This window comes from Carex rostrata, chromosome 6, assembly GCF_964058835.1.
Source record: "Carex rostrata chromosome 6, lpCarRost1.2, whole genome shotgun sequence".
NCBI classification, from domain to species: domain Eukaryota; kingdom Viridiplantae; phylum Streptophyta; class Magnoliopsida; order Poales; family Cyperaceae; genus Carex; species Carex rostrata.
In genome coordinates, this window is record NC_135923.1 from 7,928,861 (window position 1) to 8,000,949 (window position 72,089).

Below are 72,089 nucleotides of genomic sequence, written 5' to 3' on the forward strand. Positions count from 1 at the left end.
TATATATGAGTAAGGCTACCATACATTGCAATGCATAAATATTTTTGTGCATTGGACTACAAATCACCGGATTCAAAGTCCAAATGATTGATCCAAATCGTTCATCTTGTTCTCCATATTAATATGTGTTTGGAGACCAAATTTTACATTTTTTGGAATTTTTTTACTATTTATTAAGCCACTTTGAAAATCGCTGATCCAACGGTAACAGTAAAATCAAAAGGCACCGTTGGATCAGCGATTTTCAAAGTGGCTTAATAAATAGTAAAAAAATTCCAAAAAATGTAAAATTTGGTCTCCAAACACATATTAATATGGAGAACAAGATGAACGGTTTGAATCAGTCATTTGGACTTTGAATCCGGTGATTTGTAATCCAATGCACAAAAATATTTATGCATTGTAATGTATGGCAGCCTTACTCATATATATATTTAGGAAAGTAATTACAATATTTTGAATGCATTGGATAGCAGCAACGCCAGGTCATCCAAAGAACAAAAAATATGAAGGAAAAAAAATACTAATATTAATCTTAATAGTGAGATGTGTGTGTGTGTGTAATTCAAAGATTAGGCATGCATACAGAGTTTTAAGAAGGTTAAGGTAAAGAAAGTCTTAGATAGGAACTCTGCTTAAATGTTTAAATTTTATTTGAATTTGATCATTTACAAGGTGCTAGTGTTGTGCATGGTACTTTTAAGAAAATGTTATTATATATTCTTATTATCTAAAAGAGAGAGAGACTAATCAGCCCAATTAACAACAATCAGGCCATACAAAATCTCCAATCGAGGTAATGGGCCTTGTTATTTTTCCTACAATAGTTGGTTGTGATTGCATTTAAATTTGATACCAGCCCACCAGACAACTAATATGGTTTTGGACTTGGGTACGGTATTTATATCTGCTACTAATTAATGCTATTATTCATGTCTATGATAGTTCAAGCTGCTACCTAAATTCAGGTAAAGATTTTAACAGAGCAGTTTTAGCTTCATGCAGCGCACAAATCATATGTAATGTGTTGTTTTGATTTCATAGTTCATGTGTTGTATGAAGTTAAAATTGCGTTGATAAAATCCTTACCCCTAAATCCGGACTGTGCAACCTAATACAGACATGCCGAATCAAGGCTGCTATTATTTAAATAAATAGTGTACTTTAGTTGGGTCACGCTGGAATATGTTGTTATAGTTTTAATGATAACGAAAATATAGTTAGAAACCGAATTGTTCAATTTATTTAAACAAACAGTGTACTTTAGTTTGGTCAGGCTTGAATATGTTGTTATAGTTTTAATGATAGCGAAAATATAGTTAGAAACCGGAATTGTTCAATTTGAATTAAATGCATCGAAGTTACGCTTTGATTTTGATAGAATTAAGTAGGGGTGGCCAAAAAGCTCGTAGCTCGTGGATCGATCGTGACTCGCATCTGATTCAATCGTTAACAACTCGTTCGTTAGTGGACCGACCTATTAACGAGCCAGCTCATCACTAGCTTGATCCAAAATTAACAACTTTGAGCTAAGGCCTAGCTCACTCACGAGCTGGCGAGCCAGCTCGGTCCAAGTATAAATTTGTGAATTAATATGAATTTGTGTGAATTTATATTGCATAAATTTATTTTGTAAACTATGTTTGTATTGTGAATTAGTATGAATTTGTGTGAATTTAGTATGCATAAATTTAGTTTGTGAACTATGTTTGTATGAATTTAGAGATTTAGTATTTTAGTATGTATGAATTTAGTTACAAACTTAATTTATGATAGTTGACTTTATAATATATTATCTAATACATTTGAATTTTTGGTTGACGAGCTGGCTCAGCTCACTCGTTATCAAAACAAGCGAGCCACAAGCTACTTTTACAGCTCAGATCCGAATGTTGGCTTCCTCATAACTCACTCCTTGCTAAAACGAGCGAACCATGAGCTTGATCTAACTCGAACCGAGCTCGCTCGTTGCCAGCCCTAGAATTATGGTTTGAGATAACGGATAACGAATAACATATATAATGTGTTAATTTCTGAATCGTTAGACATAAGTATAAACAGAATAAGCAAAAAAAGGCAAAGTATCTTTATTTGTATTGTTTTTATTTATTTAAAGTCTCAATAGAGATTCGGACTCTTAATTTTTAAGTAATCAGTCTATAAACTTTTTTAACCAACTACGCTATCACCATATCTCTCCAAAATAAAAACACAAAGTGTCAATAGTTTTGTTTTTAGCTTTTCGGCATTAGAAACTTCTTGCCGACTTTGATCTTTAAACTTTTACGATATATTACGTTTTTTAAAAAAAAATAAAAATAAAACAGACAGCAAGGATGACTTGATATTTATTTTCACAATTTTTAAAAATAGATTTAAAATTTAAAATCTAACAAATATAGGCAAAATTTACCGATTTTTTTATTTATATCCAAAAAAATATATAAATTTAAAAAACTAACCCAACTGCTTGTTAATTTCCAAATCTACCCAAACCGGAAAAAAAACTTTCCGGTATCAATACCAATTTCCGGAAAAAAAATTTCCGGAAATTGGATCCTAAATCCGGAATAATTTTTTCCGGATTTAGGATTTTTTTTTTCTTTTTTTTTCCTAAATCCGGAATTAGGATTTTTTTTGTTTTTAGGAAATTTTTTTTTCATTTTTCAGTTTTTATTTATAATTTATAATTTATTGTATTGAAGTATTACAAATATTTAATATATTTTTTAAAAAATTGATGGAATACTATATAATTTGATTTATTCGAACGACTGCTACAAATAATCCGGATCAATATTTTTCATGCCGGATTTTTTACGGCCGTAAGAAAATATAATATAATATAATATAATATAATATATGTATATGTATATGTATATGTATATGTATATGTATATGTATATATAATAGAGTTAGGCTAATATGACATTGGTGTTATTTGAAACTAAATAACACCAAATCTTAAACCCTTAGATCTGCTTTAAGATTCGTACAAAATAAAGTGCTTGAACAGTAAAAGCGGATATTACGAATCTTAAAGCAGATCTAAGGGTTTAAGATTTGGTGTTATTTAGTTTCAAATAACACCAATGTCATATTAGCCTAACTCTATATAATATAATATATGTATATATATGTATATATAATATAAGAGGAGGGTTCCAATGCCTTATTTTTTTCATACCTCATCATACCTCATATTTTATATTTTCGTTTTCAAAGTCCAAATTGTCGATCCGAACCGTTCAATAAAATATTTATACTAAAATATGCATGGAGATGAAATTTTATATTTTTTGGATTTATACTAAAATACTAAATTATAAATAAAAAATGAAAAAAAAAATTTCCTAAAAAAAAAAAAAATCCTAATTCCGGAAAAAATTATTCCGGATTTAGGAAAAAAAAAATCCTAAATCCGGAAAAAATTATTCCGGATTTAGGATCCAATTTCCGGAAAAAATTTTTCCGAAAATTGGTATTGAAACCAGAAAATTTTTTTCTGGTCTGGGTAGATTTGGAAATTAACAGGCAGTTGGGTTAGTTTTTTAAATTTATATATTTTTTTAGATATAAATAAAAAAATCGGCAAAATTTATCTACACTAGTAGAAAAACTGAAATTAGGATCGGCCTATATGAATCGGCTATATTAAACCACCGATACTAATACCTACCTGGATCGATTTTTTCAAAAAAGCCTACCCTAAAAACTATTTAGATCGACATTTTTAGTGAACCGATTCTAATAAATGCACCATTAGGATCGGTTGTTTATAATAACTGATCCTAATGCATTATAATCTTAATTCACAAAATATTGGTTCTGCAAAAAAAAAAATAATAATAATAATTAAGATTGTTTTTTTTTAAAAACATATCCTAATAGTACTATTAGGATCAATTATTTGAAACAACCGATCCTATTTTTTTTTTAATGTTGGTTCTGCAAAAAAAAAGAAAAAGAAAAAAAGAATTATGATCGATTGTTTCAAAAAACCGATCCTAATAGTAAATTAATTCTTAATCCTTCTTTCAAACAAACAGTTGCTCTTTAGAAACGATTAAAGTTTTAATCTTTTCTCTTAAGGAGGTAACGCCGAACAGCCCCTAGGAGGTTTAATTTGTTTCCCTGTTGCTGTCTCACATGTAGTTTGTATTTTTGACATACAGGGTTGTTTATGCTTTGGTTGGTGTAAAAAGTGAAGTTTAGTGGTACCAATGATTTCATTAATCGGTTCAAGAAGCAACTCCAGAATCTTCAATTTTGAATTACAAGGAGATGCTTAATCATGGTTGATGTTAGAACCAATGTATAGGCCGAATGAATGATTTATAGTTTGTATATATTACATGCTTATACTTGAATTCATGTATTAAATTTACAGTGTTTAAATAAACAGTTTACAGTATTATATAATAAGGTTTAAATAATTCAAAATAATTGAAAGTAGCATCTAAATGTAAAGTAAAAAAATTGTAAAAGAAAATTTGAAATTTTTTACCAGTTTACAGTATTCAATGAAATTGTCTACAGAGTTATGTGATCAGATTTATAGAATTTAAAACAATTGAAAATATCATTTAGATGCAAATTTTAAAAAAATAAAATTTTTAATTTTTTTAACTGGTTTGCAGGATTAAACGAAACTATCTATAGGGTTATGTGATAAGGTTTACAGAATTCAAAATAATTAAAAGTAACATCTAGAAGGAGATTTGAAAAAAAAAGTTGAAAAAAAAGTTGAAAAAAAATTGGGAAAAAAGATTTCAAAAAAAAAATCAATTTTTTTTTTTTTTTTTACATATATCTATATGTTTACATAATTTTAAACCGGTTTTGGTTAATTATTAGTTTTAAAAAACTGTTAGAGATCTTCTAGATGTGGTCCTGGTCAAAGGTCTAAAAGTGGTATCGGTCAAAGCAGTTAAATTGGTAATTAAAGTGAAGGTTAAAGTGGTAGTTAAAGTGGAGGATATTGTGGACCACATAGAAATGAAAAATTTTATGTTGGCAGGATTCGTTGAATTAGTTTACAGGATTTAGTATTGAAGTTTATAGACTTCGCTCCATTAGTTTACAGAATTTGTGCAAATATCTAGAAATTTTTGAGGAACTGAAGTTGGGAGATTATTAGCTGCTTCCAATTTCATATGATATAAGTATCTCGTTATAATATTACATGGTCTTGATGGGTGGCATTTGGCAACATAGAATTGGGCAGCTGACCCATTAAGGGCATTAATTTTTATGAATAAATACATCGACAACATTAATTTGACTTCATACGTACAATGCATAAATAATAGAGTTGAAATATAAAAAAAAATATAACCGTACAATGTATGAAGTCAAAACAGTATTGACAATATCTATACCGTTTTTGTAGGCGGTAATTGGCAAAACAGGATCTTGGACAAGTGAGACGCATTAAGCACTGTAATCATGAAATTTATTTAATGGCAAGTGAAAACCAAAATTTGAGTATGATTTAAATTGATTACCGCTGCTCGGGAAATGAAGAAAGTCATGTACCGCAATAGACATGAAATGTCGAAATATAAATCCCATGATATTTGCATATCCAATTCTTGCTATCTTGACCGAACACGGTGACGAAATGAATTATAAAATCGATGACAAGGAAACCAAACCACCCCTTAGTTTACCCATTTGCTCGCTAATTTTTCTTTCTGGGACTGTCGGTTGTATTTATTGTTCAGCACTGTGCTGTGGTGGTTGGCTCGTTGTGCCCCTTCATTTCTAGTGGCGGTTATTTCTCTCTTTGTTTTTAAAAAAAAAAAAAAAAAGAGTGGTGGGATTAAGTTATTTAACGTATTAATATTTAGAAGAGATTTTTCGGTCGAATTTTGAATTTGCGATCTCTTACGAGAGACGGAGAGAGTATTATTTTTTGTTACTAAATTAAAAACTAATTTATTTTTAGTGACTGTTATTAACTTTGTTTTTTCTATATGGAAGATTTGAGAGAGTTGTGACTGATTTTTAATTTAAGACACAATAGAATTCTTAAACAATATTTTTTTTTTGTATTTCTTTCCAAGAAGTTGTTGTCTATTATACATATTTTAATAACTTAGAAAAATATATTTTTTGTATCCGAATTCATTGAATGCAAACTTTTACATAAAAAATATTTAAGAAAGTTAGTTGTTTTTCTATAAACATTTTTCTTTCCGGAACGGAGTCCGAAAAACAATATTTGCAGATTAAACCAGAGACCTGAGTCAATAATTTGAATTGAAATTTTTGAAATAACCATATTTGCAGATTAAAATTATTCTGATAAAAGTACTTTGTGTATATCCTACCAGTGCTTTTACTGATTTTTTTCTGAACCGCTACAGTATGTGATAATAGCTGACAACAAAGAAAGCTTGAAATTTGTAGTCGGGTCTACCGAAAATTTTATAAATATCCAAAATAATTAACAAATTACGGAATCTATCCCATTTTTGGTGAAAATTCGAAAACTATCCAATCCGGTTAACCAATAACCGGATTGGGCTCTCTTTCCGGTGGCCCAATTTCCGGAATAGTGAAAATGGATCCGGTTATTGGTTAACCGGAAATGTGCTTTTTTTTTAAATATGAAACAATACCGGTTAATGGTGCACCGGTTTTGGCCTCTCTCTCTTTTCTTTTTTTTTAAATTTCTTTTGTTTGAAAACAGAAATTTTTTATTTTTTGTATTAAAATATTAGAAATGTTGAATATATTTTTTTGAAAATAGATGGAATACAATATAATTTGATTTATTAGAAAGACTACAACAAATAACTCGGATCAATATTTTTCAGGCTGGATTTTTCACGGCTGTAAGAAAAATTAATATATTTCTTTATGTGTTATTGGAAAAAAAAAATATGCTTAGATTCTGAGTTATTCATCCCGGTTCAAAAGTTACTTCGAGGTAATCCATAAAATATTGTGATCTTTCTAGTACATTTAATTTATTAAAAGTTGTATCTATTTTGAGAATTCTTTTTGAATAACAACCATTAAATAAATTAAAGTTTTTGTTTTTTTTCAAAAATAGATACAACTTTTAATAAATTAAATGTACTAGAAAGATCACAATATTTTATGGATTACCTAGAAGTGACTTTTGAACCGGGATCAATAACTCAGAATTTGAGCATTTTTATTTTTTTCCAATAACACATAAAGAAATATATTAATTTTTCTTACAGCCACGAAAAATCCGGCCTGAAAAATATTGATCCGGGTTATTTGTTGCAGTCTTTCTAATAAATCAAATTATATTATATTCCATCTATTTTCAAAGAAATATATTCAATATTTCTAATATTTTAATACAACAAAATAAAAAAAATTCTGTTTTAAAAAAAAAACAGAGAGGCCAAAACCGGTGCACCATTAACCGGTATTGTTTCAATTAAAAAAAAAGCACATTTCCGGTTAACCAATAACCGGATCTATTTTCATTATTCCGGTAGTTTGGCCACCGGAAAGAAGGGCCCGATCCGGTTATTGGTTAACCGGATTGGCTAGTTTTCGAATTTTCACCAAAAAGGAGATAGATTCCGTAATTTGTTAATTATTTTGGGTATTTATAAAAATTTCGGCGGGTCTAGTAGGAGGAATTGGCAGTCATTGTTATTATTTAAATCTATTGCATTTGATATATGCGTTTATCGAATATCATTGAATATTTCTATATGAATTATGGGGATCAATTTTGTATTCCTCTGCGAAATACGAATAAAAATATAAAATTTATAATGAACAACAATGCTTTTGTTGCAAATAATGTGGATCATTGACCTCCGTACTTTCCATGTATAGCAGAGCTAAGACACACAATTTTTTTTTATTAAAATGCAATTTTTGTTGTTTTCAAATATGTAAAACTATAATATTTTTGTTGTTTTCTATTATGTAAAAGAATATTGTTTTGTTTTTATTATGTTTTTATCTAATACTTAATTATTTAATAGATTTGAATCCGATTCGATAATTTATTGTTCTATTCTAGCGAAAATTATGCATCCGCTCTTCATTGGTGTCACCTACTCTTTTGTTGTTTTGAAAATGTAGGTCTTATTATTTCAAATCAAATTGCATGTTTGATTCGCATAAAAAGATGCTTAAATTTTAAATCAATCTATTTGATTTGTGCATTTTAAATCAACAGTTCGAATTAAAATAATAAAATATTAATTTTCTTTTGAAAAAGTAGCGACTACAAACTCTACATTGCATACAAATGTGGAGTCGGACTATTTAAATTATAGAATTTAGACATAAATGAGATCAATCGTATAAATTATCTTGCTGTGAATAAAAATCAATTTTATACTGAATATAACATTTTACTCTAAACTATCTATAAAATAAGTCAAAAACATAAATTTTGAAATAAAAAAAAAAGTTTGTTAATTAACCCTCAGTGCCGCTACTGGCTGCATATGATCGTTATTACTTTTAATATGTTGAACCTTAATTTCAACTATATAGTCGCAATTGTTTATCTTTATTATGTAAACTATTATCAATTAAAAAGCATAATATTATACACAAGAAAGAGATGGGCTACGGTGAGTTGTGAAATAAAACGCATTTCTACTTCACGCAATATCTTCATTTTCAAAGTTCAAAATGTCGATCCGAACCGTTAGATGTGATCTCCATATTGAAATGTGCTTGGAGACCAAATTTTACATTTTTTGGAAATTTTTTTACTATTTATTAAACCACTTTAAAAATATGAAAATCCGGGTAAACAGTAAAAAACAGTAAAAATTTCTGGATCACCAGATCTGCGATTTTCAAAGTGACTTAATAAATAGTAAAACAATTCCAAAAAATGTAAAATTTGGTCTCCAAGCACATTTCAATACAGAGATCGCGTTGAACGGTTCGGATCGACATTTTGAACTTTAAAATTATAAAATATGAATATAAATTAAAATAGTTATTTACTTCGCAACTCAACGTAGCTCATCTCCACGAGAAATATACTTAAAAGTATGTTGTGCTGTGTGCTAGTAATAAAAGATCTTTTAATATAATGGTCAAATCAAATATAATTTTAAAAGATGCATACAAGGGCAAATTGAAATCTGCCATCTGCCTGTACCACAACAAAAAGTCAAAGATATAAAAAGTACACACATATTATTTTGTTCTTAAAAACATTGCATGCGCACTAATATTCATTGGGGGTTAATTTCATCATATATTACGAAATTTTGTTCTTTGTAATAAATTGATCACGCAAATTTAATTTGCATTTTAGTAGCAATTGAATTTTCAATTTGTTTCAACCTAATCTCTCTCTAATTATTTTGGTATAATATAATAAAAAAGTATGATGTGGCAATCTATTCATCACATTTAATAAATTATATAACTTATTTTAGAATATAAAGTATTTTTCATCCACTTTTCCTCTTTACTAATATACAAATCAAATTTAAAACTTTAATAACTATTAAGATATAAATTAAACTTGAGCGACTAATTAATTGCAAAGAACAAAATTTAGTTATCTTTGATAAAATTTACCCATTTCATTGACACTAATTTTATCCGATCTACCATCGGGAGCGTATCCTCTGAGATATCTCAACTTTTGTGTGACCGACGTGTCCGGTGCCTATTCGGGGTGATGTAGGGGGTTAGAATTATGTTTGCTTTGAGATTCGTGCAGAACGTATTTAAACGGTTGGGATTTACCATAAAGTCACTCAAAGTTTGAGATATCTCAGAGGACGAATTCATCTACCATCTACCAAATTTCTCCGTACATTGGAGTCTGGTGAAACCGATCATCTGACTGACCAAAACGGTAGGGTTACCGCATAATCAATTCTCATAATAAATGCCAGGCTGCCAGCTAAAGAATGAACACAAGAATTTAAGGTTCAAACGGTCAGAAAATGACAAGCGTGATTGCGTGAACCAAAACCCTCTCACAATTTGAATCTATTAAAATAGCAAACGTGCATCTATGAAAATATTTTTTACTTTAAGAAGTAATATTCAAACGTTTATTTCTAAAATAAAGGAACAAAATAAACATATATGCTAAAACTTGCAAAGATGTTTATATCTCTTGGCTGTTAATTAGGGAAAAAAATGTTGCGACCCACGCATGCATAAAGGCGCTAATATATGATGGCTAATAGATGATACATGATAGCATACGGAGCATTGGCTTTTTTGTGAGCATGCTAATGTAGCATTCTACATCTTCTATATTGCTAGTTTTTTTTTTGTGTTTTATCCACGTTTTTTTCTGTTTTATTTGCTAATAAGATGTATTATATATTCTATTGCATTTTATTCAGTGTTCAGTTTAGAAATATAAAAAAAAACACAAATAATTCGTTAATTTCTCACAAACCATGATAGTATGGTGCTCAGTGCTCACTTGCACATGAGCTAACAAATGTTTGCATGACAGAAGTACAAATTTACAAATTATTTTCATACAATGTATAACCTTCAAATAATTAAACATCACGTGGATAAATAAACATCTATTTAATCTTTCATTACTCCCAGTGTTAAGCTTTTTTCATTACTCACAAAAACAAAAACAAAATCTTCTGAGATGGTATGAACTCACGGAGTGAAGCATAGATATATGCCGCAAAAGATCCAAATTTCTTCTACCTTAAAAGCATGAAATGAATGTGATAATTGAGAGTTGAGACGGTTAAAAGGATATAAATCTGTTTCTGTATCACTAAAAGACGGACTCGTATTATCTCCAGTCTCCAGTTCTTCCTCTCTTTGTCTCTCTCTTTCTCTCTATACATCTCTCTCACTGAGTCACTCTCTCTCACACCCACACTCGACACTCTCTCTCGATCTTTCTCGATTGATTGATTGATAGTCGATCGATTTTATTCGAACTATCTAAGATATTATACGGACTGGAGCACTGTGGATTCCGGTGTAGCTCGAGATAATTGCTTTGTACTGGAGCCTCGAATTTGGAAGGTAAATTTCTCATTTTCTTGCTTCATTTTATAGTTGAGATGTTCGTTGCGGTCGTATTCTTCTTCCTTTTTAATAGAGTCACTGAGCTACTCGGGACAGATTGTATTGTATCCTAGTACCTATTTTGTGTGTGCGTGAGAGAGAGAGAGAGAGAGAGAGAGAGAGAGAGAGAGGGAGGGAGAGAGTCAAGATTGTTAGCTTTGATCACGACTAACATTGGAAAAGAATATTTTCCAAATCCTTTTTGTGACGTTGATTTATGTCAAATTGAGACCTTTATCCGTTCTTTTCTCTTACAAATATGAATCCGAACTTGATTTTTAGAAATCTCCTTCGGAACAAGAAAATTTGTGGCGTATTTCAGACACTCGTACTAGCTAACACATGAGAAAATAGACATATTTGTTTTGTAGTTGTAGAAAATCCAAAGTCCTGACACTGTCAGTGATTCCGCTTATTTTTTTGGGGTTTCTTAGTCGAACTGTGCATCATTCAAAACTAATTAAAGTATTTTGGTGAATAAATTACTTTTCGTCTTTCCCCCCGCAATTCATAGTTTCATCTCCATTGTTCCATAGCTGGATATGTCCATTGCAATCTGCTCAGCAGTGCCTGGGCCATGGAGAACTTTCCTGCTTACATGATATGAGACCTGGAGAAGGCGTCTTTAATATAAATCCTTAGCGATGTGGATTTGGAGCCTGGCCCATTTTTTGCGGTCCTTTAGTTTAATTAATTAGCACTTAAGTCCTACTCGAGTGTTGTTCAAGGCATCCCCACTTTTCTATATCTTGACATTAGTAAACAATTAATGAATCAACCGGCTTAGCTATATGTGCAAATGCTTCTTATTTTAGTCCAAATATAACCCCTTTTATGGTCACACACCCCCCCCCCCGCTCCCCTCTTCCTGTTTTTTAAGTACCTTTATGTAGGTCTATACAAAAAGCAAATTCAATTGTGGATTGATAATGGTACTGTATTTTTGGGGTGGTTTTTGCTTTAAGTGGTAAGGTATGTGGATACAAAATCTGGGTTTTTTTTTTTTTTTTTTTATCTTTGACATCCTAATCTAATGATTTTCCTGTGAATTTCTTTTCACTGTTCTTTCCTTTGCCTCTTCTTTCAATAAGCCTCACTGTGTTTTAACATATTTGACATAATGAAGGTTGGCAAAACCAGAACCACTTTATCAGATTTTGAAGAAATTATTGGCCTTGAAGCTATCGTTGCCATACATTATTATATTCAAAGTTAAAAAGTAGCTTATTTCAAAATCAAACCACTAAAGAGGTTTCCTACTTTCTTTTTACCAAAGTGGAGCTCAGAATATGAGATGCTCTTCTTTGGGAAGAAATGGTGGCCCTTTAGCTTTTCTATTTTGCTTTTACTTGTGTCAAGTCAAAAGATGTTGCAACTTAACGGTAATTCTGTAATTTGTTAAATCAGTTAATGTTGTCAGATTGTATATATGATATATCCCTGTAAGAAACATTAATGTTAGTATGCATTTATGATGATGCTTTTCTCTGAATAAAACCAAAACACTAACTCTGTATATGATAGTTTCAGAAAACGTCCTTTAGTGTAAAGTCTTCTTTTTTTCTCTTTAATTGGGCACCAGCCATTGAAAGGGCCCTACTTAATATGGGGCACCATTTCTGTGATATAACTTAATATGGGGTCTATCTTGCTTTCTAAAGTATACTATTTTGTCAGAGCCAGTGTTTTTTCTTAGAGACTGTCACAAAAAAGTGCTTAACCAGGGTGGGGTCAATGAGAGAGGCTTTACTTTTTTATTTTTTTATGTAATACAATTCAGTGAGGTTTTTCGTTGATATATAATTAAAATTGCTGACTAATGATAGACTAGCCTTTTACTTACTGTTGAGGAAATTTCACTATCCTAAAACGACATCTTTAGTTCCTTGCTGATCCAAATTGGTGTAGAGTGAACATTTTAAAAAAGAATGATTTGATTCTGTGCTTGCTTATTGCACATGTAAATATTCCTTTGACTATAGTTATAGAACTCACTGCATAATCATGTGTCATGTTAAGTTAATTTGTTTGAGGAAAGAAAATATTAGATCATGCGGGCCATCTGCTACTTTTTTAATCTCTTTCTCTCCCCTCCCTACTTCTGTTTCATACACTTTAGCTTAGGCACCTTGCATGTGTTATTTTATCTTTTACAATAATTCAACAAGCTATTCACACTTGTGCTCTCTTTCTTTTTCTTCATTTAACAGGTTTGGCAACAAACGTTTCTTTTCACAAATAAACCACCATGGCTGAGCATCCAAACCCCAAAATTTCACCATTTATCTTTCTCCTCCTACCATTATTTGCATCTCTGACCACAGCCAACCTTGACTCTGACAAAGAAGCCCTCCTCACCTTCTTTAATTCCACTTCGCACATCCGCAAGATAAACTGGGACTCTAATGCTTCAATCTGTTCTTCATGGCATGGAGTACGATGCAACCCAAACCGGACCCGAGTTCTCTCTGTCAGACTGCCAGGTTTTGGGCTTTTCGGTCCAATTCCTCCTAACACAATTGGCAAGCTTGATGCTCTTCAACTATTGAGCCTCAGGTCTAACAAGCTAACGGGTAACCTACCACCAGATGTTCTCTCTCTTCCTTCTTTGCACTACCTTTACCTCCAAGATAACAATTTTTCAGGTGAAATACCAAGTTCTTTCACGTCTGCTTTATTTGCTCTCGATCTCTCAAACAATGCTCTGTCTGGCCCAATTCCTGACCTTGACCAAGCGAATTTAAAGCTCCTAAACCTCAGCTTTAATAATTTCAATGGGTCAATTCCTCTCTCTCTCCAACGTTTTCCCAGTAACTCCTTTTATGGTAATTCACATTTGTGCGGGCCCCCTCTACCTCAGTGCTCTGTTGTTCTTCCCTCTCCAGTTTCCCCACCGTTGCCCTCCTCTCCAGTCATTTTTCATCCTCCTTCAAAACCCTCGCATAAGCGTGTAAATACAGGTTCTGTAATTGCAATTGCTGTAGGCGGAATGGCAGTGGTCCTATTACTTGCAGCTGTTTTAATAGTATGTTTCTCAAAGAAAAAGGATAGAGAAACAGACAAAGAGGTCAAACTAACAGACCCTGCTAACAATGGTAGAAGGGGAGACAAGCCAAAGGAGGAGTTAAGCAGCGGACTCCATGTGGCAGAAAGAAACAAATTGGTTTTCTTTGAGGGGTGTAATTATAATTTTGACCTAGAAGATTTGTTGAGGGCTTCGGCTGAAGTTATGGGAAAGGGGAGTTACGGTACTGCTTATAGAGCAGTACTGGAGGATGGTACCACTGTGGTTGTAAAGAGGTTGAAGGAGGTGGTTGCTGGTAAGAAGGAATTTGAGCAACAAATGGAGTTGATTGGGAAGGTTGGCCAGTCCGAAAATGTTGTACCAGTTCGGGCCTATTACTTCTCAAAAGATGAGAAGCTCTTGGTTTATGAGTATATTGCTGGTGCCAACCTCTCAGCATTTTTGCATGGTATGGTTCCTCAAATTTTCTATATATAAAGGCATTTGATGTCTTAATTGTTTTGTGATCGTCTTATACTGTCAGTATGTCTTTATAACTAGGGTGAACACAAACCGGACAGTATAGTAGCAGTATTACTAGGATTTTTATTTTCTACTTTTGACTAGAATATGATGTTTTAGGCTCATAACATTTGTAACGAACCTCACTGGTATGGATGCAGTGTCCAGTGAGGAAATATAAATAAGAAGAAAAATAAATAATTAAAGACATCAATAACATCTTGGAATTCAATACTTGAACAGGGACCCGGAGTACAGAAAAGATCCCATTAGACTGGAACGCAAGGTTCTGTATCATACTCACAACAGCAAAAGTCATCATGAATATCCACTCAGAAGGCGGTTCAAAGCTTGTTCACGGCAACATCAAGTCCCCAAACATTCTCCTTAACCAAGACCTTACCCCATTTGTCTCAGATTATGGGCTTAGCACTTTGATTAACCCTCCAATTAATCCCTCGCGAGTTGTTCTTGGTTATCGAGCACCCGAAATAATTGAAACCCGAAAATTCACCCAGAAATCAGATATTTACAGCTTTGGTGTGCTGCTGATGGAGATGCTGACAGGTATTGTTTCTATTTGTAGTTTAGTTATCTCATGGTGACTTCTATAGTCAAGTATTTGCATAACTCCTTGTGCTGGTGCATCAGTCCCTACATATTTCTCCATATGGTATTGTTGCATATAAGTTAGTGGTGAGACACGTGCTGTATTTTAGCTTCTTTGATGTACTTCTCTTACTTTTTTGGATCTTCTCTTGGTTTATATTCTAACCGGTTCTTTTTGCCTGCTTGCTAATACATACTACATAGGGTAGAAAAATTCGATTTCTTATAACCGTAAGCATGTATATTTCCTCCCCGAATTCTTAACAGGGAAGGCACCACTTCAGTCACAGGGGCGAGACGACGTGGCCGACCTGCCAAGGTGGGTCCATTCAGTGGTGAGAGAGGAGTGGACAGCCGAGGTATTTGATTCAGAGCTGATGCGAGGTGGGCCCAACATTGAAGAAGAGCTGGTGAACATGCTTCAAATAGCAATGGCATGTACTGCAAGGAATCCTGATCAGAGGCCGAAAATCGAGGATGTGATTAGAATGATGGAAGAAATTCGACTGTCAGGTTCAGAGAGCCGTGCATCGTCAGAAGAGAAATTCCAGGAGTCTACTGGTCAAATAAACTCCTAATAATCCTAATAATTGATGTTGGACATAATAGGTAAAGATTTGATTGGTGGGGTCAATTAGGTTGGGGCATTATTGTGGTCATTTGTTGAAAAGAAGGTAGGTATACAGATTTGAAGAACTTGCTGGTTTTATATACTGGGATTATTGTTTCAGCTTACGATGTAGGTAACAGACTAGTACCATTTGTGCATGGAGATTGCAAAGTCAAATGGACCAAATATTGCTACTTATTGCAATCTTCCTTTTGGTCAATACCCACTACTGCTCTTTTAGTCTGGATCACTAGTTTAGTGCTATATGAAACTTGACTCTTGACGCATTTTCATAATGTAGTAATTGCATTGGTGCTATATATTAAGATGTGGAGCGTTTTAATGGCCATCGTTAAGTCAAATATGACGTTATATGTCCTATGATCATAAATGTTAAAAAAAAGGGAATTAATGGATTTGATAACCATCTTTCGTGGATTCATTTTCTAAACATCATTTTTGAACTTTTGACGCACTTTGAAAATGTAAACTGTTCTTTGATCGATGTATATGTGTCTATTGTGTTGAAACACGCTTGCATATCATATCGGACATTTATTTATTTCAGTTAAAACATAATTGTTGACAGTTGTTATGTAGTTTTGATCAAATTGAAACGTGTTCTGACAACTATACGGACCTTCCAACTTCAAATTTTTGAATGCATATTTAATTATTATTTAATGCACACTTGATTATTGTGTTAATGTATTATATTTTTCTTTTTGAGAAAACTTGACCAGAAAAACAATTTATTTTTCTTTTTGAGAAAACTTGACCAGAAAAACAATTTATTTTTCTTTTTGAGAAAACTTGACCAGTTGATATTTTTAAGAATGAGAAATTGGGGCTGCATATAATATTTTAAAGGTCGACAGGAATCTTAGCATTTATCACTCGTGCAGACGATATGGTTTGTTGAAATATATAAAATACAGTGTGTTTATATTAAACCTCTAATGACCGTTGTGGACACTCTTCAAGCCTGTGGGGGATCTACCAATTTTTATTGAAATAGAAAACGGATCGGGCATGGTACCAAAACCAACATTTAAAAGAACCAATTCCTATATAGCCAAACTACATCGGTTCCTCAGAACCAAAGACAACAGTCGATCAAAATAAAAGCTAACCAAAGTTAAAGCATTAAACAGTATGGTTTAGAACAAAACATAAGCATCATATTACAGAGTACAGACAGCTTTCCATCAAATCAAATATGCCCCTTAGCTTCAGTCTGCCTCATGCAGTTGCCAAAACAAGTCCAAATCCAATAATCCATGCATGTGCTTCTCTTCCTCCGATACCGGATCTAGAGTTGATACAGGCAAATCCTTCGTATCACGAGGAAGTACAAGGAAGAGTGAGTTTGAAAAAAGAATAATCTCCGTTAACTTGCACAAAAAAAGAAGGAAAGGAAAAAACTTTTGCAGCAATAGAGACGACATTTTTTGCAAAACACCCCTGAAAACAAATACTATTACGTTCCTGCCATATTATCCAAAGAATATCACCTCTAAGCAAATCAAGAAGTAACATATATTTCTTTTTGAAAGCTAGCCGCTTTAAATACCTACTAACAATTCGATTGATAAAAAACGTATTTACAATGAATCAAGCGACTCTAATTCCTAAATCTACTTCTTTATTCTCACGAAATTTTCTAAATTACTCTAATCACCCTTAATCACCCTCTAAATCCTTAGATCTACTTTTTAACTAGATCTATTATTCTAATTCTACTTATATACACTCATAATCACTCTAATACCTTAATCTTCATCTCGCTTTACGACCGGATTTGCTCTTCCGACCGCCATCACACTCCGACGACCGGATCTACTCACCGACATACTTCGATCAAGATGAGGACTTTACGCTTCGAACTCTGACAATACCGTACTCTCGGCTCCGACGGCTCCCCTCGGTTCCCTCCTCTCCGCTCAAAGAAATGGAGCCGAGTGAAAGAGAGGGGGAAGGAGGGAGGGAGGACGGCTGGCTTTAGGGTTGGGGAGAGCCCGACGTTCGAAGTAACATATATTTCGAAGTAACATATATTTCAAAGGTAAAAGAGCATCTATAAATCATAGGTCCTCCACTGTTTAAGATAATCCGTTACAAGACCACATAAATTTGCAAAAGAACAGGTCCCTTCAAGATGATCCACCGATTCATTCAAATCACAAGGGGAGAAAGGGTCTCCTTTGCCATCTCCTTTCAGACTTCGAACTCGTGACCTCTCACACAGAGAGTATTATTTTTGCCACTAGATCAAAAGTTGCTTCTCTTCTCTTGACAAAATTATTCTTGGTCAATATCATGTTCCTTTTTATCAATCAAAGAAATATTTTAATTTTCAAAGAAATTTAGAGAGCCAAATAGAATCGTAAGATTAAGCTCACTTCCAAATTTCAAAGGATGTCAAATAATATATTTCTCAAAATCAACGTTTTAATTGCTGATTGGAAGTCAGAAAGGCTGCACAACACTAGAAAAAACTGTCTGACTTACTTTGCAACGGTACTTGTATGAGTTCCAATCAAATTTCGCATAGCAGGTTTAGTAGAATGGATGAAGAACTACCTTGCATGAACTGTGCAATGGTCTTAAGTATTTACTATCAACATGATAGAGACCAATTCAACATGTAAAAGTAAAACGAAAGCAAAATCTTTTGAGGAAGTAAAGGTGAAAGGCGAAGGGAAGGCACGCGGAAAGATGAAAGAATTGCGCTCTGATTTGGAGAGGTAAGGTTGAATTGAGACTAGTGAATTACCAAACCTGAATTTCTCTCTCTTTTGTATTTAACTTCTGTTATTTTTTTTTTCCCGTGTTAGTTACGAACCTGGGATATAGAAGCGGGAGAAGGTGATATCATGATAATATAAAAAAATGCAATAATTTGAATGGAGAAATTCTTGTGAATATTAAATAGTTGAATAATTATAATTATTCTCATATTCTTGTTCTCCTTCTATCTCCCCAACAATATAAAGGAAAATTATACTATGGTTCCCACTAATTATATAGTCTTTTTTTTCAGTTGACACACTCATCTTGTATTAACTTTTATAAGTATAAATACTAAAATATAATAAATTAATCATTGCAAAATAAAATATTAATACTTGCATGCATAACGATATGACCACCCTTTTTCAGGCCTCAATGGTCCCGCGTCAATCCTCATCAAATGAAATAGTGGAGACTCCACATCAACCTTCCCCGTCCTTGCATTACAATTTCTCTAATAAAAATAGTTGACAGCATAACATAGGTATAAATACTTGTAATACTTGATATTAATACTTTCATATGTTAGCCAATGTCATATGTAAAAAATACTTACAAGTATAAGTATAAATACTTTGTGACGATGAGTCCGAAAGTATGTTATTATGGATCTCATTTGAAAGAGAAACATGCATAAAAGACGTTCGTGGTTTTAGATGTGCAAAATTCCTTATAAATTGTCAAAAATGTGGACAAGATTGAATGAATAAAAAAAAACCTACATCTAAAAATGTGTATGGCTCCCCCATGTATTTTGAGATTTGGTTGGAGAAACAATTATTTATGAAAAACTTATTCACCTTAAAGGTATAAATATTTCTGTGCATGGAGATTAATATATTTTTTTTTAAATTAGTACTGGAGTTTTTGTGGTTCCCAAGACAATTATGAAAATTAAGTGCGGAGATAAATGAGAGAATAGAAGTGGGGAAACAATTATCAGGATCCTAAATAGTTTGGTGGTTTGATCTCTAACTTCTACTATAAAAAAAAAAGTGTAATCTAGCCTGTCAAATGTCAAACGTGCCTCCTTAAATTTGCTAAACCTTGTCAATCACTATAATTTTAGATGCTAGAAAATAAGAGTTCCACGAATGAATTTCGACAAAAATGACTGGAAACCGCTGATATATTTCGAGAGATGAAGCAAGTATCAGGAGTTTTGGAAGGCAGTGAAATGTTATCACTACCGTTTGTCTTGTGTTGCAATTCCGAGCATTACTTTTTTTTTTCTTAATCATAGTGCTACATTGTATCATGAAACTATGAAATACGAGCACCTCATTAATTTGCTACGAGCACCTCATTAATTTGTAATTTGTAAAAGATTGACAGATCTGAGTGGGTTTCCATTTGTTAACATCACGCCTTAAGCTTTAGATATAAATAACGGGGCCAAAAAGAAATAACTGGGGGTACATGCAGAAAAACGCTTAGCAAGTCTGAAATGCTTATGTCGTATTCCTGGAAAAAAAAAATATACATACACGTTTTCTTTCTAAATTTCTAATATGAGAAGCTCAGTTGTTAGCTTGAGCTTCATTTACTGCGCAATTTGAATTAAAAAAAAATTGCTTCAACTTAGTAATAAGCCAAAAAAAAAACGTACAAATAAATTGCATCAGAAATTTAACTGTCTTCAATGGAAATTCCAAAAGAAAAAAAAATATTCGTCATTTTCACCTGCTAGTATACATATCCTTTGTATAAAAGTATGGCACGGACAAAACAAAAACAATGCCCTAAACCAGAACCATATATTTTAAATAAATTTCAGAATAAAACAATCAATTGCCAGATCTCGAGCTCGTCTGATTCACCAAGTCAGAGCCTGCAACGAACTTGGCCACAAATGAAAACAACCTAAACGGGGCCCCTATGAGTGGCGCATCTGATATCGGGACCACTTCAGTTTTCTCATCACTGGATGCCACTTCTTCCTCGTTAATCTCTACAGCTTGTAGTGGATGCACTGTTTCTTCACTTAGACTTGGCAGATGAAGTTCTAATTTCTGAACTTGGTCTATATCAACTGTAATGGTAGTGTCGTTACTTGACTCAGCATTTACAGGGTCAGCACCTAAATGCTGCATTGCCTGAACAGCACTGAGCAAATTTTCACTATTTTCTTGCATAGTTTGGACCGATGGGGGAGATATGTTGAGACGTCTCTCCTGACTAAGGTCAATTTCGGAAAGGTCCTTTATAGTTTCATTTTGTTTTATGTCAAGCTCATTCACCTGTTATCCCACCAAATAAAAAAACAATTACACCCATATTTCTATAGAAAATGTACAATTGGCAAGAATTCATAGGAAGCTGAGTAAATTAGAGTTATCATTTACCATCTTAGGATCCACAAAGTGACTGCTATGCTGATTGGTCTGTCTATTGGCCTGTTGTGTAATTATCATCGGACTCTCTTCTTCCATTATCTGCATAAAATATATTGCAAACTGGTTACATAAAGAAAACATATATCTTGTTCCCTGTTAAGTTGAAGGACATCTATATTAACTCAGCAATAACTAAAAGTTATATAAGCAGTTCCCATTCTTTTTAGAGATTCCTTCTCTTCCGTTATCTGGTTAAAACTATTCTAAACTTGTAAGACAAAGAAAACAAATATCTCATTCCCTGAAGTTGAAGGACATCTATATAACTTAGCAAAAACTAAAATCATAGTAGCAGGTCCCATTCTTTTAGAGATCCCCACGATACCCATCATTCTGATTCATGGAAGTGAAATAAATGGAAGATTCAGGCATCTAATATAGCAGCACGGAGGATGTTATTGAGGTTTTGCAAGGCTGCACTGGAGTGTTAACTGTTTAAGTAAAAACAAATACATCTATCCAAAGTAAATTCAAGGGAAGTCTAGTGATGTCAACCTTTGCCACATCAGCTGTCAAACTGCCTTGGGCAGATTTTGCCTCGAGGGCTTCAATCCTCGATTCAACCAAGGATAAGCTTTCAATTAGCTTCCGATTCTCCTGATCAGTATTATTCGTAGATTGTTCGAGTGCCTTTACCTGCCATTATATGGTACGTAAGTCACCTTACCAGCAAGAAAAGGATTGAAAGAAAAAAATCCAGAATCTTCCCCCTTACACTAAGCCTGGGTTTGGTAGGAGGATAAGGGGTTTAAATTTTATTTCTTGTAAGAGTGCTGAAAAGGAGTCATCCCCTTATCCTTACTTCTTATCCTCGTACCAAACATAGCATGAGAGTACAAAGCAAATAGGAAAGCAGGCAGTTAACATAGATATTGTATTCAACTCTATAAAGATGATGTTTGAGTTTGTCAAATAAAAGAGAACTGTCTCAAAATAAATGCCATACCCGCATTTGTAGTACTCTATTGACCTCCTCCAACCAAGTAATTGTTGCATTTAGTGATCCCTAAGAAAGAAACTTAATTGTCAGCCATCTTACTTGTATAATGCGAAGTACATGTGCATGTGTTAAGCTCTCCCTATAGATACCAGAGCGAATGGCAAGCAGCAAAATAAAATATGAAAAGAAGAGATATAATTTGATAATAACAGATATTAGAATTTCGACTAAAATTTTGTTCAGGAATAAAAACTCCTAGTGATGCATGTACCTCCTTTAGTGACCACGAGTACTTCATATCCTCTATTCTTTCAAACTTATCCTCCAAGCTGACCTATAAGAAACTTGACTTAGGATAAGATGAAGTGCAATAAATTAGATAATTATAAACTTAAGTAATGCACAGTGAAATATGTTTAAGAACATTAAAATACCTGCTTTTTTGCCAACATATCACTCTCATCCTGCAATATATGGAGGTTTCTTCCCAAGTGGACCTGCAAAAATAGGATCAGCATTGACAAGTGTAGTGCAATTTATCCACATAACAAGCAACCTATAATATTTTCAAGAATATTAAGAAGTTAAGAAATAAGATTACCTCATTTTGAGAGTACATGTCAACTTTATTTTGCACCTTTGAAATCTTGTCCTCCAAACTCAACTGAAATTTATTGTTACATTCGCTAAGATAATGTAATTTGTTTATAGAAATTACAGTCCAATAATTCTGATGTTTTTTTAAAGATAATAAAATAAAGAGTATAATTACCTCATTTTTAACATAGGTATCTACTTGGTCTTGCATTTTTGAGAGCCTGTCTTCCAAGCTTGTCTGAAATTGCACAGGTACTAATATTAAACCAAGTTCATCGAGCTTCGTTATATTAGAAAATAAAAGAACATATACAATTTATATCAAACCAAAAAAGCATAGCGAAACATACAACTTTTATTAACCAAGAGTTCCTCTCTTCTTCTAGTTTTGTTATCGTCTCATGTAACTTCACCTGAAGAAAACATAAATCCATAACTATTAGCAATAATTAAACAAAACCAACTTTTCAAAAGAGAAATTAGTCGTACTCAATCTTCCAGAAGTAACGGAAAAAACCAATCGGTGCACTTACAAGCTTCTCTTCACACATGTTATGCTTATCCATCTCCTTGAGAGGTTCTGGCACCGTGACTCTTGGTACAGCTGAATTAACTGACACCAATCCATTCTGAAATAGCTGCTTTTTAGACTCCTTATCCTGCTCCGATAAAGGTGCTTTTGAACCAACATCCCCATTCTCGGTAAGGTGCTGCTTGTCAGACTCCTTTTCGTGCTCTGGCAGTGGTGCTCCTTCTGAACTAACAATAACCTTTCCATTTTGATTTTGCTCTGCCACAGCTGAAGCATTGCCATGCTCTCGTACAACAGCCTCTTCAGTATTTGAGATAGTTTCATCACCATTCTTGGTTTGGTTTCCCTTCTTCTTTTTGTTTCTCTTTTTCTTTGCATCCATTTCTCAGTTGTAGTAACTCTCAAGCTTTGATTAAATGTTACCTGTTGGAAATTTGCATCAATTACAAATTAAAGCTCAGCACCAAAAAACCCATGAATAAAGCTAAGAATGCTGCCTTCATAATAGCAGCTGCATTGCCAACTACAAAGTACCCTGGCTGAATAGATTAGCATGCATGAAAAGGTCACGCAAACCCATTTGCGTGCAAAAATATCTAACCCCCAGCCCCCAAACCCCAATTTGGTAAATCTATCTATGTACCATAATTTGGAAAAAATCTATCTATCGCAGCCAAAAATCCTATCCGATTGTTGGGTGATTTTCCAAATAAACTGGCCAAAAGCGTTTTGGGCGAAAAAACGCTTAAATCGGAAGAGACTCACCGTCGTTGCTGATTCTTCTAATCCTCTGAGTTTAACTTTCACCGATTCTTCAAAGGCGAATGTGATTGGTGATCGGTAAGCGAGATTTGGGGGAATTCATATCAAGGTACCTCAAAATGAATCCGATACGTTGGTTATATGCTAGCACGAATCTTCAGAAAGCAACGTGAACGATGTGTTTGTTTGTTTATTTGAAATAAGGGCTCCGTCCTCCGTGAAGTCCGGCGATGTAAAGTTAATTAACGCATGTTTAGTTCACAGGTGGCGAAGGGAAAGTGCGGTCGGTAGATGGAATTATCAATTGTGGAAGGGCTGCAAACGAATCGAACCAAATCAAACTTATTCAGTTTGAATTTAGTTTATATTAATTTTGAATTGAATTTTTTACGAACTTTTTTATGATAAAGAAGAACGATCATAGTCGCCGAAAGCGAGAGGCGAAAGTCATCTAGAATTTTAGAACCGAGAGCGAGAGTTACGACTTACGAGTTATGATTTATGACTAGGCAGCCTTATGTTTTAACTTTTAAGTCATCATCGAACATAAGTCATCAGCGAAAATCAGCGGTTCACGTTACTTTGAGATTCGAACTAAAATAGTTCGCGAACCTATTTTGAACGAACCAAGTCCAGTTTAAATTTGGTTTGAATTAATTTTGAATTATTTCAAATTGAATTTTTTACGAACTTTTTCGAATCAAACTTGAATCGAATCACAAACTACGAATTTTTTGTGCAGCTCTAGTGGAATGGATAAAAATGAATGGAAATGCAAGTTACTATATTTTTTTATTTCATTTTGTTTGGTCGATTTTGTTTTTTTAGGTTATGTTTTAATTTGAAAAATAGTGAAGTATAATTTTAAAATATTACAAGAGGTTTAAAAATAATTTCCATTAACTTTATCCTTCTATCAAAAATCTAACTAAATTGAAAAAAAAAAAATCTACATTTTTCCCCCCATTTTCCTATTCCTTCCTCTATCATTTTCCGGCCAGCTTACTTTTGATATTTTTCTCTTTCATTAAATTTGATTCAAGGTTTTAGAAAACAGTATATGGTCTGTCGGGACTCGTGACAAGATTTTTCTTAAAAAAAACAATATGCAGAGTAATTTTATAAAAATAATTATATATTTTTGATATGTTTTAAAGTATATCTATATTCAAAAATAAAAAAAATTAAAAATAGAAATACGATTTAATTATTATAAGTCCCATATCTAATCCGTTTACGTACACTTCTACCTTCAATCGGAATTATATTTGCACCGAAAATTTTATTAATATCCAAAAAAAATTAAAATGACAAAATCTGCACCCATTTTTAACTTATTTCTAGATCCACCCAAACCGAAAAATTATTTTTTGGATTCAGCCTCTATATCCGGAAATAATTTTTCGAATTGAGAGGGTCTCTTTCTAAAAAAATATTTTTCGGATTTGAGGTTCTGGGAAATAACTCGCCAATTTTGTTTTTGTAATTAAATAGAAAAATGTTATGATTTATTTATTTTTTGTATTGAAATATTAGAAATATTTTATATTTCTTTGAAAATAGATGGACTACTATGCGACATATAATCTGAATCAGTATTTTTCGGGCTGAATTTTTTGTGGTTGTAAGAAAAATTAAAATATTTCTGTGTGTTATTGGGAAAAAAAAAAATTGGATATGAGTTATTGATACCGGTTCAAAAGTCACTTCTGAATTAATAAAGAAAATATCGTGGTCTTTGTATTTAAAAAAAAACATAATTCGATGTGACAAAAATGTTAGACGAAATGATTTTATATCAATTTGTTTTTAAAATAGAGGTAATATCTTAAAATTTGATTGTACTAGAAGGATCATAATAATTTTTTTATTTACTCAGAAGTGATTTTTGAACCGGGATCAATAACTCACATTTAAAATATATTTTTTTTCAATAACACACAAAGAAATATTTTAATTTTTCTTACAGCCATAAAGGTCCGGCTTGAAAAATATTGATACGGGTTATTTATCACAGTTTTTCTAATAAATTCAATTATGTAGCATTCCATCTATTTTGAAAGAAATATAAAAATACCTCTAATATTTTAATAAGAAAATAAAAAATATAACATTTTAAAAAAGGAAAATATATATTTTATGAAAAAAAGACGCTAGATCCGTAAAACATTTTTTTAATTCAGACAAATCTGAAAATAAGTTGAAAATAAATACAGATTTTGAAAATTTGAAATTCTTTTAGATATTTGCATAAGACCCCGGATCCTGGTCAATTTAAGTAGCACAAAGCCACGAGCCACGAGTGACTTTGAAAAATACCAAATAGAAAATTACAGCTGTTAGCTCAAGCCTCGAGAAGTCCAGATTTAGTTTGAAATTTACGACTCGTTGACATTTGATTCGAGATATAGAATAAATTAAGAGTGAGTCTATGGTACTATGCATATTACGATTTGGTCTGTAATATGACTCAATATTTGATTTTTCAAAATTCTAACGATCGATCCGAACAGTTCATCTTGCTCTTCATATTAATATGTGTTTGGAAACTAAATTTTACATTTTTTGAAATTCGTTTACTATTTTTTTAGATTTATTGAAAATCACTGTTTTTGGATAGTCCAGAATTTTCAGATCAAGTGATTTTCTAAATATCTAAAAAAATAGTAAAAAAATTTCAAAAAAAATGTAAAATTTGGTCTTCAAACACATGTTAATATAGAGAACAAGATGAACGGTTCGAATCGACCGTTAGAATTTGAAAACTCAAATATAGAGTCGTAGTATAGTAACAACCGTGATATGCATAGTACCATAGACTCACTCATAAATTAATGTCATGATTACATATTATCTGCTACAGTCGATCGAAACTCGAGCTATAGATCCGATGTTCAAGTATTGAATATTTATTTATTTCAGATCACTATTGTAAATAATGGCAAGTTCGATGGACGAATACGTCGTTAAGTGATTAATTAGAATTTTACATAGAATTTTATGTTTTTATTAAAAATCATGTATATATACTTATAATTATTAAAAATAGTTAATTTAATTTATCAAATTTATTTTAACTTAGTTCTATTACTAATTAATAAAATTCTATAAAACTGTTATACAAAAGTTCAGATAAGACAAGACAAAATATAATACATAAACAGATAAATATAAAATAAAAGAATAATAAAAATGACTAACTAATTGGTTGTATAAATGAAAACAGAGAATTCGTAATAGTTTAGTCACTGTCAATGACTAATCGACCAATTAGTCGGACTAAACGATCATTTTTTGTAACACTACTTCAAACCACAGTGTTAGGGCCTGTTCGGCATCCCTGTTGGGAATAGAAATAGGAATAGGAACTGAAAATTTTGAATTGAAAATTATTGTTTACGTGGGAAAAAAAAATTCAGTCTGAGTGATTTTTTTTTCCACGTGAACAGTAACACGCCGAACAGGGCCTTAGTGTTTGAGCCTAAGGCCTAGTTAATTGTGAGTCCAAATCATCCGAAGTAACTCAAATTTTAAGTTCAGATTCAAACCGTGCAATCATAATTCGGTTTAATTCGACTCGATATAAAATGCACATAACCTCTTAATATTTAGGGAAAATTGGTTATTTGTCACTCCAAAACTTTCAAATTGTAAAAATGTCATTTCGAAATTTGAAATTGTAAAAATGTCACTCCAAACTTCATTAATTTGTAAGTTTGTCACTTCAAATAATTAGTGACTAAAATGTCCTCCCTCCTTCTTCTCTTGCCTTCTTTCTTCTCCTACCGTGGCGAAAGGCCGATTATGGGTTTCCTATTCGAGGGAAAGAAAACAGTTGTCGAGTAACCCCAATAAAGTAAAAAATACAATTAAGGGACTATTTGCAAGATTACCCATCAAGAGTTTGACGTGCAAGATTTAAGTTACTAATGTTGTCAAGTGCCGACCAACCTTTTCTATCTCCATATTTACCAGTTGCTCGTTGCTTTGGCACTTGCACCGGTACCCGTACAGCCCACCTGACAAATTAAATCAGATATTTGTAAAATCCTGATATCCCTTAATTAAATTAAATTTGAAGCAATATTATTTTTGGTGTCATACAGCTATTAAGATTAAAGAATTACAGTTTGAACATTTATTTTCTTTATCTTTATATATAAAAGATGATTTGTTTGAATATACAAAATAAATGTACAAGAGGATTAGAAAAGTAATACAAATCCTAAACCTAATAGCTTAAATAATATTTCTACACTAGTCCTCTACTTTTACAAAAATACAGATCCAAGACAGCTTTTTTATAACCTTTTCAGGGATTGAAAACGTAATTGTTAGATACAAGAAATCAAGAATATAATGGATTGAGAACAAATTTGACTCGAACTAATTTGTATATTAAACCCTCCCTCTAATTTCATCAAATCAGTGATTGTTACGCATTCTACTTATCAAAGTTTAAAAATGAAAGACAAGAATTTGAAGAATTTAACGCATGCAGTAGAAGAATTTGAAGAGAAGAAAAAGAAAGTGCTGCGAGAATTTTTGGTTGAAAGAAATTTAAGAAATTGGTACCTCTCTCTCTCTGGTTCTTAGAAACGATGACATTTTGATCTCTTGAAGCCATTTATTCTTCACTTTCATCTGTTTGTTTGTCTGTTTGTTGTTTTCATCATGGCAGAAAAAGAAGAGGAGATAGAAAGGAAGGATATTTTAGTTATTAATTATTTAGAGTGGCAAAATTATAAATTAATAAAGTTTGAAGTGATATTTTTATAATTTCAAATTTTGAGATGACATTTTTACAATTTGAAGATTTTGGAGTGACAAATAATCAATTTTTTCTAATATTTATGTCAAAACAAATCTGACGGTCCGATGACTCCGATCTAAACTCAAAATTTAAGTCACTTTAGCTGATAATATGAATTCGTCAATTTGCCCCATTACTCGGGATGGAAATACTCTAAATCCCTTCTTATATATATAGTTGTAGAAGTGAAACGCAAGGTTACCCTCGTTCTCTCTTTTTTGTGAAATCAAGGTTACCCTCGTTCTCACACGAAGAAAAAGAATATCTTCATCCTAATTTGGACCAATTGATTTCACGATACCGTTTGGACTTTTTTTCTAGCAATAGTTTAGATTAAGCTCTCGTCATATTTGCAAACAAGCACCACCCGTTATAGATTGGACCGTAAGTCCGTGAGCGAGTGTTAGGAACTTAGGATAGAAGACAACAACGGGCTATTATGGGCTTCAAATATCCGGCCCAACAAGTCACTAGTCCCTCCTTTCTACCCGAACGCGCCAGAACAAGCCATGAGGCCCATGACCCGGGTGCCTAAGCAGACCCAAGAAGAGAAGGGATCGAAAACCCGTTTCCTGACTCAAGCAAATTACAAACGAACTGCTCAGATTAATCCCAGCTGGACCAAAATCAATCAGGTACCTATAAAAATTGTCGGGGTCCGTTTTGAGATTCGGGTCAAACCGAAAGAACGGTCCTGGGCCGCCAGTTTGTAATTTTCTTGAGTCAGGTACTGGGTGATACGTTTTTGCTCGGCTCTTACGCTGATTTTATTTTTCTTCTTTTTGTTTTTTTTGCTATGAAGCCCTCAGGCGGTCCTTTCATAGGAATGCAGAATATTTCATACCATAATATTTCTGTTTAGATCTGAACCGTCCGATCAGAATCCGGGACGAGTAGGAATGCAGGTGGCCCTTTTATATTCGTGCAGATTGTGATCGAACGGTTCAGATCTAACTAAAAATATTCTGTACCTTAGGCGATATGAATTCCCTTCCTCCCGGTTCGGTTTGTTAAACCCTAATAGAGCCCCTAAGCTCCGAATTCCTTTTTCTTTCTTCGCCTCTCCTCCATCCTGTCAAAACCTTGCCAGAGAGAAGCTGGTAACGATGGGGAAGGAATCTGAAGGGAGCGAGCAGGGTCACAAGGCGCATCGCCAGCACAAATCCGGTGCCTCCTCCAAGAAGAATAAGAAGAATAATAACAAGGGAGGCGATGGATCAGGCGCTGATAAGAAGAAAAATCCTAAGGTATTGTTTACTGGTGGATTCCTGTTAGGCTGAGGTTAACTCAATTGCTGAAATAGTAACTCAAGCTGGTTCAAAGTTCATCTGGGCAACTCTCAAATTCAGTTTTATATGCTTCTTTTTAGGCATTTGCCTTTACTTCCTCGACAAAGGCAAAGAGGCTTCAATCCCGCTCAGTTGAGATTGAGCAGAGGCGGCTTCACATGCCTGTCATGGACCGGTCTATTGGAGAGCCTCCGCCTTTTGTTGTTGTAGTTCAAGGACCTCCTCAGGTATACTTCATTTCACAATTTTGTCTGTTAAATTTCAGAGATAACTAATATGGTCATAAGGGTTTACTTTATGTGTTTTGTAGGTTGGGAAGTCTCTATTGATAAAATGTCTTGTAAAGTATTATACAAAACACAACTTGTCAGACGTTCGTGGCCCTATCACTCTTGTATCAGGTATGATGAAATGTATTTTCACACTATATAATATAAAGTTTGGTCTAATCTTTACTCAAAATCAATGGAAATTATGTAAAACATAGGGGAATTCAATTTTATGTGCTTGTAGGTAAACATAGGAGAGTTCAATTTGTGGAGTGCCCTAACAATATCAACGGTATGATAGATGCGGCTAAGATAGCTGATCTGGCATTGTTGTTAATTGATGGAGGCTATGGCTTTGAAATGGTGAGTCCCCTAAAATGTGTAAATACTTGCTGATATTGTGTTTTGTTTGGCATTGTTTCATTAATGAAAGAGGTAGCTTATGCTATTTTTTAAGAAAGAAAAAATTGTGGAAATATTTACGTTGGAAGCATCCATGGTATTCAATTTGCTTTCACCAGGTTGTTTGCGGTGTTTCTTTGTCTATCATGGTATAGCCTTGAAAGCCTAGATGAAACACTTATCAGTAGAAAGCATAGATATGCAAACAGTAGCAAAATAATAACAACAACAATGATGATTATGATTAATTAAGAACATAAAAACAATAAAATAAATGTTGAATTGCAAGTAAACACTGTGCATGTGGTACTGACCAAAATATATCCCAGTTCAACAATGAACTCCTCTGAAGTGGTACCAAAGCCCGTATTTGAGATCTTCATATGCAATATAAATTTTAAAAACAAAAATTATTTCACAAAATATATCCTTCATATGTTTCAAATTTCAATGGAGGAGCCTTACAGTTGTAACTTTCTTATGTTATGCTCTTAAATCAATGTGCGGGATCTAATCAGGTTTCTGTTTCATGCACAGGAAACTTTTGAGTTTCTGAACATTATGCAAGTTCATGGATTTCCCAAGGTTATGGGAGTGCTCACCCATTTAGATGGATTCAAGGATGTTAAGAGGCTACGAAAAACAAAGCAGCGCCTCAAGCACCGTTTTTGGGCCGAAATAATGCATGGGGCAAAGCTCTTTTATTTATCGGGTCTCATGCATGGAAAGTAAGTTGTTTTATTCCATACCACTACGTATGCGTTGCTTTTGGGTTATCATGTCTGTACCATTTCAGCAACACCTTGTCTGGATAGAGAGTAGAGGAAGGAATGTAATGGGAGGAAAAGAAAAACTTCTTAAATCAATCTTGTTTGGTTGGATATATTACATGAGGATAAGGGTAATGAAGGTTACTTTTTTAACCTTTTGTAACCTCCTAGAGCTTATATTTTGTTACTCCCAAATTGGGGTGTGATGAAAGGAAACAAGACCTAACTGAACAAGAGAATGAAAAATATGGTGACCTCCCTTCCTCTTCATTTCCATCCCCACCTAATCTTCATGTTCCTCCCTTCAGCCTCCTGTGAATGAAACAATTATGATATTGGGGTAATGGCTGTGGTACCATTGCAACTGAATTTGGAGTACCTTTGGTCTGAAAATAATTACTGCCCTTGTATTAATAAGGAGATTTTAAAGGCTGCTCCTTTGGTTTAATTTTGTTATGCCAGGTATGTCAAACGTGAAGTTCATAACCTTGCAAGATTCATCTCTGTCATAAAACCAACTCCTCTTACTTGGAGAATGGCACATCCCTATTTGCTTGTTGACCGTTTGGAGGATGCAACCCCACCTCACAAAGTGCACACCGACAAAAAGTGTGACAGGAATGTGATTTTGTATGGCTATCTTCGTGGCTGTAACATGAAGAAAGGTTCTAAGGTGCGTGTTGGATGAGGGTTCCATTATTTTATGATCGCTTTCAACAAAAAGTGGTCTTTACTTTTAGCTGGTATGATGGTTTCATTTGATCGAGAAACAAGAAAAGGTAGTAACTGAACACACATACACAAATTTAGAGTTCCATTATATACACATGTACACAAATTTAGAAAGTCATATTAAACAAAGCGTAATGCCAGAAAAGTGAATGAAATGATAACATCAGCGATTAAATTTCCTATAAAGTTTTGTACCAGTCCTTGCTGTAAATTGGATCTAGATCTGTACTGAAGTCCTTGTTGGTTTAGGTAATTTTATTGATTAAAGTTGAACTTGAACCTTCATTTAATCTGATCAATTTGATTTAAGATTGGTACAATCATGCTCTTAGGTACATATAACCGGAGTAGGAGATTTTAGTGTAGCTGGTATGTCGGGCCTAGCAGATCCATGCCCGTTGCCTTCAGCGGCAAAGAAAAGGGGCTTGAGGGACAAGGAAAAGCTCTTCCATGCACCAATGTCTGGTCTTGGTGATCTACTTTATGACAAAGACGCTGTTTACATAAACATAAATGACCATTTTGTCCAGTACTCCAAAACCGACGGCAACAGTGGTACTAATCCTGGCACTGCATCTGAATTAATCATTTAGAAAGCTTGAACTGGTGTAGATTCCTTCGTATTTCTGAATTCAATAATTTTTTTTTATGGAAATGTTACCAGGGGAAGATCGTGATTTTGGTCAAGCGATGGTGAAAAACCTCCAAAATACTAAGTTCTCTGTAGATGAGAGGCTGGAACAGAGTTTTATCAACATCTTTGGTAGAAACCCCCCTTCTAATAACAATATTGGTGAGGATGATGAACAACAAATCGACCTCCAAGATCAGAATCAAGGGGATGACCAGGATTTGTCTGAGAAAAATAGTGCTGGTGCAGAGTATGATACTGATGAGGATTCTAGTGATGATGAAGAGAAGAGTGAGAAAGAGCCAGAACAAGATCGTCGGAGTTCTGAATTGAGAGAAGAGGTTGAGATTGGCAATGGTAGAATCAGGAGGAAAGCCATTTCTGCAAAATTTAGTGATCATGTAGATGAGGAAGATGAAGATGAAGATGAAGACGAGGTTTGTTTCTCTGCTTTTACTACTGACTCGAACTCCTCCATTTCAAATGTGTTTTACATAGCTTTTTAATTAGTTCATTTGCTTATCATTTTGTTTTGTATATGCAATTGTTTACAGGGCTCTGATGAGGATGAAAGAGACAATGACAATGATGATCAATTATCTGATGATTCTTATTATTTAGAAGATACTGACAAAGATGTAGACTCAGGTGATAAGTGCACTCCTGCTTTCTGTTAGTTTCTACATAAGTTTCTCGTATTAATCCCTTGGTAGCTCCTACCAAGTTTTTCAAAAAAAAAAAAGTTTCTCGTATAAATTCTGAAGTATCCTTCTATTCTTCTGGCTCATAGGGGATGAGAATGCAAACTCCTCGAAATGGAAGGAATCATTGATTGCTACGACCCTGGCTAGGAAAAGTGTAAACCTGATGCAACTAGTGTATGGCCAAACAGTGTCAAATCAGGCCTCAGCAGTGTCTGATAGTAGTGAGAGTGAAGGAAGTGATGACGAAGATTTTTTCAAGCCAAAGGGACAAGCTGACAAGGTATGCCCATTCATTCAATATCAGATCTACTCCGAAGATTTGATTGCAAATCAACCTTTTTGTGAAAATACCTGTTCTAAGATAGCCAATACTTAGGGTATGTTTCTCTCTGTTTTTTTACAATGCCATACAGGGAACAGATGACAAATCAAGCACTGATGATGTAAATTCTGAAGATTGCTCGAAGTTTATGAAGTCAGAGTTTAAAGATTGGCATGACCGAGATTTGATTGAAAGCATCAGGGATCGATTTGTGACAGGAGACTGGTCAAAAGCAGCTAAGAGAGGTCAAGACGCTAACGAAAATACAGAGGAAGGGGATGATGAAGGGGCTTATGACTATATTGAAGATTTAGAAACTGGTGAGGTGTACAATGGGGGTGCAGGTACAAACAAAGATGAGGTAGATAAAAAAGAAGCTGATGCAGAAGCAGAGGAAAGGAGGCGCAAGAAGCTTGCACTTCGAGCAAAATTTGATGCACAATATCCTTTTATCTACCCTCTTGGTTTCCTTGTACAACGGTTTTAGGTAGGTAGTAAACCATATGTTTTTGCCACATGACACTTACTGCCTATACATATAGCTCTGATAAGCAATACCACACCTTTGTACTTATGTTCAAGAAATGGCAGAAGGTTCTGTTTGAAAGCTCATTTTGAGATTGTTTTCATTTTGAAAGCCTTGACTTTGAAATACATCTAATGGCTCTGACCAGTCAGACGAGGAAGACAAGGAGACAGAGAAAAAGTCTCATGGAGAGAAACCGAAAGAAGGTGGATTCTTCGACAAAGTATGCATCGTCCTTCTTATTACAGTTATATGGCATAAACTTACAATTAAATAACCAAGTATATTTATATATTTACTTTTCTTGACAGTTGAAGGAGGAAATGGAACTGCGCAAACAGCTCAACATTATGGAACTGAATGAGATGGATGAGGAGACCAGAGTAGAGGTCGAGGGGTTCAGAACAGGAACGTATCTTAGGTTAGAGGTTCATGATGTGCCATATGAGATGGTTGAGTACTTTGACCCACATCACCCACTTTTAGTTGGAGGCATTGGTCTTGGAGAAGAAAATGTTGGATGCATGCAGGTGAGTAATATGTAATATTATTATTGTTACTCCCAAGTCCTCAACCCCCCACCCGAAAAAGAAAAAGAAAAAGAAAAAGAAAAAAAAAAAAACTATCACCCAATTGTTTTTGACCAACCCAAAATAATTGAGTAGTTAAATGGGCATTGTATAATTGTCGAGTGTCGATTCTATAAAGGTCAAGTGCGCATTTTAGGGTGGTTCAGACAATGAGTACAGAACCTCTAAATAGCTTTTGACAGATGTCAAAATGTGCTTTTGACTAGGTTGAATGTTTGTACAACTGTTTTGAACTGAAATAGGTAAGTGTGCATGATGCAATAGCTAAGTGTGCAAATGTGCAATAGCCAAGTGTGCACTCAAGGTGCATGGGAAACTAGGTGGCAGTTTGTGGGAAGGGTGGGTTCATGCGGTAGTTATCTGTTTCCGGCGCAACATTGGTTCACAGCTATTGTGCTATGATATTGTTGATGCAATCGAAACCCAAAGGAAATTCTACTGGTTTTCTTTATGCAACGTTATGGATTAGAAATTCATTTTTTTTCTGCAATAATCATTTGGGGGAAGTTCCTTTTAGGTTCTACGAATGCTTGGATGACATGAAATTAAAAAACTGAGATGGTTAAAAACAACATTTGCTCTACAATGTTTTTAGGGGTTGTTAATACATGTTAATTACTTTGTGACTCCAATTGGGTTTCATTTCTAGCCTACCCCAACTTGTTTGGGACTAAAGACTTGGTTGTTGTTGTTAAATGTTAGTTACTTGGCATTTAACATACACATTACTTATAGTGGCCTAACAATGTTGATTGGCTCAATGTGTATTGCATAGGCTACAGTAAAGCGCCATAGATGGCACAAGAAAGTTCTGAAAACAAGGGATCCAATCATTGTCTCGATAGGCTGGAGGCGGTTTCAGACTGTGCCTGTTTACGCCATAGAAGATAAAAATGGTCGGCATCGAATGCTGAAGTACACTCCTGAGCACATGCATTGTTTGGCTATGTTCTGGGGCCCACTTGCCCCTCCTAAGAGTGGCGTCCTTGCTGTGCAAAACCTAGCCAATAATCAGGTAACACAATCGTATCCTTTTTGTTCATCTTCTGAATTGACATTTGGTACTTTTTGCTAATGTTTCTGCTCTTTGTTCAGGCTTCATTCAGAATTACTGCAACTGGGTATGTGCAAGAGTTTAACCATGCCACAAAAATAATGAAAAAGATAAAGCTGGTTGGTTATCCTTACAAGATCTTCAAGAAAACTGCTCTTATAAAGGACATGTTCACTTCTGATTTAGAGATTGCTCGTTTTGAAGGTGCTTCTATTCGAACTGTGAGTGGCGTTCGAGGGCAAGTTAAGAAGGTAATATATGCATGTTACTATTTGACTTCTTTTAGGTCCTTTTCTTTAATTGAGGTTGTCTCGCAATCTTATGCTTGTACAACCGTACAACCTTCTATCTCCTCATTGTGTTAATCTGGTAATATCTTTTATTATTGTTTAAATGCATGCTTAAACAAGTATGAATAATTTTTGGTTTGTTGTAGGCTGTTAAGGCAACAATGGGAAATATGCCCAAAAAGAAGGGTGAAAGTGTTAAAGAAGGCATAGCAAGGTGCACTTTCGAAGACAGGATATTAATGAGTGATATTGTGTTTTTGCGTGCATGGACGCAAGTCGAGATCCCTCAATTCCACAATCCAGTTACAACTTCTCTTCAACCACGCGACCAATCATGGAGAGGCATGAAAACAACTGCTGAGCTGAGGAGAGAGAACAACGTCCCCATCCCTTACAACAAGGACTCTGTCTACAAGGTATTGTCTTCTGTTGCCATATAAATGGTACTGGTGTCCCAATTGAATATCATAAAGCAGATATTATAATAGTAATAGTTGTTTGTCTTGAATCTAAAGTTGTTTTATTATTTTTCTTCAGCCTATAGAGAGGCTACCGAGAAAGTTCAACCCACTGGTGATTCCTCCAAAGCTACAAAAGGAGCTTCCATTTAAAACAAAGCCTAAGGTTCCTCTGAAAAGGAAGCGGCCAACTTTGGACCAAAAACGGGCTGTGGTAATGGAGCCTCATGAGAAAAAGCTTTTGACACTTGTCCAAACTCTCAAGACCATGCATAATGAAAAGGTATCCCTGTTGCCTTCTGTTTTAATTGTAATCATCGTTCAAATAAAAGGTTAAAAGGTAACTTTTAAGTCAGAAAAGGCAGCATCGTTATCCAGGCACTATTCAATATAATTACTGCTGCTAACAGGTATAAGCAGTTACAAGAACCTTTGTGCAGCGTACTAATATTTAAATAATTTGTTTGTTTTATCAGAAAAGGAAGAGAGACTTGGAAAAAGAAAAGAAGAGGAAAAGTCATGAAAAGGAAAAGGCAAAGACAGAGGAGGTAATGAAGAAGCGCAGGAAAGAGGAGAGGAAAGAGAGGTACCGCCGAGAGGACAAAGAACAGAGGCGAACTCGCCAAAGAACTAAAGCTTAAAAGTTAGGCAATATGAAGCTTATGCAATACTAGAAAGATGATCATTTCTGCAGATTTGAGCAAAGTCTCCAGAGGTCGCTTTTTGTTTGCCCTCTATTTTTTTTTTAGTTTCTCTTCATCTGTTGTAATTTAAGACAATTTTGTTCTAGCTTACAGGCAGTAATGTTCGCAATTGAAAGTTTTGACTGCTTGTCCAGTCGCTTGTTAAAATGTAATCTCTATTAATATTTGAAGAACAAAGCTCCCTCCAGCATTTAACTGGTAAATCGGTAGATAAGCTATATAGAGTATGAATGAAAGATCACTAGACCCTTTCCAAAATGACTTATCCAATAGAAGTACAGCTGGAGACTGGTACTCCAGGGGCTGTTCAGCAATGAGGAATTAAGATATCTCCTTTAGCAGCTTAGCTTCCTTTTGTCCGAGATCTTAATCCATACTTAAGCCTGAAGGCACCTCTATTTCTTGATTAAGTCTTCTATGAATCTATTTACATATTAAAACAACCGAACGTGATTTTTTTAGCGCATATTAAGATTTAATTCTACGTTTGTTTCTGAACCGCTCCACACAAATTATTATTTTTATATAAGCAGCGGTCAGAAGGTAAGTATTGGGTGGGCACTGGAATATGCGGGCAACGCCGCAATTAATAATTTTTAGTTTGATTTAACAATGCAGACTTCATTTGTGATCGTAAAATTATTAAACTGAACAAAAAAAATCTAACTAATAATATATAAATAAATTTATGGTGATAAATCAAACTAATATAATAAAATTTTGTTATAATATATTTTCAGTGCGGTGTTCGTGTTTGCAAAAGTTTTTAATAAATGTTGACTTTATTTGTGATCATAATACCACCATATCGGACAAATATGCTCTAAATTCTACTATAATGCATTTACAGTGCGTTTGGATGTGTATGTTTATGTATTGATTCAATTTATGTCTTATTTGTGACCATAAAATCTCCAAATATGACAAATAAGTTTTAACTTGTGTATTTTATATGGAAATAATTTATCTGTAATAAAACAAACAGATATTACGTATAAATTTCAGCTACAATATATTGATAGTGCGTTTGGGAGTGCCCGTAAATATCTTTAATCAATTTAGCCTTATTTATGATCGTAAAAACATCAAAATTAACAAGTAACTTGTGCGTTTTATATGTTTATCAAATTATTTGTGCTAAATCAAACAAAGAAAAATATTACGCAAAGAATTCCGTCATAATTTATTTACAATACGTTTGGATGTGTCTATCCATATTTATAGTCATTGAAGCATTATTTATGACTATAAAATATTTAGAGTAAAGCTAGCGTGTGACATGCTCACCAAGAAAGTTTGGTGAGCATAACTCCAAAAGTATATCGGATCGACGTCAAATATTAAATCCAAACCGTTGAAATCCATGTACTTCATGAGTGATGAATATACATGCAAAATTTTGAAAGTTTCGAGTTTATTTGCTACACGGTCAAGTGGTCAAAGAAATAATAAAAATTGAATATATAAAATAACTTATAATAAAATGTTCATTTCTTTGACCACTTGACCGTGTAGCAAATAAACTCGAAACTTTCAAAATTTTGCATATATATGCATCACTCATGAAGTACATGGATTTCAACGGTTTGGATTTGGCATTTGACGTCGATCCGATATACTTTTGGAGTTATGCTCACCAAACTTTCTTGGTGAGCATGTCACATGCTACCTTTACTCAAATATTTATAATTTATAGACACTCTATATTTTGTCTATTATAAGTTTATAACTAAAACAAATGTACCCGTGTTAAATCAAACACTTACAACACATTATGCACAAAATTATTTTGGAATGTATTTACAATTGAGGTTATGTGTCCGTTAGTTTTTTTTTTTTAAATTATAAAATTTATTAGGTCAAACCACTTGAAAACTAGATCGAACGATTTTTAATTGGGCAATTACAAACTAAACACGTTATAACTTCATCATGGACCAAAATTAAAAATCTATACCAACTCGTCCAACTCGAATGATTCCACGTCAACAGATTTAGTCCACCAGAAACTAATTTTCAAATGCTGCCAACAGATTCATTTCCACGTCATTTGAAAACATTTTTCAAGTAAATATTCAGTATATTTTTTTCCACGGTTCTTTTAAAACTATAAATTTATATAAATTACATTATAGAATTTCATATATATTATTTATCTTTAAGAATACGACACTTTGAAAGTAGCCTAAAATTTCAATGAAAAGATGTACAAGGAAAAAAGTTGTGCATTCGTATCGAAGAAATCAGAATTTGAATCCAACGAGGCACTGCACCTCATAGAATGAAAGTTTTAATCCGACTCGAATAAAGAGACTTCGTACATCAAAAACAAATCTGTTTCAATTTACATCTCTTGGAGCACCATACATCATACATAATTCCCTTTTAATGAGGTATGGCAGTGAATATATTTACTTTCACATTATAATTCTCAATCACTCTTTTCTGTAACGATTATTTCTCTTATTCCATTTCCAACAATGCCAGAATTACATTTCCAAACTTAATCATCGGGACTTTCAATGAAAAATTCACATATTTAATATTTCTCTTTAAAAAAACTGTTTCTTAGACACCTGAACACCTCCACCTAGGGTAACATGCATCTTATTCTTTCTTTTTTAAAAACTGTGGCGGTCGCCTTACACTTCATTCAATGCACACAAACAAAAAGATACCAAGGGTCCATACAGTATCCACACAACCTTGAGAGTGAACACAGCAAAAGCCTAAAGAATCCCTAACTACATATAAATCACAGAAATAATAAAGTTTAGTGTACATGACTACAATAAAAATACACAATAAATTATGCAGCCCATTGCCACACCTTTATTTCACCGGTTCCATCACCGGTGAAAAAGATTCCGGGGCCCGCCTGCATTGCTCGGACCTCTTGCTTTGCGAAGATCTTCCCTCTCTCGTTAAATCTATCCAAAATACCAAAAACAAATATATGTAATATAGAAATAATGATCTTTGGTAATGTTTTCTTGATATGGAAGACTTACGAGGGAAGATCATATAGGCGAATGCTGTTGTCGTTCAGAGAACACATTAAAACTGGTTTTCCTTGGGCATCAATCATTCCACAAAGGGCAATGACTCCCTGACAACAAAGATAACAAAAGGGGGATAAGTTAAGCAATTGGTTCTCTTATTTTATTTCTCATGCACCAGATGATCAAGATATTCAGTTAAAACTAAGCACCAAACTACTACAAATTACAAAGCAATTGAGAGATTAACATAAAAAATAAACAAAGAGAACTTACATGGTCCTCATTATGCGTGTAGGTAACCTCCATCAATTCTTTGCTACTTGTAAACCAGATCTGATTTTAAGGAAAAAAGAACATATTAGAATATTTACAACGATAGTTTAGTATATTCAAAATGTCAACAAACTATCGTATAAGCCATTGGATGACATATAATCATGCCATCAATTTAACATTGTTTATTTCCATGACTTCATGGATTACTAAAATAAATTATGAACTGAATTTTTCTAAACTGAAAATGTAGATAACCACCTTCACTGTGTTATCTAAGGAGCATGATAAAAGAAACTGGTCCCAACACAACAAAGACATTACAACGTTTGTATGATCCGTCAGCGTCTGGACGCATTGGAGCGTTGTCAGGTCCCATACCTGATACATTAAATGTATTAAATTTCATATGCAAAAGGCATATTGATTTCAGTAAGCAGGTCTATAGAGGTTGACAATTTCCCATTAAAAAAGTAATTAGTAAACCAGAAAGCATAAGAGTGCCAGGTACCGATACTAGTTCAATAGAGGCTGATAATTTGCCATTCAAAAAGGTAAACCGCATAAGACTTGTCAGATACCAATATTGTACTGGTCACGTCATGCACCGGGATCACTAACGTCAGTCAAACACCAAGTTCTGCAAGTTAAGGGGAAAAAAACAAACCCACCTTCCTGCACATTACTTTATTTGGTACATAATGAGGTACCTTAGACAATGAAAATCAACAAGGGAAATCGAGTGGGAATATATAAACTCACTTTTATAGTATGGTCCATGGAGCCCGAGTATAGTTTTGTGCCTCCTACAACTAGTGAAATAACAGCGAGGCGGTGGCCCACAAGAGAAGCAGCAGGCTCAAAACAATTTGTTGCTGCGCTGAATTTCCACGCCAATATTCTACCATCCTATAATTTATTTATAAAGAAAAGTAAATCAACTTTTAATTCTTGACATAAATAAGTTGTAAAATGGAACTTATAAAAAAAATATGAAGGACTTACTTGTGTACCAGCAAACAACATATCATTAGCAGCCACTAGTGCATATACCTGACCTGTGGGCCCAGAAAGGCTCATTTCTGCACCAGTTTGTGTATTCCATACCTCAAAAAAAAAAATGACAGTTAGATGTGAACAACATCTACCCTAAGGGCAGGTTCCAAATTATGCTGACCAACTGAATGGTGTTTGCATATATAAGCTAACATTTCTAGACTGCAACTAGTGCTGAACATTTGGGAATGACAGCACTAGCTAAAAAAAGTTAATTTAAGAAACAAATTAGAAATTGCCCTTGAAGAATCTTATTTGCAAAATGACTTGTTAATAGTGGCAAAATTGCCAATGATACAACTACATTTTTCCATCAAGTTTATCAATACTAACTGGGTTTTATTTGTAAATATACCACATTTATGCGCCACATGCAAATATAAGAACAACCGTTTTATATCAGCTATCAGAAAGTGCTTGGTACACACAATGGAAAAGCCCTAAAAGATAAACTATTCTTTTGAGAAAAGGGATTTCTGAATTAGTACCTTAATAGAATCGGGAATGCCAACAAATAACCATGGCTCCTCGCTAATCATACAGCCGACTTCACGCCCCATACTAACTGTTGCCACACACTACCATACGGAAGAAAGACAACATAAATACAAGTCAAGTCAAAAGATAATAAACAATTTTTCAAGGATTGAAATAAACAATTATTCCAAGATGCCCAACTACCTGCCCGGTCTGGCAATCCCACACCTTGACCGTCTCGTCCTTACTTCCAGAGTAAAGCTTGTCAGATCCCGATGGTAGTGCTATGGCTGATACAACCTACAAGATTTTTTTTTTTTTAAAAGAATTGTCCATTGATCATCACTACTCAGTAAAAGAACAAAATTACTCATGAAAAATAGGTAAAGGCTGAACCTTTTGGTGTCCTTTTAGGGGCGTGATGAGAGAGAAACCATCACCTATAGACCATGAATGTAAATATCTACATCTTTCACCGAAGGTGCAAGTCCCTAACAAGAAGTGCTTGCACGGTTTCTCGCCTTGGCTTGTGCCAACACCTCCGTTTAACCTTCGTGTGTTCTCTTCATGTCGACCTTTACCCCACTTCGACTGGTTGCCTCCATTTGGTCCTCCACCATTGCCTCTAGTACTAGGGTTTTGCCACACCAGGTTCTGTTGTGGAGCCCTCTTAGATGAACTCGACGGACCTTGTGTGGCAGGGAGCTCGCTGTGGAGAAAAGGGCACGGGTGGCGGTTGCAGCGCCCGGCTTGCCAGTGAAAGCAAACTTTACCCGGCCGATCAGGCTGCCCGGATGCAGGTCCCAATCTCTGGTAAATCCTTTTGCTGCCATAGCGTCGCTCATCTGCCTCGATATCCATTGTAATTTACTGCAAAATCCTATTCCACAAGCTAAATTTCTCTCTTCCAAGATTAGGGCTGGTTGATGATTTGGATTTTGTACGCTCTGAATCAAAGCACCTGATTATGAAGCAAATTTTTATCGGATTGTAGATTGAAAGGCTAGGAGAGGTTTGCGTAGAATCTTTCAGTGGTGCACTGTTACAATTGTTGGTGTTGTTGCTGCTGCTATAAGTGGTGATGCTACTCAGAGATGGCTGATCAAGCAGTGAGCTTGAATTTTGGCAAGATATCTCATCCTAGATATCAACAAATAATTGTTAAGGACTGAAAGAAAATTACAAGAGGCTCCAAAACTATTTGAAGGATCCTCATTCAATAATAAATACTTCTGAAAAGCATATAACCCATAGGATGTTCAAAAGAAGCATATTTTGAAGAAGAAAAAATAAATATAATGCAACTTAATTAAATATGCAGACCATACTCAAGCTGTTAATGATCCAAAAATAGAAATTCAACATTGATGAGATGTAATTTTGTTGCCGGAAACCAGAACAATTAAGAGAGACGCAAATAAACAAGAAGAAGAAGACTCCTGGCCCGAGCATCAATTATGTGGAAACTAAAAACCATTCATTAAACTAGAATTATCACAGATGCTTTCTTCAAAGGTAAAAGGTCCAGTGCACTCTTCTCATCTTTATTCAAAAAGAATTTGGAGGAAACAAGAGCAAAGAGTTACAAAAATTTTAGGATGGAAAAACTTAAAAGTAGAGGAAAAGAGATTGATACATAAAAGAGACAATGATCATATACCAAGAGACTGGTTTGAAAGGAGAGGAGAGAAAATTGGCCAAGGTGAAGCTAGTATTGAACAGGAGAGCTCTCATGTTAACAGAGAAGTTTGTGATCTCAAATTCTCATTTATGTCAATTTAGTTAAACTCATGACCAATGACAGACAGCGAGTAATCAAAAGATAAAATGGTAATTTTGGACAAAAAATGAGTAAAATTGGCCTAATACATGTATTCCTCTACATTTTTTGAGACGCTTGTTTTAATTCAAGCCAGATGAATAAGCTAATTAGTCAAGTTAAAAACCTTACAGTTTGCTTAACTGTAAACATAACAGAACCGAGCACAAATTGGATAATTTAACCAAAGAAACAGCTTAAATCTTAATTATCAGAGAAATGAACAGGAAAATTTGTAAACACAATCTGTAGTGCCCGCCTATTCATTATTGTCAGCTTTTACAATTAACAATCAAATATAACAACACCATCTTAGCAACAACAAAAAAACTGAAATTATAAAAGAAATAAATATAGACGATCAAAAGTATGAAAACGGAAAGGAGAATCGTACCGGGTTACCAGCACCAATGGAGGAGAACTAGTGGGGCCGACGTCCCGGACGTCGAGAGCCCGAGAGGGGGGAGAGTTCCGGAGAAACGCTGAGCCGGAGAGGAGGTGAGGAGAGAAGACGCGATTTGTTTAGGGTTAGGTCTCACCGACGATCAGCGAGAATTGAGAAATGAAAATAGAAGAGGGATCCGAACGGGGAGCGGGGGGGAATAGAGAATAGAGCAAGAGGCCCAGCGTTTTTTATAGGCCGTAGCCGAAATAGTCAAGAAGGCCCAATTCAGGAATAAGCTTAGTTTAGTTCAGGTCTATAACTGGAGCGTGGCATAAATGTATAATTAAGGAAAGGGGAGTGCTATACTGAGGGCAACTTTTTCAATTTTGAGAGCTAATAATTTTTTTTTCTCTAAATACCTATTTTATCCCTCCACCTTCTCTCTCATCATTTAATAAAAAATAATAATAAAGGAAATAACTTAAAAGTCCTTCCTTTTGTTCCTTCCGTAAGGTGAAACTCAACGTCCCCAACAGATCTCTCTCTCTCTCTCTCTGCGCTGACTGTTTCCTCCTTTCTTCGAGTCCTGTCCTACCTCTGCCACCTATCTCCTCTCTTCTCCTTGCATTGTGTTTGTGAAAAAAAAAATACTTGTGCAGTATTTTTGATTGAATTGAAACAGTATACCAGTATGCTTAGATTGATGTTACTTATTTCATTATTTAATTTTACACAAAGATGTACATGTTTTTAACTTGATATGGCGATTTGCCAGAAAAATGTATGATATATAGATGCATACAAAGAAAGAGAGAAAAGAAGAAGGAAAAAGAAAGAAAATGCAATAAGAATAGTTCATTTCAATGTATGAAACATCAAAGCATACATTAAACTTAAACAATAAGATCTGGTAGCGATTCTGGCATGGAAGCTTGCACAGGGGGTACTGCCACTCAGTGATATTCTACATGAAAAAATGGGTAAGGGTGACCCCTTGTGGACATGAAGCAGAAGATATAAATCACCTAGTATTTGCATGCCTCTTTGCAAGAATGTGCTAGTTTAGATGTCCATTGTTACAAAATTTCTTACAGGCAATCACCTAGCATGGAGTTCAACCGACCCTTGAGACTTTCAACATGTATTTGTCCCAAATTGCCAGTGAGACCATGATTGCAAGTTTACTGGTATCAAGAAATCAGCAGGCTAATAGGTTCACTCGTATTATGTATCTGCCTACAGGTCTTAAATTGTAAAAATAAAAAGTTGTTTTCATCTTTCATACTGCACTCATTGTCTCATTCTCGCTGATAATCTTTTCCTTTTTGTCTAAGTATTTCGTACATGCTTTTCATTCAAAGTCAAAAGAATATTTTAAAATCAGTGAGGATATTGCTCTTCATTTGAAGAAGAAAATGATTTTTCATTTTTTATGTTGCTATTTTAAGTCACCTACTTTTGTCCGACATAACTGCAATACTTTTTCAGTGGCTGGTATAATTATTGGCCTTATTTATTATTAATCACCTGAAAGATTTTTCTCACTTTCTTTATTAGCTGTGTTTCTTAATTAATTAATGAGAGAGTGTGTGAGGGCATAATAGGTACTTATGGAGAAAGTTTTCTCTTAGCTCTCAATATTTCAATTTGTGCCCTTAGAATAGCATTCCCCTTAAGGAAACCTTTTTCTTTTTTGTCCGGACTATTTTTGGGTTTCAATTTTGGAGAGCGGTGCATAATTCTTTTTTTATGCACATTTTTACTTTTGAGCTCAACCGCGGAATATTTTTTTATAAACTATAATTAAAAAAAAATGAATTTTATGAGATCAACATGATTATTTTTTTTTTTTACAAAAATCATACAAACTGAAATATCATTTCGGTCTAACTTTATTTTTCATACTGAAATGTCCAAAGTAGTTTTACAGGTTTTCATACCAGCAACTACAAAAAAATCCGAAAATCTCTCTGCGCCGAAATATCATTTCAATCCCACTAATTGTTTTTTGTTTTTAATCCGATTCTCCTTTCTCCTTTCCTCTTTTCTTTCCACCCTATCCCAACTGTTTTTCCTTTTCAACTCTCAAAATTCCATTATTATTTATAAGCAAACTCTAAAAAAAAAAATAGTTTGGACCAAAATGCCATTTTAGTCCGGGCTAAAAAAACATTGGACCAAAATGGCATCTCGAGTGTTACATCAAAGGCTATATTTGTTTTTCTGAAAAGCTGTGAAACCACCTTGAGCTGAATTGTCATTTCGGTTTGGAAAACAAAAATTCAGACCGAAATGAAATCTCAATTCTTATGATTTTTGTAAAAAAAAAAAGTAATCCTATTGGTTTCATTTTTTTTTTTAAATTATGCTTTATAAAAAAAAAATTCCTCAACCGTGTCTGCGTGCAACCAACTGTACTCGATAGGTTTGAATTTTAGTAAGATATGCAATTCCGTCTCCCTTCGTCTCCACTTTGAAGGTAAAAAATGTTTACAAGATATGCAATTCCTTTCCTCCAATTTGATTGGGAATTAATCTCTCTCGTACCAATCTGGAAATATAACCAAATTGGCACATTAATGGTACTGGTATACAACACCATGCAAGTTCACAGCATTTTAGTATTTTAGACTATGTTTTGGGGTTCAAAATTACATCGCAAAATGGATTTTTACAAAATTTTGACTCAATCATATCCTTTTCTTAAATTTCGCTGAATTGATATCCCTTGATTTTCAAATCCAGTTGTCTGCCCCTATTGATGTGGGAATATCATCATTTGCTACCAAGCCCTCTTGATGTGGCACCTATTGTGTGCATACTGGTACCTGCATGTCTGCCCCTGTTGAAATACCAATGCTTATCATCATTTTCTGCTGAATTGTTACATGATCAATTGCATATATTGCCAATATTAGTGTCTTTTTTTTTTCCTTCTCATATGGTTATTTTTTATTTCTTTTTCTTTTTGGATTAAATGAATGGAAGCTCAATGAATCAGCATGACATGCACCTCATGTAATGTATAATTTTTAGGTCATGGTGGGGTCCGCACTTCAGAATACCTGAAAGCTCACCTTTTCAACAATCTGATTGGCCACTCTGATTTCATCACCGACACCAGGACCGCTATTGGTATGTGGTAATTCTTCTATTAGTTATAATTATTGTTATTTATTTTCAACAATCATTCAACATGCTATATTTTAGTGCTCAATTAACCTATCCTTGGTTCAGATAAGGCAATACCAGTACTATACCAGCTCAAGAAACAAGTTTGACCAAATCAAACCTCTACTGGTACTAAAAATGCATGATGGTTGTTCATTATTGTGAAACTTCAGCAGCTTTATTGCAAGTTTTGCTGTTGGTTTCAGTAAAAATATGGCATGCTAATTTTGCCCAAGTTTGAATTTAGATTAATTTTCTCTTGTTAGTTTTAGTCTATAATTATTTTATAACTCTTATATTTGTAGCAATATTTTTACTCTAAATTATCCCATCTACTATTCGAAGCAATGTTTTTACTCTAAATTTATTTTGAGTAATGTTAATTTGTAACTTTTTTTTTTGTTTCCAGTGCTGGTCAGAAGAGCCAATACTGTTTATTGAAAGGAAGCTAGAAAAAAAGGTTAGATTTCTTTAAACCACTTTTATGGTTCATATTTTGATTTGATTGATTGATTTTATAGATAATTAAGTCCCATTTACCAGTTCTCGAATCTAACAGTGTATTGTTAGTTAAGAAAATTTACACTGCGATTTGTAAAAATCCAAATCAAAAAATTGTAGCAGGGGTGGCTGATTTGAGATTACTACCTTCCCCTCAAAAAATTGCAAGAAATTTTTATTAAATTCTTATGATTTATGGTTGTATCTCTGAATCTCAAAAAGTTCTTTTTTTTATTCTTTTCTAACATTTAATTATTTATACTGCATGCTTTGTGTTAATGATGTGCGTCTGATTTTTGTAGAAAGAAAGGAGTACTGTCAAAGGAAGCAACAACAGCAATAGCACATGTTTTGTGATTTTACTTTTTGATTTTTTATAATGCAAGTACATTCAAAGCTTTGTTGAAAGAACTGTTGTTTTCTTGCAAGTTTTCTTGTCTTTGATTGGATCAATTTTGATTATTGAAACAGTGTTGAATCATTTGTTTCGAAGATGCATCTGTTAAAAAATTCACCTATTGTTGTTATAAAAAAGTTTGTCTCATTACTTTTACAAAGTTTGTATACTATTAAATTCGCTCAATCCAATCTTAGAATGAAAGGATAACTCAATAGAAATTTCGGACATAATAATAAGAAAATAATAATCAGACATAAATTGGCTCAATCCAATTTCGGACATAATAATCGGATTAAATTGGATTGTTCATGCATGAACGGAGAGGGTCCGAACTTTGGAAGAAACGGACAAGGTCCGATTAAATTTGAACAGGGCCCGGGCTATTCTATTGGAATTCGGTTTGGACAGGGCCGAGCTTTACTTTATACCATTCACTTTGGACAGGGCTCGGTTATATTGTTCAAATATCTGAGCAGGTTATGGTTTGGGTCAAAGATTGGCCCATTAGCAGCCCTACAGTACAGCACCATTTTATACTTAAAACCCTGGTGTTTGTTCGTAATTAGGAAAACATTATCAGCATCCAGTTATTGTTGAAACAGTAAAGTGGGGTCGATGTACTCCATGTCCCATGTGAAGGACTAAAAAATGGTTAGCTTGTTGTTAGGTGAGATTGCTTGGTTTTAAAGTAATAAATTATTAGTTGTTGGATTGTTATTCAAAAATAAGGGAGCCGTATGCCCATTTATGAAACTGGGGCAATTTTTGGTGCAATTTACGTCTGGACCAAAATTTTGCTGACAATTATTTATTTATTTTGCTGACAAATTTAGGTTTTGAACAAGCAACGGTTTAACATGTCTCGTTAGTATTTTGAATAAAAAAGTTACAGTGACTTGACTAAAATAAATAAATAAAAATTAATGCCTATAGAGTGAGTAATCAAACTTGAGTGAACCTACAATGAAATTTATTCCATATTATGTTATGAGGAGGGTTAACATGTCCCGTTGATTTTGTGCTTCATTTATGTTCCACATCGTATTTTGTTTCAAATAAAAAAAAAAAAAATCCAAATCGCTCAACATGATTTCCATACTAAAAGGTACTCGAAGACCAGATTTTATATTTTTTAGAATTTGTTTAGTATTTTTTTATGTGTACAAAAATACTGTCTTTGACCATAAAAAACCATTGATTTTTTACTTATCTAAAAAATAGTAAAAAAATCATACAAAAATCTACAAAAAATATAAATTTTGGTCTCCAAGCACATTTTAATATGAAGATCGTGTTGAACGGTTCAGATCACCTATTTGAACTTTGAAAACGGAAATAAAGATGTGAGGCACAAAAACAATAGAGCATTTTAACCCCACTCTTATATTATATAAGCATACTTGAAATATTACGATATTTCATTGTATTTTGAATAGTATCAATAGTATGTAAAAATGTATTAATGTGGACAATTTATAGATGTTAATTTTCCAAACATTTGAGTCCTATTAAAAATAAATTTTAAATGTATTTATTTGCGGAGAAAAGTGATATACAAATCGAATCTAGCAATTTTTTATTATTTGAGTTGCGAAAATAGATATAGTATTCATACTTTTTCATAAATTCCAGCTTTCATTAGATATCGAGGATGGTTTTTACGATTTTTTATTCGAAAGATACTGTTTTAGTTACTTTGTGCTAGATTTTGTTTTGAAAAAATTAGATAGTATTTAAACCGTTGTCGTTATAAACTTTAAATTTATTTCAAAATATATTACTTAGAAGCTTTGCTTTGCTGGCAGTGGCAGAGGACGATGCAAAGGACAATGATACCGTAGCTTGTAAGATCCTATCATTGAGTCCGTGCAAAAGCAAAATGCGGTTATATTAAATGGTTCTCTAATTATGTCATTATTTGTCCTTGCCGGACATTAATTGTTAATAAAAAAGAGAGTTTATTATCTACAAATTATTTTGAAAAACTAAATTTGTTTATGGGTAAAAACTTCGGATAAAAATATTACTGACAGTGTTGTTTTAAACTTTTAATTAAGTGTCCGAATTTATAAAGTAAATTAACGAAATAAGGAAAATAAACTTGTATCTTTCCATTTCCATTTCCAGTATTCAAATAAAAGTACATATTTAACTGTTTTTCCTAAAATAGTTTTGATATATTTTGATTATTTAAAAAAAATCCCGGTCTCGTAGCAAAATTTTTTTTATTTTATATATCCTTAAATCTCTTATTTATGGAATTGGTTAGTTACATGCTTCCTAGTTAATAACATGTACAAAATATACTATGCAGGAAGCGTACAAAATTCTAGCAGTTTAGTTGACCTGACCCTACCGATTGCCACACAAAAAGCACCACGTTTCCTTGAAATCCATTTTCTTTGGAATGCTGATATATAGATTCTATATTAAATACAAACTCAAGACTAGTAAAACTACAAATTAATTACACGGCCACACAATTCACAATTTTTAATTTATAGAAATTAATATAAAATAATATAAGATATTAGAATCAATACAATGAGATCTAGATGACATGGAAGGAGACAAAAAATTTCAGCTCTATAAACAATGGAGCAGATTTTTTTTTTTTCTGGATTCATTGAATGAACCGCGCAACACAGATGTTAAAAATGTTTCGGCCACAGAGGATCTGAAAAATGACTTCTTCTATGCTATTTGAATTTCGCTTTACTCGTTCTAATAAATATATTATTTTATAATTATTTCCATAAAATAAAAATTCTGCACACGATTGCCCCAGACGTCCACACCTGGCATATTTCATCGTAATCTTAAGATAAGACGAGGAGATAACGCTACGGTATAACCTCCACGAAAACCCAATAAAATTTTCTATTTCCCCCTTCTTTGTTTTTCTATTTCGTGATTACATCCGTATCCGCACGGTGACCTCGGTCTCATGGCACCTGGTTGTGTAAATTAGCAACATAAATGTACTGGTTTCGAAAATAACCTATCTAAAACAAAAATCTATAACTATTAAAAGGAATCATACTAAAATACGAAAAGAATTTAGAAAGTACCAAAATTTGAGAACCAATTTTTAGTCTGATGATAAAGATAATGTTATATTAAAACAGATGAATAACTTGGCCTTCAATTTACTCTAAAGAAATTAATTACCAAAATATCAACTAATTAATAATGTAATATCAAACAGTAACATACAAAGGCATAAAATATTTTGTGGAAGGTATAAACGCAAAAATCACTTCCCCACAGTCCCGCACTCCTTCCATAAAATGCTTAAAACCCAAGTCACGTTTAAAACTTCCTATTAATTAAGTCCCACCTCTTCCTAAAAGAGAACCTCGTCTCTCCAATGGCGGTAGTACAACGACGAAAGGCAACAGCACACCACCACCCCTATCTCGCTCTCGCTGATGCTGCCATGTGGCCGTGCATTCTCATCCTGATCACACTCATCCTCTTCTGTTCCCTGCACGATGAACCCGTAGAGGGAGCGGTGCTGCGGGGCCCGAAATTCAGCGACCGGCCGTGCGATGAGTTCTATGTTGTTAGCGAAGGGGAAACGCTTCACAGTATAAGCGACAAGTGTCATGATTCCTTTATTTTGGAAGAAAACCCTCACATTCATGATCCTGATGATGTTTTCCCAGGCCTTGTTATAAAGATTACACAAACAAGAACGCTCAATGAGGGAAAGAATTAAGAGGGTTCGTTAGATTTAAGTTAGCACCTTTTTTTTTAATTAAGGCTTTCTGAAATTTTTGTATATATATATATATATAATTGTTCGTATTAGTTAATTAATTTGAAAGTGAATAGATTTTAGTTGTTATACTGGTGCAAGTGCAAGTGTTTGAGATATATACGGAGATATATGTTTTGTACTTTGTTACTATTTTGCAGTTTCGTTGTTAATTCCTTTGGTTTGCTATCATCTTTTTTTTTCTAGAGTAATGTTTTTCCAATATTTGTTCTAATAGGCAAATGATCTTCTTCCTTTCCCTTTTCTCTTTTTTTTTTCTAGTACGGAATGACCTACTAAAATTAATGAGGGCATCCAATTTTTATTTATTTATAGAAATATTATTAAAATAATGTAGGATTTTAGATAGATTGGAGGTAGATTTTTATTTGGTGGAAAGAACCGAATTATTGATTTGGCGTGCATTCTTAAAGTTCAAATTTTGGATCTTTTGGAGAAAGAGAGAATTGAAAGTGCATAATTGGTAATCCCCAATAAATTAGGATCCTTAAGAAGATACCGAATTGAGAATTAAGTTCGTTCCACCAAATCAAAATCTAACCCTAATTCATCTATCGTTTCTGTCTAATAATTTAATTAGGGGGGGGTGAACGATATATCACGGGTATAATTTTTTTTTGGTATTATAGAATAATTGATAAATATTAAAAATTATATAAGACATTTTTTTGTTAATTTATATAATAATAATAATAATAATTATTATTATTATTAATTGATTTATATGATATTTCATATGATTTTTATTCAGTAATATATGAAAAAAAACTTAATATGAATAATATATCTAATTTTTTTATTAATAATTCATGACATAACTAATTTATATAATAGTTTATATCATTTTATGCAATTAATAATTTGTAATTTTAAAATAATAAATTATTAATATAATTTTTTATATTTTATGATATTACGTATGTGATGTGTTTAATATATATTTAGTTAAATTATATAAACTATCATTCATTATTAATTTGTTCGTTATCGAATAAATTTTATATAAATAAAACTGATTCGTAACAAATATGAATAAAAGACGAGTAAAATTAATTTTTAACAGATATGAATATAAAAATGCTTTTATTTATCCCTTTCGTATCAATTTACATTTATAAATTTATTTAATTAAAGAAAAATTATAAATTTAAATGTTCTATTGGAATTAGGGGTGTCAATGGGTATGATACCAGTCTGGTGGAGACATTTTGAATTTTTGATACTTGTACCTATTATGATAACAAATTTTTTTTTACCCTTATCCGTCTTTTTGAATACGGTACGGATCGGGTAAATGGATAAAAAACTGCTAGTGACATTTCGATTTGTACTTTCGATAAAATATTTTTCAAAACAAGAAAAAAGAAAAGAAAAATATAATTATGAATAGAACTAATTTGTATTATGAAAATTTAATAAAATACAAAACTTTATTATATCATATCATGTATCATCTTCATACAAATATATATATATATATAGAGATAGGCTAATGTGCATTCGAATGTATATGGTCCGAAGTGCTTACGGTCCAAATTTGAAATTTCAAAATCCAAACGGTCGATCCGAACCGTTCATCTTGTTCTCCATATTAATATGTGCTTGGAGACCAAATTTTACATTTTTATGAATTTTTTTACTATTTATTAAGCCACTTTGAAAATCGTTGATCCAACGGTTTTACTGTTTTGTGCAGCCACCGTTGGATCAGCAATTTTCAAAGTGGCTTAATAAATAGTAAAACAATTCAGAAAAATGTAAAATTTGGTCTCCAAGCACATATTAATATGGAGAACAAGATGAACGGTTCGGATCGACCGTTTGGATTTTGAAATTTCAATTTTGGACCGTAAGCACTTCGGACCATATACATTCGAATGCACATTAGCCTATCTCTCTCTCTCTCTCTCTATATATATATATATATATATATATGTATGATTTTATTTTTAAAAATTATCTTATACGAAAATTGATAAGATAATGGCAAAAATCGTTACCCAGTTAACGAATTTTTTTTTATTCTTATCCGTATTTTTGGATACAATACGGATTGGATAAATGAGTAAAGGTGTCATTGACACCCCCTAAGTGGAATGTAATAGCTTGTTAATTATACTATTTTTCTTTCACAGTTGAAAAGTCGTATATATATGATGAATGATACCGGTTGCAGTAACTTAAATTTTGATATATACTTTTTTTTTAAAGAACAAATTCGGATTGTCGAATCGTTTTAGCTGAATTGGTCTGGATATTAAGGATATTAATCAGACGGTTGAGATTTTAATTTAAAAATATGAGCTAATGCATATATACTAAAAAAAAAATTGCCACTATTCAGAAGAGTAAAAGTGTTTTTTTTTTTTTGTCGACAGTATTTTGATGAATACTTTTGTTGATAATACCGATATACATTCGAAAATAATAATTTTTGTTAGTGTACTATCGATAATAATTATCTTTTATCTTCTTATAGAGTTAGGCTAATATGACACTAGTGTTATATCAAACTAAATAACACCACATCTTAAACCCTTATATCTGCTTTAAGATTCGTACAAAATGAAGTGCTTGAACAGTAAAAGCGGATAGTACGAATCTTAAAGCAGATCTAAGGGTTTAAGATGTGATGTTATTTAGTTTGATATAACACTAGTGTCATATTAGCCTAACTCCTTCTTATATCTCTCACATCAGGGACGGATTTAAGGCTTAGTCAAAGATGACTAAACCATCTTTATGATTTTAAAATTTTAATTATACGTATAGAAATTTAATTGATTTTTTTTTAACTTTTTATATAGATTTGCAACTCTCAATAAATGACAAATATTTAGTTGTAGTCTAATGGTTGAAGCTCTATTTTATAGTTGAGAAATCTTGAATTCAAATCTCACTCACTACAATTATACATTTTAATTTTTAGCCATCCTTATCATAATTTTCCAAGGTCCTGTTTGGCTACCAGGCGGGAACAAGAACGGAAACGGGTCCAATTTGAATGACCAAAACATTGTGTGCATGGGAAAAAAAAAATCACTCTCATCAGTGAAATTTTTTTTCCCACAAAAACAGTAAGGCCGAACAGGGTCTAATTCCGTACCTGTCTCACATTGAGCAAAATAAACAAAACAACAGTTTGACCCTCTCCATGCCTACATATCTTTTCGTTTCCACAGTTTCCTCCGGGGATTTTTTATTGGCAATAATTAATAGAAAAGAAGAGAGAGAAACAGAAAGAGTACATGTGTTTTTTTATTGATAGTAAGATCGATACGAATTGTACCGATCCAAAAAATGTTAAATTTTGGTGTAATATTTACTGTTCTAATTGGTTTAGATTTTAAAATCGGTACACAAGATATCTATCTTACTATCAATGTAAAAATATTGGTACTCTTACAGTTTCTCTCTCTTCTTTTCTACTATGGTTACTACCAATAAAAATTCCCCGTGTCCTCCACCTCAAAGTGTCAAATAAATTATGTGATATCATCATATCAACACTAGGGAATAAAAGTTCCATTTTTAAAGTCTCTGTCTGGCACATCCGTAAGCACCCTAGTTATCATCAAGTCTATGCCCGAAACTAGGAAGTAATTAGGAACAGGTGGCTCATTAGACATCGGTTGTCAAGTGTCAACTTGTCATGCACCAATAATTAGATGGAAAGGAAAGGAAAGAAGTATTGGTTGGTGTGTGTCGCCTCTAGGGGCATGTTATTGGATGTTTTTGTTTGTCCATTTTCTTAAACCTGTTCAAATTTTCTAATATCATATATCTCAAGACACACAACATATATATGGTTAGACCACTAATCGGATGAGTCTAGAACTCTAGATACAGTCGCTGGTCGGTCGATTGACGAATGTAAGGTCAGAAGTTTGTTAGTAAGAGTGTCAATGGCACTCTTTTATTTGTTTTTGTATTATACGGATAAGGATAAGATTTTATTTTTTATTAGTTTATCATATACGAATAAAAATAACAATTTTTTACCGTTATCTTACTTGTCTTCATATGAGATAATTTTTAAAAATAAAATTATATTTATTGATATATTTATATGAAGATGATACATGATACAATAAAGTTGTATATTTTTTTAATTTTTTATAATACAAATTAGTTATATTCATTATTATTATTATTATTTTTTTCTCGTTTTGAAAAATATTTTATCGAAAGAACAAATCGAAATATCAATGATATTTTTTTATCCGTTTACCCCGTACTATATTCGAAAAGACGAATAAGGATAATTTTTTTTTTATCATAATGGATATGGGTATGAAAATGCCTCCACCTGACACATATCATTCCCGTTGACACCCCTATTTGTTAGTGCTATAAAATATTAAAAATAAAAAATACATGCATAACCATTTTAACCGTAATTTACGTACATAAAGTCATGATTTTTCATTAAGGATGAATATGTAATTTTGCAAATAAATATAGTTTCGTTTTTTTCTTATAAACTGTCAGAATAACAAAGATTTGAACAATATCCGTACGTACTGTATCATCATTATTTCTCAGCATTTCCCAAGGTTAATTAAATGGTGTTTACCAATAATTTGTCCGAAAGATGTATTATTTTTCCAATTTTATAAATTCTACGAATAATATACGAATTATACCAAAAAAAATTTCAAGATTTTTTTTTTATTTTCTTTCACTAATCCTTTGTAGCTTTGCGCGTCTTCTCCTGCCTACTGGCTTTTTCCAATATATCGTTTCAAATATATGAAATATTAACTTCAAAATAAATTCTTAAATTTTATAAATGTCATGTAATATTGATTTTTAGAAATATACTCACTTTATATTGTTCGATTTGTGAAAAGACAAATGGGAAGAGTTAATTTTCGAAAATTTAATAATTTGAATAAAGAAGAATTACAAAAAAAAAATCTATTTTGAAATTATGAAAATAATAAAATTTACATTTCTTGAAAGTTCATATAAATTTCATTAAATGGTGAAGCGGATAACTTTGATTCCGAAGCTTGGGAATAAGATTTAAAATTCATAATTCATAAAATTTATAATTTTTAAAATTTTAGAATATGAATCAAATTCTTAAAAATTGCGAAAAAAAAATAGGGAGAATATGTTATTGTCGAAGGGTAAAATCTAAAAATTCTATAGTAAGTGACGTGATGAGAAAACAGAGTGATAAGCTGTCTACTTTTTTCCTCTTAAAATAGAAATTATTTTCTAATGAAAGAAAAAAAGTTGTCTATTTTGGTCATTATTTCGATGACAATTAAACAACTAACATTTTCTTCACGAAGAAAGACAATTCAATGAGAGTAATTATTTATGGTATATTAATGTCAACTATCATTAATTTCAATTATTATGATGGCAGCAGAAGATTAAAAGTAATAAGTGTTGGATAATCTACTAGAATACATACAATTTCAAATTATCTTGCAAAGTCAGGATATAACATAGAGTGAGACATAACTAATTTTATAATTTTACGAATCTGAACTGTTGAAATTCATTTACCTTACGAGTGATGTGTCTACATGTAAAAAATTTTAACTTTCATATTAATTTAGTATAAAGCCAAGCGGTCAAAATTAAAAGGTTTATAAATTACTTTTAATGCATTTATTTTTTGAACGTTTTTTTTACCACTTGAATCTATACAAAATAAATTCGAAAATTTAATTTTTTGCATGTAGACACATCACTCGTAAGATAAATGAGTTTCAACAGTTCGAATTCATCAATTAAAATCAATTCAATAAGTTTTAGAATCGAGTTCACAAAGAGGCTTGGAGAGCTTAGGAACGCCTTAGTTCTACTCCTTTAATGTTATATTTTATATTAAATCAGTCTTCAGTGAAACTGGTTGGAAAAAAAGTTTCATTCTGCTGAATTATAGTAGAACTAGTCAATAATCATGTATTTCTCTAAATAATTCAACGAAAATATTTTTTTGTGAAATACCTTACAAATCTTAGTAGTGTTCTAAATAGCGCGCTATAGCGTTTTTGGACCCTAAACGCTACGCTATGGTATCAAAACGCGTTATTTGAGCTACGGGCGCTATAGCGGTAATAGGGGTCCGCTATAAGGCATAGCGTGTAGCGCAAATAGCGTGCGCTATGCAACATGAGCTGTTTTTTTTTTCTTTTCAATTTATATGGATTTTAAATAAAGGCTCATATTGAATATATTAAGATATTTCTTGAAGTAACAAAATGATACTTACTATATGGTAGTTTGAATATTTTGAATAGATTAAGATAATTAATTATGCCATGATGTCTAGGTTATTTTGAAATTTAAATAGAAAAAAGATATATTATGTCATAATGCTAAATATATTTTGAATATAAAAAGATCGATAATTTGTGATATTAGTATTACTATGGATATTTTGAGTCACAATTTGGACTTTGTATTGGTTCAATATGAATATTATAATTTTTTAATCAATTTGATGTTATTTATTGTTATATGAGACTTAGATAACGTTGATATTTAGTACAAATATGTGATATAATTTTTATAAGAATAAAAAAATGCTATGTGGCATAGCTTTCGCTATAGCTTTTTTTTTTGGCTTCCCGCTATGATGCGATAAACGCTATTTAAAACCTTGAATCTTACAAATGAGGGAATGTTTTTAAATTGAATTTTTCCTATGTTATGGATAAATTTTTCAGGGAGACAAGATAACATGATCCTATCATCCTCTTGGAATAACAGCGGATTCGAGCTCCAAGAGGACAAAATCGAGAGTAGATCACCTGCCTTCCTGGGTGCAGGAAAATCCTGTCATCTCTATCTCTGGGACCGATCACTATTCATTTTTGAATTTGGAGTCCACTAACAGTAACTCTGGGGGCAGAGGGCAGAGGATTTGATCTCGACAAAATCACACTCTGCCAAATATAGCTGCTTCTTGACAGTTGACACCATCACCAAAATCTGAAGGGGAAACGCATGGCATGTATTACCTTTTTCTTTTAATATCTTTCCACAATCTTTAAACTTGGCATGATTTATGTTTTAAGGGCCGTTTGGATGGTTGGGAACTCATCAGAATTAATGGGATTAGATTTTATTTTCATTTAATCTCAAGGGTTGGTACTTGTTAGGCTATATATCTATTTTTTTTGGAGACAGGAATGGATTTTTTTTTTTTCAATCTTCTTCATATTCCTTTGTTATTTCGTGGGAAAAAAAATTAGTAGGTCAGACTGAATTATTATTTTCCCACACGTTGTTATTTGTTGTTGCTCTCCGCAATCTCTTTTTATAACGATAATTTTTATTAAGATAATTGTAATAAGTAATAGTTACAATTGTTTGTTAGGAGCTTAGAATGCAATTTAAACGACTTCAATTTTTTTTTTTAAATCTGTGTTAAGTTTATGTAATTGTTCAAATAATCATTTTAATTTGCCTACTGTAGCACTCATCAAATAAAATACTAATTATTGTAAGACGTTGTAAATAATACAAATCAAAATAACATGTAAATTAATACAAGACACTAACCAATAACATGCTAAATATTCATCAAGTAAATACACATCGATTACAAATAGATCTAATATAAATGTCTTTTATGAAATAATAACCAAGTATTTTGATGTTATTGTTTATTTCACTTAAATTTTATTAATAAGAGCAATCATAAAAATAAATTTTAGAAAGAAATTAGAAATTTTTATAACTAATTCTACAGTACATCCGAATATTCATTTTAACATATTTATATAATCAATTATGTGTATACCCAGTAAAATCTGAATTCGTATCCTCTGCAATTCTGCATTAACTCAAAAGGGAATCTTTGGAGTTAATAAATTTTGACCATTCAATTTGCTTTAAGATTCGTATAGACTAAATCTACACTAAGAGCATTTACATCCCTAAAACTCAAAATGATTTCTAAATAACTGTTAACTACTTTTTAGAAATTATGATCTTTAAAGTTTCTAACTCTCACATCCCTGAAACTTATTTTAAAGTTTCTATTAAGCCACGCCAGCAACAAATTAAAAAGGATAAACAATTTGAGCCAATCATTTGACCAACATAGAGTTTGTAAACAGTTTCTCAATAAGAAACTTTCCTGCATAGTTTCTAAATAAGAAATTTTCCAACATCTCTGAAACTGAATTAGAAACTGTCACGTCAGATTAGAAACTCTAATAATTTCAGGAATGTAGATGCTCTAATATTAAATGATCCCTATGACCCTATATCATAAGTAAGAATTATATTGACTTCAATTAAAATCAAACGGTTGAGATTTATTCACTCAAAAGATTCCTTTTTGAGTTAATGCAGAGGATATGCATTCGTAAAATCTCACCCGTACAATCCCGTAACAAATGATAAAATTCATAGTGATAAAGAAACAAACAAAGAAGAAAGAAATTTGGAAGTCAAATTATGAAAACTAAACAGCCGTACTTCTTTCAAACTTGTCAGTTGTCATCCTCACCAAAAAAGTAACATTTTAAGGATCTTTTGTGGCATGCATATATTGCATATCCAGTCGAATTACGTATGATTTCACAAAAAAAAAAAAAAGGGTCGAATGTTACGCATAAGGAAATTAGAGTTGGTATAAATAAATTATGAATCAGGTTAACTTCATTTCCGCTTTAATATCTAATCATCTTTTCGCGCACTCACACACACATACACTAAATTTGTAACAAGAAATTAAACATTTCTTCAAGTGCAATTAATTTTTATTATGAATTAAATAATTAAATATTTTTTTCTGATTGATTGGTCCATAAAACTAAAAGGCATGATTAACGCTCGTAACTGTTTCTAACAACTGCGCTGCACAATCTGTCTCCTAAAAGCAGTATTTTTTATTTATATAAATATTATCAAAATAATATGGATTCTAGACTGATTATATGGGATATTTCAATTTGGTAGAAAGAACAGAGAAAAAATTCAGTTCCTTCTAAAGATGGAAATAAATCTGCTGTTATTCCAAAACAAAAATATGAATATGTTAATTCCGATTCTAACTGTCGATCTTCATTGAGATTCACACATGAAAAGGTTACTTCATTAATATTTGCGCACTAAAAAGTTTAAATGGTTGAAAAAAAATCTCTAAAATAACTGGAACAAAATAATTCGGTGACTAGAGATCTGTACGTGATGAGGATCTTATCTTATTGAGTTTGGCTAGTATGACATCAGTGTCATTTCAGTCTATATAACACCAATTTCAAAATCTATCGAATCGAGTTCAAACGATGAATCCAAACCGTTCAGACCCATCTATTTAATTAGTTGTGTGTTACATGCAAAATTTATAATTTTTCAAATTTATTTAGTATCAAGTCAAGCGGTCAAATGTGCAAGTTTTTAACTTAATTTTAATGCATTCATTTTTCAACATTTTTGACCACTTGATTTGATACTAAAATAACTAGAAATTATAAAAAATTTGCATGTAAATGCATCACTCATAAAGTAAATCGGTTTAAACGGTTTGGATTCACCGTTTGAAATCGATTTAATAGGTTTTGAAGTTGGTGTTATATAGGCTAAAATAACACTAATGTTATACTAGCCGGACTCCTTGTTATGATATTGAAATCTTCATAGATCCCAGCCGTCGATCTTATTTGGTCACTTTAGTTTTTTTTTTTTTCCGAAGGGTCCAAAAATAAATTTCGTCTTTTTATATGATATTGAAATTTTTTTTTTATTATTTCTATTAAATCGAAATATCCATACAATCCGTATAGGATCTTATTATTATATTTTTAATATTATTTCTATAATAAAAAATTCTGCATAAAAGAGGCACTGGGAAATTTGTCTAGCGTCGGTATATATTGGTCGTTGGTCGACCTCTCAAGTCTCAACTTTCAACCCTTTATTTTTGTCCTGATGTCATCTTTACTTTGCTTTGCCAATATGATATACTCGGTGCTTTCACATCCAACATTTAATGAATAGTTCAAACTTGTTTTAGTAGGATTAAAAATTTTGTGATTCGAAGATAATTCTGGTATAATTTGAAAATAATTCGGTATCGTAAGAAAGCAAAAAAAAATTGCACATTTTATTTGCGAATAATTCATGATTCGTGTTTTATACATGTTTTATTCAGGAATATAATGTATTTTACTTTGTTTTCATTTTATTCGGTATTTAGTTCGAAAACATTGAAAAAATAAATTAAACGTGAATAATTCGCAAATTAATCGCATATCTCGTTACTATGTTTTTGCAGAAGCTCGAATTACAAGTGTTGAAGTAGTTACAAAAAATGTTAGAAGCCTTTCGATTAATACTTTGTCAGATATTTTCTCAGTAAAAAGTCATACTCATCATGGATAGGGCGGACGGTTCAAATTAACTTTATTTGTTTCTTAAATTTTCTTTTACTCTCTCAAAAATTATAATATATAATTTGAGTTAAATTCAGAATTAAAATTAGAATATATATTTTTTTAAATTCGGATTAGTAATTAGAATTAGAAATCAACTATTGAAAATTAAAAATCAGTACTTTAAAAATAATAAGTTAGAAAATTATTTTTTATTTAGTATCCGATTATTTAATGTTCCTACTCTGAATACTTTTACGCTCGATTAATCATGTTGAATGCATACTTCTGATTGCTAGGCATGTAAGGGAGCGTATCCTTTGTGGAGGTTTTACCTGCGGTGCTGTACGGTGGTTTTGATCTGGCCGTTTGTTTCGAATCGGACGGATCAGATCAGATCTTGTCCGAATTTTAAAAAAACTCAAAATTTGGTGAACCCTTAATCCAGCCCGTCCGATTCGAAACGAACGGACCAGATCAAAACCACCGCTCAGCACCGCAGGTAAAACCTCCGTAGAGGATAGCGTTCCAGCATGTAAAGGATGAAAAGATACATTTAAAATTCACAACAACACAATATACTTCGGTTAGCAACTGGTCTGCAAGACTGCATCACATTTATTTAATGTACGGAATCAGTGTAATAAGATTTTTATAAGAACTTCTAATATTTCAAGGAAGGCTATAAAATTGATCCGAACATTATATGTCAAATCAAATTGATCCGAATTTTGATCTAACGGTCCGATTATAAATCCAAAATTTGTTACTTCAGAGGTTTCAGAATTATTAAACTGGAGCTGACGCTATCAACTCAGTTTTAGCCTATAATTTGTTTTTTTTGTTTTTGTTTTTAATTTAGATTAAAGGATCTCGTTACACTTCAACGTCTTTTAGATATTATTTTTAAAATTAAATCAGAAATTTTTCTATAAAGAAACGAGGACTCTCGTACCACTGTATTAAGTCTGTAATTTTTTTAACATTTTTTTTTTATAAAAAGGCCTAAGCCAATTTCCATTAAAGAAATATAGTTAACTTACATCATCAAAATTGGTTATCTGAAAAGCAAACATAGCAAACACAAAAGTCATCAACTTTTAAGCTGGATCTCAACAACCACATATCAGCAAAACTAACATAGAGTTCTTAAGCTACTCATCATTGGGGCTGAGGATGATATCTATAATAACATAACAAAAAGTGTTTTTAACATTTTTTTTATGTGTAATATTTTCATGATGAAAAATGAAAAGCCGTAGATACAAAAGGTGTGCAGGGGCCAAGGCTCAAGACATTTCACATCTATTCGGGAGAACACTAGTTTGAATTTTGCCTAAAACTGAAGAAGAAGAATTTTTTAAAACGGATGGACCATGGTTTTTTTTTGGAAAAACCATTGAGGAAGCGACATATTAAAAATGTACATTAAAATCGACCCAATTATACGCCGTTGGACCCAAAATTAAAATCCAAATATATCTCGGTCCCTAGAAGGAAAAGGCTTCCTATACCGCGCTTCAAAATCAAAACCCAAAAAATCCTTATTTTACACACATCATGTAGTTTATCTTTTGAGTGTTGTATGCAAATTCTTAATTAATTTAGGCCCAATCATGAAATGGTCAAAACTTATAGACATGCTCTATCTTATATCTTCAAACTAAACAAATACAACTAATATTATGTTTAAAATTCTGCTACAAGCATTTAGAGTGAGTTTGTTGTATTTTTAATCATTTTAATCAATTTAGGCCTCGTTTGTGATAGTAATGGTATCAAAATTGACTGATAAAATTGTAACTTGTATGTTCCATGTTCGTAACATTAGATGTGATAAATCAAACAGATGCAATAAATATTATGCATAAAAGTCTGCTATAATATATTTACAGCACATTATTTATGCATGTGTGAGTTTTTAATCATTTTTTGTCTCATTTGTTTTCATAAAATTGCTAAAAGCAATAATTATTATGCTGAGATGTATTTATAATGTATTGCAGTGTATCCGTTTTAAGTTTCTAATGGATTTATGCAAGGGGTGTCAGGTGTGCAGTGTGCTTCTATTCAAGATTTTAACTACATTACATCTTAAGCTTAATAATCATCAAAACGAAAATATATGATCAAATATTCTCATTTATCTTTACGTGTGTTTATATGCATGAAATATTAGGCAAAACGATCTGCGAAAATTTATTCACACAACGTGTGCAGCAATCTTTATAATTAAGGAAAGGGACTACTTCGATGATATATTATCTTGATAATCTGGACAATATAGTTTTCATGTAAATCAAATAATTTGAAAACTAAAAATTAAATGTACAGGTAAATTATTGGACATGTTGATAGTCTGTTAATCATATTTTATGTAATTGTAGTATTATTTGATTATATGTCACAAACCGTTAAATTTGGACAGCTGTAATTTTGAGTCACACGATGTGTTAAATTTGGACCGTCGTAATTTTGAGTCAATTGATCGATGTACAGTGAAGTATACATCAAATCTCATCCTTTTTATAGGTATGATATATATTTCATACAAATGATGTATGTAATGTTGGATTTTAAATTAAAGCTTCGTTTTTGAAGATTGTCAAAATAAAAAAAATCAACAAGTGATCCATACTCTTTAATTAATTTAGGCCGCATATTAAGTCGAGTGGTCATTAAATTCAACAATATGATCTAAATATCGTTGTGTATTTTCTGTGAGTTCATATTAGGGGTGAAAACGGAGCGGATACGGAGCGGATAATGCTAATACCGTATCCGCATCCGTCGGATAATGAGCGGATACGAATACGGATACGGATAGTAAACGGATATCAAAATTCAAAACCAAATCCGCCTTAAACGGATACGGATACGGAACGGATAGTCCACGGATACGGATTCGAATACGGATATAAAACGAATAATGGTCGGATAATTAAGATATATGAACTTCTAAAATACAAATATTAATTAAAACATTAAATATAAATATTAATGAACTTATAAGAGATGAAAGATAATCTATTCATATAATATATATATATATCAAATAAGTGTATGGTAATAAAAGATGTTGTAGTGATTTGAAGCTTAGTCTAAAGGCATTGAGATGGGAGGACATGGGTTCAAATCCCACCTTTAGCAAATATTTATTCCTCTTTTATATGGGTTTGGCCAAACTATCCGAATCCGGATAATCCGGATATCCGCTCCGTTTAGGACTCCGTATCCGAATCTGGATCTTTTATGGATTTCCGAAAATTATCCGAATCCGGATTATCCGAATTCGATTATATCCGGATACGGAGCGGATATCCGCCGGATAATCCGGCTCCGTTTTCACTCCTAGTTCATATGCACTAATTCTAATCGATGCATAAAACATTATGCACATAAAAATATGTTCAAATGCATTTACGTACATTATGCTGTGTGCGTCTATATATATGTGTTTTTAATTAACATGCATGAGGGCACATTTCTAATGCAATAATCAACAAAAAATGATAACTCAAAATTTCATTGTCAAGCTATATGAAACAGATATTCCAGATGTCCACGGAAACATTATAGCTAACTGATCAAAGTGAGAAGCAAAAATGTTACAATAAAGATGTTTTTCAATAATATTATCATGAATCTCGAAATCATATATATGCAATAACAATACCTAATCAAATATGATGAGTAGGAGAGTCCTGAACTAAACATAGAAATCTTAATGCCATAGGTTGTTCGGCAGCACTAGAATAGCGGACTTGAGTGGAATTAAGATTTTATTCCAGCCGAACAGAGTCAGAATGGAGTGGAATAGAGGACTCGGATTAGAGCACTTTTTTAACTTTTTCAATTCCAGGAGAGAGCTGGAATTAAGAATAGTCTGCGACTCTTTTATCCTTGTTTTGTTGACCTGGACCATTCTTTTCCTTTTTTAATTCCTCCCTCCTTCTTTGCACACTTTCGGAGGAGAGAAATAAATTTCTACTCCGCCTCTTCTTAGCGTATCTCCGGTGATTGTTCGAGAAGACAATGTCAATGTTGCGGGCCTTATGGCAATTCCACCCAGAATGTAATAGGTTAATCCTACATCACGTCCTTGTATAAATATATGCTAAATATTGTCTTGCACGCAACCATGGCATTATATGTACTAATTCAAATCAATACATTAAAATTATACAAAAAAAAAAAAAAAAAAAATCTGCTCAAATGCATTTCTAGCATATTGTTGCGTCTATTCATATTTTTATTTAATCGGGATTGAATATCAAGCTAAGTCTTATAATCATCGAAACCTATTGATATGCTCGTGTTGTCATCCACTTCTCCGTGAGTTTATATGAACCAATTAAAATTGATGCATCAAATATTAAGCAAAACAATTCACTTATATTCGTATTTTTAAAACCAACAGATATTCTCATTTATTTACCCTTGAATTTATATGTACTGATTCAAATTTGTAATTTAAATAGTTAGTTATAGATAGGGCTGGCAAAAAAATTCGAGGTTCGTAATTCGATTCGGGTTTGATTCGGGTTTGATTCGAGTTTAATTCGATTCGAAATAGGTTCGAATTGGAACGAACCAAACCAGGTTCGGTTCGGAATTAAACCAAACCAAACCCAAACCTAGCCTGGTTCGATCGAAATAGGTTCGTGATTTTTTTGTGGTTCGAATCTCATAAAATCACCAACCATTCATATTACCCGATTAAATCGAATCTCATAAAATCCAACCGTTCATTTTACCCGATCAGATCAAAATACAAAAGGGCCATTCATTTAACCTAGCCGTCCCAGACTCCCCGTCTCCCACGCTCTCATCTCGCTCTCTCTCTAACTCGCTCTCATCTCGCTCTCATGTCGCTCTAAACCCTAACTTGGCCGTCGCTCCTCTCTGTCTCGCAAGTCGCAACTACTCTCTCTCCTCTCTCTAAGCCAACAGTACACCTCACGATCGGTTTCAGTACTGCACTAGACGGGCTTTGGAGCTAGGGTTTGGGCTTTGGAGCTAGGGTTTGGACTTCGGAGCTAGGATTCTAGCACTGACCTAGGGTTTCAGTACACCTCCGTCGATTGGAAGTCTTTCACTGACCTAGGGTTCCAGCACCGTCGTTAGCAAGGCGATTGAACACCAACAAAGGTAACCGATATACTGGTAAATCTCTACTTATCTGAATCTGATATACTGGTATATCCTTTAGTAAGAAACTGGTTCTTAGGCTCATCCATATTGAATCCGATATACTGGTTCTTATACTGGTCATTACCAGTAACTTATCTGAATCCTTGATGTAAATCTCTACTTTCATGCTCATCCATATTCTTTTATTTGCTTGCAAGTGGGTTTTGGCAATGAGAAGCATGGTCACCTCGCTCTCTGTATAATTCGGAGGCAATTTTTCTGCCAAGTTCTTAGGCTTAGTATTGAAGTTGGCAACCTAGACAGAGTAGCAATGTGAGTTCTTTTTTTTATTTTTATTCTTAATTAGAGTGATTTTTGAATTTAATGTTGCTGACCTGTTGGAGATTTATGAACTGGATTATTAATTTGAGTTATATTTTATCCTTTCCTACAGATTTGAGCCCTTCTCAATTGCGTAGAGTTGGATCTGTTGTTTCAGTTGCGGATTGGCAAATTAGTTTAGGTATGTTCCTTATAATTAATTTTAGTAATTTACTTGGGGATTCTTTTTATTTTATCTTTTATGTACTTGCTGATTTGCTAATTTGAGTTTAGGTATGTTCAAGATCATATACTTGCTGATTTGCTAATTTTAGTAATTTTAGTAATTTACTTGGGGATTCTTTGCATATTTAATTATACTTGCTAATTTGCACCTTTTCTATTTTAATTAGACTTGCTAATTTGCATCTTTGTTTATTTGCTTAATTTTTTTTATAGAATGTCGCGGGTTGAATCTTCTCATACTCCCACTAATGAGGTGGAAGAAGATGAAACTGTAGATACCGACAATGGCAGTGAGAAAATTCCTATAGATGTTGATGAGACTACGGTGGTTGACCCAACTGAAGAAAAGCTAAAGGGAAAAGGTTCGAAAGCCGGATGCAAAAGAAAGTCGGAAGTGTGGGAGTGGTTTAAAACGTTTGATGTGGATTTGAAAGGGCCCAAAGGGACAACAGTGAAGATACAAAAGGCAGAGTGTACCCAATGCAAAAAAAGGTACAATGTGAACCTAAGTGGTAGTACTTCTCACCTCTTAAAGCATGTTAAAGCCTGTTTTGAAATTAAACGAGTCAAAGGAATATCACTATCGGGTACGCTGAAATTCCCAAATAATAACCAAGTTGGACTTGATGTAGTGAGAGGGAGCGGGGGTTATGATCACATAAAATGTCGGGAGATTATTGCAAAGATGATCATGGCTCATGAATTGCCGTTTTCGTTTATTGAATACCATTGGTTTAATATTCTAATGAAGTACAACAATCCCTTGTATCAAAGAGTGACTAGAAACACCATAAAAAATGATTGCATAAAGTTTTTTGAATCTGAAAAAGAGAAGATTAAAAATGTTTTCAAGCATGCCAAAATGATATCACTCACTTCTGATTGTTGGACTTCAAATCAAACCATTGGTTACATGGTTATAACCGCTCATTACATAAATCCAAATTGGAAGTTGCAAAAAAGAATCATTAGTTTTATTGAGCTTGCACCACCTCACACTGGTGAGGCAATCTCGGATGCCATTTTGGAGTCTCTTAGAAAGTGGGGTATCTTAAACAAAATTGGAACAATTACCCTAGACAATGCATCTAATAATGATAAGGTTGCGCTCATTTTGAAGTCCAACTTTGAGGTAACAGGCATGTTGCATTTTAATGGCTGTTTTTTTCATGTGAGATGTTGTGCTCACGTATTGAACTTGATAGTGCAAGTTGGACTTGACCGAATTAATGATTGCATTGTCAAGATTAGGGAGGGTGTTAAGTACCTTAGAAAATCCCCGGCTAGATTGTTCAAATTTGGAGAAATTGCTATCCAATTAGGCATACCCACTAGGCGATCCTTGTGTTCTGATGTGAAAACTAGGTGGAACTCAACACATCGCATGCTCCAATCGGCTCTTTATTACAAGGTTGCTCTTGAAGGGTATGCCAAGAGAGATTCAACTTTTAAGTGGCTGCCCACGGAGTTAGAGTGGGCAAATACCGAAAAGGTAATGAAGTTGCTTGATGTTTTCACTAAAGCGACAAACCTTTTTTCGGGAACCGCCTACCCCACCTCAAATTTGTTCTTTAATGAAGTGTTTAAGGTTAAAAAGGCAATATGTGAGGCTTATAGTTCGTCAGATGATTTCTTGAGTAAGATGTCTCAAGTCATGTATGTGAAGTTTGAAAAGTATTGGGGAGAAGTTAGTCTTTTAATGACTGTTGCTTCTATATTAGATCCAAGGTTCAAAATGAATTTGATCGGATTTTGTTTCAAAAAGTTGTACCAAAGTTATGAGGTTGATGCTCGTATTGAAGAGGTTAGAAGCAAGGTTGAATTGCTTTTTCAGAAATATGAAAGGGAATATGTGGCTTCCAATAGTGTATCGAGTTCTTCAACCTTGCTTCTAGATGGTACCTCTTTAGATAATACCCAACCCGAGGATGACTATTTTCATTTTGTGATTGAAAACCAAACCGAAGAGTCTCCAAAAACAGACCTTGAGGTGTACTTAGAAGAAAGGGTTCTTGTTGTGGGGCAAGGAGAGAAATTTGATGTGTTGGAGTGGTGGAAAGTTAATTGTGTGAAGTTTCCAATTTTGAGCAATTTTGCTCGAGATGTCCTTGGCATTCCAATATCAACAGTCGCCTCTGAGTCGGCTTTTAGTGCCGGGGGTCGTGTACTAGATGACTACAGGAGTTCCCTAAGTAAAGATATGGTCGAACTTTTGGTTTGTGGAGGTGATTGGATAAGAGCAAGCTCAACTGTCACATTACACACTTTACAAGTAAGAGACGAGGGTTACAAAATTTATTATTCATTTATTTGATTATTCAAATAGCTTTCACACTTATCTTTTGTTTTTGTTAATATTTTCAGCAAGCAGTCAAAGAAGAGGAGAACCTTGAAGTGAAAATACCGATGACAAAAATTGATTAGAGAAGCTTAATATTTCAGCATGCTCAACAGGTAACTGATTAGTGAAAATACTATTTTCTTGTTCTAGCTTTGCTTGGCTGCTGATATGAATGGTTGAAATATTATTTTCTTGTTCTAGCTTTGCTTGGCTGCTGATCTAAATGGTTGTGTTGGCTGTGTTGGCTGTGTTGGATGTGCTGTGTTGTGCTTCTCTGTCAGTTGGCTGTGTTGACTATGTTGTGTTGGCTGTGTTGATTGTGTTGTGTTGGCTGTGCTGGTTGTGCTTTTCTGTAAGCTGGTTGTGTTGACTATGTTGTGTGTTGGTTGTGCTGGTTGTGCTTATCTGTAAGCTGGTTGTGTTGACTATGTTGTGTGTTGGCTGTGCTGGTTGTGCTTCTCTCTAAGCTGGTTGTAGCTCCTCTCTGTGTTGACTATGTTAAGTGCTTTTACTGTCATGCCTTACCTGTTTTGCTGGCATGTCTGTAAGTTGTTGGCTATAGATATTAGGATGGGTGTAATTGTGTTTTGCCTATGGTCAATGATGTAAATAATCGACATGGCTGAAACCTTGACACTGCTTCTTTTGGAGTTCAGTGTCTAGTTTAGGATGCCACATATGATACTACACATGATACTGAGACCTATTATGGCATTGGTTTTCTGTTTCGGGTAGCTTTCTATATTATGTTTCGGGTAGCTTTCTATTTTCTGTTTCGGGTAGCTTTCTATTTTCTGTCTATTTTTCATTTGAACTATTGTATGTGATTGGTTGTGCTATTGTATGCTGTTTAATGGATTAATCAATGGATTGTTTAATGGATTGTTCTATTTTCTGTTTATTTTTGCACTTTGTTTAATGGATTGTTCAAAATCAGATCTCATTTCGAACCTATTTCGAACCAAACCGAACCAGTTCGAATATGTACCGAACCAAACCCGAACTGATCTTTGAGGTTTGAAATCAGAATCAATTTCGAACCAGTTTGGTTCGAAATTATTTCGAATCCGAACCCGAACCTGGGTTAGGTTTGGTTTGGTTCGGTTCGTTGCCAGCCCTAGTTATAGATGCGCTATAATTTTTTTGGACCATAACAATTAAGCTATGGAATAAAAGTGTGCTAATTCAGTCACGACCGCTATTATCACTACGCGCTACGAGTTATTGCTACCGCTATGCTACATAGACTCTCTTTTTGAAATTTACATGGGCGTCTATGCTTCTGTTCCTATTTCTGATGTTACATGGTCCGTTATGATAAATATGATAAACTGAACTCTGTGCTTTTGATTCTATTTGTGATTTAGTCTCTCCTTCTATATCGGAAAAGATTTAGATATTGATTCTTCCTTTTATTTGTTTTTCGTCCAGTATTCACTTGTAAAATTATTACCCTTTGTTTCAATTGAAAG

General features: G+C 33.1%; 5 protein-coding genes across 7 annotated transcripts; 3 read left to right on the forward strand and 2 right to left on the reverse strand.

Annotated features, from left to right (window-relative positions):
* Positions 1-10,807: 10,807 nt before the first annotated feature.
* LOC144555087 (putative inactive receptor kinase At5g58300) lies at positions 10,808-16,005 on the forward strand. 3 transcript variants are annotated; one of them, XM_078303299.1, is made up of 4 exons: positions 10,808-10,998; positions 13,251-14,513; positions 14,810-15,133; positions 15,443-16,005. In XM_078303299.1, the coding sequence occupies exons 2-4, from the start codon at positions 13,289-13,291 to the stop codon at positions 15,751-15,753; spliced, it is 1,860 nt and encodes a 619-aa protein (XP_078159425.1). In that variant the 5' UTR covers positions 10,808-10,998; positions 13,251-13,288; the 3' UTR covers positions 15,754-16,005. The 3 variants fall into 3 exon arrangements, with proteins under 3 accessions (XP_078159425.1, XP_078159426.1, XP_078159427.1); XM_078303300.1 differs by lacking the exon at positions 10,808-10,998 and adding an exon at positions 11,915-12,012; XM_078303301.1 differs by lacking the exon at positions 10,808-10,998 and adding an exon at positions 12,503-12,819.
* Positions 16,006-20,194: 4,189 nt separating this feature from the next.
* On the reverse strand, positions 20,195-23,944 carry LOC144555088 (Mitochondrial ATP synthase D chain-related protein). Its single transcript, XM_078303302.1, has 11 exons — positions 23,809-23,944; positions 23,045-23,466; positions 22,862-22,924; positions 22,687-22,749; positions 22,516-22,578; positions 22,349-22,411; positions 22,186-22,248; positions 21,921-21,980; positions 21,470-21,610; positions 20,924-21,013; positions 20,195-20,818 (listed from the first exon to the last, which is right to left on the reverse strand). The coding sequence occupies exons 2-11, from the start codon at positions 23,423-23,425 to the stop codon at positions 20,366-20,368; spliced, it is 1,440 nt and encodes a 479-aa protein (XP_078159428.1). The 5' UTR covers positions 23,426-23,466; positions 23,809-23,944; the 3' UTR covers positions 20,195-20,365.
* Positions 23,945-29,627: 5,683 nt separating this feature from the next.
* LOC144555089 (P-loop containing nucleoside triphosphate hydrolases superfamily protein) lies at positions 29,628-37,617 on the forward strand. Its single transcript, XM_078303303.1, has 18 exons — positions 29,628-29,865; positions 29,988-30,134; positions 30,218-30,308; positions 30,421-30,539; positions 31,116-31,306; positions 31,811-32,021; positions 32,413-32,635; positions 32,745-33,148; positions 33,266-33,359; positions 33,502-33,695; positions 33,829-34,178; positions 34,393-34,486; positions 34,575-34,793; positions 35,629-35,868; positions 35,949-36,158; positions 36,344-36,613; positions 36,735-36,938; positions 37,132-37,617. Exons 1-18 carry the CDS (start codon positions 29,725-29,727, stop codon positions 37,294-37,296), a joined length of 3,567 nt encoding a protein of 1,188 aa, XP_078159429.1. The 5' UTR covers positions 29,628-29,724; the 3' UTR covers positions 37,297-37,617.
* A 2,333-nt stretch (positions 37,618-39,950) lies between these two features.
* Positions 39,951-44,605, reverse strand: LOC144555090 (zinc finger CCCH domain-containing protein 17-like). Its single transcript, XM_078303304.1, has 10 exons — positions 44,381-44,605; positions 42,564-43,307; positions 42,372-42,467; positions 42,179-42,268; positions 41,640-41,741; positions 41,397-41,543; positions 40,896-41,015; positions 40,635-40,694; positions 40,371-40,468; positions 39,951-40,289 (listed from the first exon to the last, which is right to left on the reverse strand). Exons 2-10 carry the CDS (start codon positions 43,026-43,028, stop codon positions 40,169-40,171), a joined length of 1,299 nt encoding a protein of 432 aa, XP_078159430.1. The 5' UTR covers positions 43,029-43,307; positions 44,381-44,605; the 3' UTR covers positions 39,951-40,168.
* A 24,325-nt stretch (positions 44,606-68,930) lies between these two features.
* Positions 68,931-71,060, forward strand: LOC144555091 (zinc finger BED domain-containing protein RICESLEEPER 2-like). Its single transcript, XM_078303305.1, has 3 exons — positions 68,931-70,548; positions 70,641-70,730; positions 70,819-71,060. Exons 1-2 carry the CDS (start codon positions 68,962-68,964, stop codon positions 70,698-70,700), a joined length of 1,647 nt encoding a protein of 548 aa, XP_078159431.1. The 5' UTR covers positions 68,931-68,961; the 3' UTR covers positions 70,701-70,730; positions 70,819-71,060.
* Positions 71,061-72,089: the final 1,029 nt, after the last annotated feature.

Bases quoted from the DNA above. Each gene is read 5' to 3' on its own strand.
- LOC144555091 (XM_078303305.1), top strand. From the start codon at position 68,962: ATGATCATGGCTCATGAATTGCCGTTTTCGTTTATTGAATACCATTGG. The intron at 70,549-70,640 runs GTAAGAGACGAG...TAATATTTTCAG, and splicing joins TCACATTACACACTTTACAA to CAAGCAGTCAAAGAAGAGGA.
- LOC144555087 (XM_078303299.1), top strand. From the start codon at position 13,289: ATGGCTGAGCATCCAAACCCCAAAATTTCACCATTTATCTTTCTCCTC. The intron at 14,514-14,809 runs GTATGGTTCCTC...ATACTTGAACAG, and splicing joins CCTCTCAGCATTTTTGCATG to GGACCCGGAGTACAGAAAAG. The intron at 15,134-15,442 runs GTATTGTTTCTA...AATTCTTAACAG, and splicing joins GCTGATGGAGATGCTGACAG to GGAAGGCACCACTTCAGTCA.
- LOC144555088 (XM_078303302.1), bottom strand. From the start codon at position 23,425: ATGGATGCAAAGAAAAAGAGAAACAAAAAGAAGAAGGGAAACCAAACC. The intron at 21,981-22,185 runs GTACATGCATCA...TTTCTTTCTTAG, and splicing joins ACTCGTGGTCACTAAAGGAG to GGATCACTAAATGCAACAAT. The intron at 21,611-21,920 runs GTATGGCATTTA...ATATAATGGCAG, and splicing joins ATAGAGTACTACAAATGCGG to GTAAAGGCACTCGAACAATC.
- LOC144555089 (XM_078303303.1), top strand. From the start codon at position 29,725: ATGGGGAAGGAATCTGAAGGGAGCGAGCAGGGTCACAAGGCGCATCGC. The intron at 33,696-33,828 runs GTATGCCCATTC...AATGCCATACAG, and splicing joins CAAAGGGACAAGCTGACAAG to GGAACAGATGACAAATCAAG. The intron at 34,794-35,628 runs GTGAGTAATATG...TGTATTGCATAG, and splicing joins AAAATGTTGGATGCATGCAG to GCTACAGTAAAGCGCCATAG.
- LOC144555090 (XM_078303304.1), bottom strand. From the start codon at position 43,028: ATGGATATCGAGGCAGATGAGCGACGCTATGGCAGCAAAAGGATTTAC. The intron at 41,544-41,639 runs GTAAGTCCTTCA...AATAAATTATAG, and splicing joins TGTTGTTTGCTGGTACACAA to GATGGTAGAATATTGGCGTG. The intron at 40,290-40,370 runs GTAAGTCTTCCA...TATTTTGGATAG, and splicing joins CGCCTATATGATCTTCCCTC to ATTTAACGAGAGAGGGAAGA.